Source organism: Cryptomeria japonica, chromosome 5, assembly GCF_030272615.1.
Source record: "Cryptomeria japonica chromosome 5, Sugi_1.0, whole genome shotgun sequence".
In the NCBI taxonomy this organism is placed as follows: domain Eukaryota; kingdom Viridiplantae; phylum Streptophyta; class Pinopsida; order Cupressales; family Cupressaceae; genus Cryptomeria; species Cryptomeria japonica.
Window position 1 is genome coordinate 182,740,203 of NC_081409.1, and position 72,089 is coordinate 182,812,291.

The window sequence follows — 72,089 nt, forward strand, 5'->3', positions numbered from 1 at the left end:
GCTCAAGTGGAAGGTATTTACTTCGAAGAAACCTTTGCACCAGTTTCTAGGTTAGAGGCAATAAGAATGTTTTTAGCTTTCTCTTCCTATAAAGGTTACAAAGTTTACCAAATGGATGTCAAATCTTTTTTTTTGAATGGTAACCTTGAAGAAGAGGTGTATATGGAACAACCAGAGGGTTATCTTTTACATAATGATGAGAGTTTTGTATGCCTATTGAAGAAAGCCTTGTATGGCTTGAAGCAGGCTCCTAGAGCATGGTATTCCCGATTGGATAAGTACTTGAAGGAGAAAGGATCCCACAAAGGGAATGGAGAGAATAACTTGTATTTCAAGGTAAATGGAGATCACATGATTATAGTGGTTCTATATGTGGATTATATTATCTTTGGTGGAGACAAGGACATCATGTGCAAAGAATTTGCAGATCAGATGAAGACAGAATTTGAGATGTCCATGTTGGGTGAGTTGTCCTATTTTCTTGGTTTGTAGATCTCACATAAGGAGAAAGGAATTTTCATCTCCCAAACCAAGTATGTGAAAGACATGCTGAAGAAATTTCAAATGGAGGACAACAAACCGATAAGTACTCCCATGGTTACCGATTGTAAGTTGAGCAAACTAGATGAGTCACCAAAAGTTGAGAAAATACTGTATAGGTCTATGATTGGTAGTTTGTTATATCTAACAACATCTAGACCAGATATTGTACAAGTCTTTTGCATGGTTACAAGATTCTAAGCTTCTCCTAAGCAATCTCACTTAAATGCAATCAGGAGAATCTTCAGGTATCTGCAAGGAACTATCAGTTATGGCCTATGGTATCCAAAGAAAGGAGACTTCTCTTTGTAGGCTTATATTGATGTAGATTGGGCAGGATGTATTGGTGACTGAAAGAGCACAAGTGGTGGTGCTTTCTACTTAGGAGACCGGTTAGTATCATGGCACAACAAGAAGAAAGACTCAATGTCATTATCCACTGCTGAGGCCGAATATATACCTGCTACTACATGGTGCTCACAAGTGATATGGATGAAGCAGACATTGAAGGACATACAGGTGGAGATACCGAATCCTATTCGAATCTGGTGTGATAACTCAAGTGCAATCAACATCTCCAAGAATCCAGTAATGCACTCAAGAACAAAACCCATTGCAATCAAGTATCACTTCTTGAGGGAGAAGGTAGCAGACAAGCAGGTCATTGTTGAATATGTTCCAACTGGTGAGCAGATTGCTAACATATTTACCAAGCCGCTTCATTTGGGCCCATTTGAGTACTTGAGACAAAATATGGGAGTTGTCCCACTATCCGTCAACACTTAAATGAGTAGGAGGATGTATGATTCAAGGGGAGTCAACAATTGTTACTATCTTATAACTCTTGAATCATGAAGCATGGACATAGGGGGAGATTGTGTCCTAACTAGGTGTAGACAAGGAAGAGATTATTTGTGTCAGACTAAGGTTCCCTTTGCCATTGTTGTCAAAGGGGAGAGAAACTGGAAAAGATAATGTTGACATTAATGCCAAAGGGGGAGATTCTTGGCATTAAGTTGTCATTGATGTCAACCTATATTGCAGGATACCATTAGGGTATGTCAACCTAGTATGAAGAAGATTGAACTAGAATAAGGAAGTTTAACATGAAGGATTGGAAACCAGTATGGTGGAAGACAAAACCGGTATGAAGGCATGGAAGACAAGCAAGTATTGAGACTGTTAGTGACATCATCAGTAAGAGGTGATATGAAGTTGTGTGCTGGCATGCCAAATTGTAACCAATATGAAGGCTCTTTATTTGTTTGTGATAATATTTGTGATAAAGAGGCAGAGTGACAAAGAGATCACAAACCACCAGAGGTGAAGTTGAGATATCGGTGTAGTGTATGCAACTAGATAGAAGCAGGAGAAGATTTTACTGGTAAGGGCTTGTGTCAGTAGAAGTTTGTTGAATTTCAAGTTTAAGCCGACCCTGTGTCGGTAAGATGAGTGTATGGTGACGTGAAGCCACATGGAGTTGAGGTAGCAAGCATACAGAGGTCGGTGAGGTTTCCATCAACATGGTTGTTGGAGTAGTTGGTCGCTATTAAATGAAATAGCCACAAATCACAGGTCGATAACAAATTGTTGTGGCTCGAGAAATATTGAATGATAGATGAAGATCAGGGAGTTGTTGGCACTTGGATCGAAGCAAGGAAATCGGATTGCAAGAGGACCTCGAGAAGGAAACAAATGGGTCATAAATAAGTCAACATATTTCAAGGCCAAAAATCATGGTTGGGTTTGCAATTTTTGGCAAGCATACTTTGGACAGTTGGAAAAAGAGTGATGGTTTATTCCTCCCAAGAAGGTGTGCAATCCAAGGTGGATCAGATCAAATTGGATGCAGATTTGGTTAGTAGAATAAAACCCTAGCCACCCTCAATTTGAATTGGTTTTTGGTGGGAAAGCTTTAGTTTTAATATGGCAACCTAAGACTGATAGTGTTGTAGCTGAAGGGTGAAGGAGAGAGTGAAATTGATGTCTAAGAGCCGAAGAGAAAAACACTTGAAGTGTTTGTGAGTAAATATTGTAGTGATAAGGAGAAGTAGGATAAACCGGTGTAAGGAACAAACTGACAGAGTGAGCATACAATGTAGAGGTGACAAATTGAAAGAAGAAGTACCTGATAGAGAGTGACCAAGAGTGATTTGAATTCAGCATAACAGAGGGAGAGAAGGTGTAAAGCGGAAAATCGCGGTCGAACCCTAGTTGGTCTCCCCTCTTCTAACTCCGAGGAGAGAGAAGGGAGGTTCGCTAGGATTCGATGGGTTTTCAGTTAGGGGGAAGACTTTACATTCAAAAGAGGGGTTGAAACTCATAAGATTCAATCCCACACGATGTAAGATTGGATGCTAAATGAATTTCAAGGGTTTGGAAAGCAAAGCTACCCTCTTTTGTAAAGAATGTTGATTAAGGAAATTAAGCTAAGGATGCATAGAAAGTCATAAAGATTCGCTTATAAACTGAGTTTAGGTTATAGGATGAAGCTGCGGACCTGGAATTAGCAGTAGAATGTCGATACGGCGCTGTCCTGCAAATTTGAGAAAAAGTTGTCGGGATGATGGCGCCCGACGCCACGGTCCTCCGAAAAATCCGTGAAACGAAGTGGGATCGGTTCGTCTCTGCACAAGGATTCCAAATCTTCAATCTCAGCCGCGTACCTGCAACCTACACACAGAAAAGCGAAGACGATTGGGGGGTTAGGGATTAGGGGTTTGCCTTTAGGTCAAACCCCGGTTTTGGAATTAACCAAGAAATGAGCAAGTGCTGTAAATGTCAATGACTGTAATGTAAAACAAGTACTAATACCTTGTTCTAAGGATGTTTGTATCCTTATGTGCAAAGGTTTAGATGTTGTATGTTGTAGTATGTAGCATGTAATAAGTGATCTCCTCTTCAATGGTTGAATCCTTGACTTGAATGCAACCCTTAGCCTTGAATGGAGACTTGGAATGATCAATTGCTTGAATGCTTGAATGCTTGAGTATAGTTTCCACGCTTTTTCTGTCATGTATGTCTTCTATCCCAAATGAGAGAGAAAAATGTAGTTTATATACTTGTCAATTAGGGCTGATAGACTGATTTTCCCGACCTTAGGCCAACCAGGGAAGTATATTTCCAAATTGCAATAAAAAAGACCCGATATCACTTAGGAAACCGGGCCCAAAATAGGACCCAGGGTGAGGGACCAAGGCGCTGGGCGCTCTGGTCCCACCTCCGGGACAGCGGGGTGCAAGGAGGTTCAGGCCAATGGTGCTTGAAAAATGCAGTTTTCAGTGTCGTGAGCAAGTTTTGGGGTCTCCATTCAGGTTGCGTGTTGCGTCGCCATCGTGAAGACCGAAATGCAGTCGAAATTGCAAGTGTCGCAATTTTAGGACGCTACAGAAGGTTAAGCAGAGTTGGAACCAGTAGGAAGGCTAAGTTGCAGTGTGTGTTGAGTTGATACAAATTGGTAAGATAGAAATCGGTAGAGAAAATCTTTGAAGGGTTGCAAAACTTCATTTGCAGCAAGGATCTCATTTGTATATCTGAGTTTTCATATTGTTTTCAATGAGTAGGTTCTTAGTGTAGGGGTTGTAGCTCTTTTAGGTTGTATCCTATAAATTGTGTAGGGGTTGGTGCTCCTTTGAGGTGGTGCTCATAAATTAGGGGTTGGTTCTCCTTTGGTTGGTGCCCTAAAATTTGTAATCAGATCTTTTCATTGTGAGGCTAGATTGGAGAAGAAGATCTCCAACAACTATTCTCACTGAGGTTTTTCCCACACTAGTTTTTCCTCGTACATTTGGTGTTGTGTGTTGCATCTTCATGTGTGTATTGTTTTAGTCTTTTAGATATTTCTCCTACACACCTTGTTCACATTGCTTTGGTAACTAGTCTATATTTTAGTTTATTTCCTATTGAACCAGTATTGCTCTGATTAAGTAAAAATTGTTTAAATCACTAATTCACCCCCTATCAGCGATCCATTGTGTCCAAAAAATGACACACTAAAAATATCTACATTTCATGTAGTTTTCACATGCATTACCACATATTAGCACTTCATACATACATATAGATATCACAATCACATCACATCTTGCATATATCACTGGTTAGTATTTGCATTCTCATTATAAACCCATAAAAAGAACAAAAATCTAATGCATTTCATCATGTACATATTTGCATCCATATCATAAGCATCATAAAATCACCATCAGTAAGATATAGAATATCAAATAGGAACACATGCATATAGCGGCCACAAAGATGAGTCATCTCATATATATATATATATATATATATATATGTTAAAAATAATAAATGTTATGATACAATGATGTCAATATCTCATATGGCTACAAAATCACCCAAAGGTGTCTACATAATCATACAAAAACTGATACAAAATTGATCCAAGAGAGCTATGATAAAGACCCTTCTTTCGAGCCAACCGGCCTCGAAGGAATCTTAGCTTGCAAAGGACCAGTCCTTGGATCATCTCAGCTATCCCCTCCTATAGACCCTACAGGACCATCTTTTCACCAAAGCAGTTAACAGTCTTGTGTTTGCCCAAATCTAAAGCATATACATAATGTATCTCAATCCCATCGCCTTGATTATGATGTGGTCCTTAGCAGTCAAATCTGCTCGTAACTGTTGCATTGCATGGAATCACTCTCTAGACTCAATCTGGGGTAAGTACTCCTGCATCCAATCAAATCAATTGTGTCAATCCTAGTGGTACTCATGTTCATCACATAGTGTTCCTTATCTTATCCTATCCTAGCATAGTGGTACCTATGTCCATGACATGGTGTTGCTCATCAGGCTCTATCCTAGCACTTATGTCTATCACATGGCATTGCATCCTAGTGTATATGTTTGTCACGTTGTACTATATACTATCTTGCTAGAGCATTCGCTGGATTTTATCAATTTGATGACTTATCCTACACTCATCTTAGCAAACCTACTTGTTTTAGGGCACCTGTTGAGTGAATCCTCTTAGCAACTTATCCAATTGGCAACATATATTTATCACAGAATTGTCAATTATAGCCTTTTTTTCAGTTGTCTTCCCTAGGGCACCTGTTTGAGTGAATCCTCTCAGTAGCTTATGCAATTGATAACGTATGTTTATCACATAACTATCAATTTTGGCCTCTTAAGACATAGACACGATTTTGTTGATTCCTCTTGAGTCAGTCTTTTTCCTGTGTGACCTTGTTACCCTATCTTATCACTCCTTTTTAGCCTTTCTTTCTTATCGAGAGATTGTTTACGACCTTTTCAAACAAAATTCATCCAATCTCTCGAGGGGGCATATCATTCCCATCATGGGGAAACTTTGTATCAATTTATCTTACCTTATTTGAGCCAACGCGACAAGCTGCATTGTCTCAAAGAGGGGCAAAATGTAGACACCTAAAAGTGTCCTATCTAATTAAATAAATATTTTTATTTATTTAATTATTTTATTCTAAGTCTTCTATTAATTAAATAAATCTTTATTTATTTAATTAATTCATTAATCATCTTCTAAGTCTTTCCTCATTTAAATAAATACTTATTTATTTAATTTTCTTGCTATCAATAGCTAAATTTGCCAAATAATCCACAATCTTATTAACTTCTCTGTAACAATGGGATAACAAGAAAGATTCAAACAATTCTATTTTTTGTAAAATGAGATCAAGTATATACTGCAAATTCCAACAATTCAATTTATTTTTCATAACACATTGAATAATCACCATAGAATCACCTTCAATTATTAAGTCCTTAATTCCCAAAGAGATTACCATATCCAATCCAAAAGACAAAGCATGGAATTCTGCAAAATTGTTAGTTTTAAAACCAATAGCATGACACTTAGCTTGAATAAAATTTGCATTGTGATCATAAATTACCATGCCTAACCCAGTTGGCCCAGGGTTACCATGAGAGGCCCCATCAAAATTTAGTTTAAAGTGCCCCTGCGGAGGAGGTTTCCATCTAGCAGAGCATCTCTTACCTATTGCATAATTCTTCTTTAAAATTGAACCATGAGAGGGTAAAACTGACAACATCTTCCAAACTCTAGTAACTCTACTATCCCAGTGCCAAAAAGAAGTAAGATTTTCCAAATTCTTATAAATAAACGACAAAGCAACCTCAAAGATTGAAGACTCAATTTTTAATAGAACCTCAGACACAAGAGAAGTTGTTTTCTTAACTATCCCGTTGTTTTGCTCTAGCCAAACATTCCAAATCACAATAGATGGAGATATGATCCAAAGGCATGCATAAAAAGATGAAGCAAACATAAAGGGCCAAGATCTAAAATGGGAAATGAGATCCTTACCAATAACAAAGGATATATTTAATTTCTCAAACAACCACTGCCAACATTCATAAGCATAATCGCAATGTAGGAATAGGTGTGAAGAAGATTCCAAATTTTTGTTACGAAGGACACAAGGGAAAACAACAGTAATACCAAGCCTTTCCAGTCTCATACCTATAAGGACTCTATCCTGAATTGCCAACCAAGCAAAGGCTCCAGCTTTAGGAAGACAAGTCGAATGCCAAAACAACTTATAAGGCCAGGATGATAAATCTTTAGCAACCATAAGAGAGTTGTAACCATCTTTAACAGTGTACTTACTAGAAATATTCTTTGTCCAAATAAGTTCATCCTCAGAATTAGAAAGAAATACATTTCTATCCCCCAAAATCTTCTCAAAATCTAATTTCATACTTTGATCAACATCTAATAAATCAATCGACTTCCATCTAGCTATCTTAAGGGGTCCACTACTCACAATTTCTAAATAATCTGCTACAAAAATACCCCAAAGGGAGGAAAGAATAGTGATAAGAGGAGACCAATCCCTAATATTCACCAGAGGTGTGTGTCCATTCCATACTTCATCCTGGAATCTAACCTTTCTACCATTATGAACAATCCATGAGAGATGAGGCAAAATAACTGATCTACATTTACAAAGGAAATTCTAAATAGCAAAACCCGAAGGCAAATTTGAGACTTTAAAAATGTACTCTCTCGGTCCATTATTTAAATATTTGGCAAACATAATCTGTGCCCATAAGGAGCTAGGCTTTTCATATAATTTCCAAACCAACTTAGCACCTAAGGCTAAATTCTGATTCTACAGACTCCGAATCCTGTTCCCCCAAGTTCCTTAGGCAAACATACCATATCCCATGCAACTAAAGGGAGTTTCTTCTAGCCATCTTTATTATTGTTCCAAAGAAAATCTCTAAGAGTATCCTATAAACTAACAATAGTTGCTTTTGGAGACTTCAAAACAGACATGAGATATATGGGAACAACATTCAAAATAGACTTGATGAGAACAATTTTACTCACAAAAGTTAACCATCTATGATTCCATGAGAGAATTCTTTTAGAAATGACCGAAATAATCTTATCCCAAAAACCAATCTTATCCTGTTTAACAAAGAAAGGAATCCCAAGGTAAGTATATGGAAGATTTCTAGTCTCAAATCCCCAAAAGGATTGCAACCTATTCTAAACCAGTTGTGATGTATTAAGGAAGAAAATATTTGATTTATCACCATTCACTTTTTGACCAGAAAACGATGCATAATTATGTATTATTCCTTTAATCACTTTTGCCTCAACTAACGAAGCATGTCCAAATAATAGAGTATCATCTGCAAAGAGACAATGAGAAATACTTTGGGGAATATTATGAATCCTTATACCATTCCAAAGCCCCCCCCACTTTAGCAGCCCTAATAGCCCAACTAAAGGTTTCATCTAGGAGAATAAACAAAAAGGGAGAAAGGGGATCTCCTTGTCTCAAACCCCTAGAGAAAGTGAAAAAACCACAAGGAGAACCATTAATTAAAACCGAGAATCTTGCAGAAGAAATACATGCACGAATCCATTTGACCCAGGCCTTGGAAAAACCTAACTTCTCAAGAACATCACATAAATCCCCCCACTCTACTCTATCATAAGCCTTCATCATGTCTAGTTTAAGTATCATGACCGGGGTTCTTTGGGTGGAAATAGAATGCAACACCTCATGTGCTACAATTGCACCCTCTATCGTCTCCCTTCCAGGAACAAAACCACCTTGCTCCAATGAAATGATCCTAGGTAGAATTTTTGCCAACCTAAGGGAAATTTCCTTCATAAATATCTTATACCAAGTGTTACATAAAGCAATGGGGCAGAAGTAAGCAAAAGTCTTAGTATCCTATTTTTTAGGAATAATTGCAATCATTGTAGTATTAAGTTCTTTTAAAATAGACCTATTTGTCCTAGCTTCCTCAAGAGCCAATAAAACATCATTTCCCACAAAATCCCAACATTTCTGAAAAAATAAAGGAGTAAAACCATCTGGTCCCAAAGCTTTATCCAGATTCATGGAAAAGACAACACTCTTAACTTCTTCTAAGGAAAAGGGAGACATCATCATCTTATTGTCTTCCAAAGATACCAAAGGAGGAATATTAGATATAATATCATTGCTGAGATTTGCATTTTCCGAAGATAATAATGACTTAAAAAACCTAACTACCTTTGAAGCAATGTCCTTCGAGTCTATGAATAAATTATCATTTTGACACTGAATACAAGATATCCTATTCTTATATCTTTTAATCTTAGTTGAAGAATGATTTTTTTTTGTGTTCCTGTCACCATCTGAAAGCCATAACTCTCTAGATTTCTGTCTCCAATAGATTTCCTCTCTAGATAACACCTCCTCAAGCTGTAATTTTAGTGACTTCAATTCATCAAAAACTCGTGGCACCATACTGGATGTTGAAGCACATGAGTATTAAGGCATTCAATCATATCTTGAATCATTTGTTTCTCCAGAAAGATGTTCTTAAAATGCGAGATATTCCATTCCCTAATATTCAATTTCAAATAACTTAACTTCTTAGCAATCTGAAACATACGGTTTTCAGAACAAAAAGGAGCAGAATTCCACCATTTCATAAGCAACGACAAAAAGGAAGAATCCCTAAATCACATGGGCTCAAATTTAAATGGAGACTTAAAAGAAGCCCTATCCTCAATAAGTGAAAGGGAAATTGGAAAATGATCAAAACCCGAGATCGGTAGAATAGAGGAAAATAATTCAAAATCTGAATCAATCCAATTCTTAGATAACAAAAACCGATCTAATTTCTCAGCAATCTGAGAAAAATCCCTTCTCATGTTTGTCCATGTGAAAACCCCATTCTGAGACTTACAATAAAAAAGGCTCATATCAGAAATGAAATCCCCAAAGTCATCCATAATCCTTTTCTCATCTAAATCAGTGATAGCATTAAAATCACCCCCGAAGATAATAAAGGAACCATGTCTTAAGGGAGAAGAAATCCTCTTTAATTCACCCCACAACTTACTCTTCCCTTGAATTCCTGATGGACCATAAATGTTAAAAAGCCAGAATTTAACCTTCAAAATCTTGCTTATAACTAAAGTCAACATCCAATTTGTAGCAGATGCCATTAACTGTACCTCAATATTATAATTATTCCAAAGTAGTGCCAAACCTCCTGAAGCACCACAAGGAGGAAAAGAAACAAAATTCCACCTTCTCCAAGATGAAAAAACCAAATCAACAAACTCCTTTGACAATTTTGTTTCTTGCAACATAAAAATATCACACTTAATTAAGTCCATCTGGGACTTAATTAAGCGTCTCTTGTTAGGGGCATTTAAGCCCTTAACATTCTAAGAAATAATTCTCATTGTCCTCGAGGGGAGCCCGAAGCTCCCCTCTTCCCATTAATTGAAGAATTTTTGTTTTCCCCAAAGCAACCTTGCAAATTACGTTTCACAGCCCTTGATCTTGTCACAGGAGGAATAGTCACAGATCTTTTACTCCTCATTCTTTTTAAACTTACAGGAGTTAGACATGTTTTCTTAGGCCTACCAAGAGATACCGAACACCTCCCTTGGCCACCAGCAGGAGAAAGGGACAAAGTCTTTTGAATTCCAACATCAATTTCCATTTGAGTCTTAAGATTATTTGGAGGCCTACCTCTCCCAGGAGAAACCACTGATAATGAAAAAACCAGAGTTGTTTGGACAATTGGTAAACTCTTGCACGACTTTGGAGAAGCCAGGATAATTGGCTTATTTTCAAAACCCAACTCTGTTGTAGCCAAAACCACAAAAGGATTAGCAGATGTAGAAATTGGAAGGGTCGAGTTTATACCCCCCAAATCATTCTCAATTGAACAAACAACTCTATTAGTATTACCCTCATCCATCTGATGTGCATGATTGTTAAAAATGTCATTTACTTGCTGAACCAGATTCTCATCTGGCATAATAACAAGGACAACCTATGACAGATTACTATTCCCTAAGGAAGATTCATTAGCCATATTAATTTCATCATTCAGAGGGGAATTATTAGACACCAAATTCTTAATTTCTTGAACTAAAGAAGCATCATTAGGAAAACCTATGGCAGGTACCTGTTTAATAGTTTCCATATCAACCACTGCATTTTTATCTAAATTGACATTCTTTGAAGAATCCAAAACCTCCTTATGAGTGCATGAAGATAAATTGTCATCCTTACCCTTTATGTGATTATTTGGCATCTTAGGGCAATCTATTGTCAATGGATGATCTACTCCATTTATCGAGATATTACAATCCATCACTATACCCCCATTATTAGAAAATATCTTCAGTAAAGATGAAAGTGAGACCAAACCCGAAATGTGATCATTTGGTTTCCCAAAACTACGACACAATGGATTATTTTCAAGATTAATGTGACCTGTTTCTACCAATTTATGTGAAGAGACATTTCCACATCCTTCAATCGAAGGTCATTTCCACATCCTTCAATCGAAGGTCCCGCCGACAAACTATCTTTATTAAGGGATTTAGGGATAGAGCCAACAACCTGCTAGTTTTTCTTAAAATCCATAACTAACAAAGCATCCAAAAGTAAAGGAGACATGATATTACAAGTACCATCATGAGACTTGATATTACAAGTACGGGGGCAAATGCCATTAGGGTTAATAAGAACACAATTTTTTACCAGAACCTCCCCCTCCACAAAGTCCATTTTAGATGTTAAAAAAGTTCCAAAAGTATTTCCAATTTGCTCAAGAACATCCGGATCCATAAATTCAAAAGGAATTTTAGGTAAACCAAACCAGAAAGGAATAAGTTTTGAACTAGACCAAGCAGGATCAAAAAAAGGTTTCCAAGCCGCAATTGAAATTAAATGTTTTCCAAACCAATGATGTGAAGTTCTTAATACCTCATCTCTGAAAGAAGGATAATCAAAGACAATAATAAAAGCATTCATAGACAATAATTAAAAATAATGCATATCCCCGCATCTTTTCTATAATTTATGAAAAAGCTTTAACAAACCAATTTGATCACCCCAAATTTCTCCAGAAATAGCATTCATATGCAAACAATTCGCTTTCTTATCGACATCGGAACCTAGAAGATCGATACAAGGGATAGGAGCCCAAACCTGTGATGAAGAAACCCTTGACAGAATAGGATCAGTAGGTATCGTACTTACCTTTTCCGTATTAGCTTCCTTGAGGTTCACATTTAGCTTATTTCCCACCTGTCGTGAAGAAACAGAAACCCTAGCCACAGTCTCCTTATTTGCCAAGCCAACAACCCTAGCAAACGTTCGTTGATTGTCCAGATCCAGAGAGCATTTCCCCGAAAAGCCCTTCAATTGCTTCTCGGAATTCCCTCAATTCGCACCATTATTAAAATGCGCTCGAGTGAATCTCCTTCCATTGTCATTCTGCCTCCATGCCACACTGTGTTTGTTCCGAAAGAAGCCTTGAAATTATTTTGAAATTGGCCGAAAAACGTTGTTATTTTCGCTCTGGTTTACCTGTATCGCCATGTTCTTCCATCTGCCGTTTGTGTAGACCCACTGCGGAACATGAGGCGGGCCTTCCTAGCCCACATTCGCCCATGAACCCAAATGCCTTCTATCGGCCATTATTGTCTTTTAGATTTTCTTTATGGTGTTGCCCCTTTCACCTTTTGTAAAACCCTAAATTGTCCGCCGTCTGCCCTGTCCTTAATTTGCAGAAATAGATCACACCGGTGGCCGCTAAATCAATAACTATGTTTCTCAAGGAATATATGAGGTCGCCCCAGAAGTTTGTGAACTTGTTTACTGATTGCTCGGAAGATTAAGTACATACTGGTCTGTTATGCTCAGCCAAATACTCACGGCTTTGTCAAAAGCGAGTCCTTAAGCAGAACAGATGCAAACTTGTATTCCCCCGGGTATTGAAAGCTAAAGCAATCGTGCATGCTCAAGCAAGGGCACAAATTAGGGTTTTACCGTCACGCGAAATTGTTTATAAATAGGGTTTAACAATTGCGCGCCTCTGAATGACTGGTTCGCTGGTTGATTTTAGTTGATGATTGTCTCGAGCCTTGTGTCTTCCTTGCCCCTCGCTCCTTGATCCTGATCCCTATAGTAGCCTGGATTGAAGCAGTTTAGCATTTCCCACGGCTGTAAAATTTGAAAATTTTATAAATCACAGCTCACAAAAGACATCTCCAAGTGTTCTTTTGCCTGAGCAAATAAATGAGGAAATCTTCAAAATTCAGCCGTTCCAAGATCCTCCTGTAAGACACGAACTCAAGTTTTTTATTATATTATATTTTTAAGATAACCATTTTATTATTTTAAAAACAAATTTAAATTATATGAATACATATCAAATACTTCTCTCATTTAATTATTATTTAATTAATCAATATTTAAAATCAAGACAAATACATAATTAAAAACTATAAAATTTAATTACTTCATAGTGAATGCTTCAATACAAATGAAAGTTTACAAGAATGATCTGATCTGTATAGTTAACTTTCATTTGTCAAGTAAACCAATATGAATGATATATGCCTAATAGTGAATGCCTATTTATTAATTAATTTCCCATTTTTCTTTCACGTACATGCCTATTGCGACTCTGATTATGACTCCAAAACGTTTGTTGACAAAAACACCAGCAATAGCGACTCTACAACAAAACTGAAAGTAAACCAATATGAATGATATATGCCCAATAGTGAATGCCTATTTATTAATTAATTTCCCTTTTTTCTTTCACGTACATGCCTATTGCGACTCTGATTATGACTCGAAAACTTTTGTTGACAAAAACACCAGCAATAATGACTCTCCAACAAAACTGAAAGTAACCCAATATGAATGATATATGCCCAATAGTGAATGCCTATTTATTAATTAATTTCCCTTTTTTCTTTCACGTACATGCCTATTACTCTGATTATGATTCGAAAACGTTTGTTGACAAAAACATCAGGAATAGCGACTCTACAACAAAACTGTACCGTCTGCATATCGATGTCAACGAAACTTTCCACCTGCTAACATTTTAGTTCATTTAAAAACTCACAAATGGACAGCAAAAATGGCACTATCTGTCTCGACTAAATAGGGCTAGTGAAAAGTTGCGTTACTCTTAAATCCTTTGTTTAACCTTGCAATGGACAGCAAAGATTCTTGAGCTGGAAATAAAAGATTGGAGCCTTGCAAAGACTTGAAATTTCTGAAACCCTGTTTCTGATAAGTATGGATGTCCGTTCTGAGTAATTCACTGCTGTTTCACAAATACAGATTAGGTTACATATATCTGATTTTAATCTCATATATATATATATTACGCCGAGAAATATCTTAATTCCCTCCGTTATAATAAATTAATTGTAGTTTTCTCAACACAGAACATTACACTGTACTGCAGTCTATCTCGCCACTAAGCTAAGTAGACTGTATACAATGAGCAAGGCATCTATATACCATTTTATCTCTTTCTTTCCTTCCTCTCTATAAGAAGCAGAGAATATCTCAGCAGCTAAGACAAAACAATTGAGAGTTTTATAGATTGAGATCACCCTTCCCATGCCCATGGCAGCGCTTAGCTTTTCTGTCATGTCCACTTATGCAATTCCTAGGCTGCCATCTTCATATCCTCCTGCCATAAGTTCTCAAAGGCGGTCCAGAGATGCAAAACACCATCTTTTGATGAGCTCTCCAGGTTAAATTAAGCCACTTTCTTCTTTAGATAAATTTCAAAGTTCATCTGCTTGTTTCAATTTTTGTCTATAGTCAATAGAAAAGTTGCTACCATTAGTGAGCTTTAATAGGCTAACAATGAACAATGTGGTAATCTTTTTGGGATTAAAACAGTTTTTTTTCTGAGTCATAATAGAATTTACAATTTGGAAGGGTAGGATTAGTGGACAATCTACAAATTTATGCTTATTCTTATATTTCTTTTATGAACAATTCTTACTGACTTCTAACTGATTTTTTATAATAATTTTTAATAGGGGCTTCTAATTTCAAGTTCATCGATCAAAGGAACGGATTCAATGCAAGAACATATCAGAAAGTGAAACGTACAAGTGGATCAAATGTATTCAACTTTATTGTCTCATGTTTTCTTTATAATTTTGTTTACTAACATTTCAAAGAATACAATCTAATTTTGTATTAGAAAATATAACTCTACTAACAATAACCTTAACATTTATCAAGGATATCATGTCCATACTAGATTTGATAATCATTTATTTCATTATATGACAGGTTGCCCAAGAGAACATAGAGGAAAACTCATTTGCTTCGATGTGCATTATCATGTCCATACTAGATTTGATAATCATTTATTCCATTATATGACAGGTTGCCCAAGAGAACATAGAGGAAAACTCATTTGCTTCGATGTGCATTGATGATGATATTGCAACGATAAGATTGTTGTTCTCAGATATTAAGAGAAGACACACATCTCTTTCTGCTTATGATACAGCTTGGGTAGCCATGGTCCCTTCTTTAGATAACTCAAAATTACCACAATTTCCCCAGTGTCTTTCATGGATAATGGAGAATCAACTTTGGGATGGATCTTGGGGATTATTAGACTTGCCTTATATTAAGGACCGCCTCTCTCACACTTTGGCATGCCTTATAGCACTTCGAACATGGAATGTTGGCCCTGAAAACGTGGAAATGGGTAAGACCTCTTTCTCCTTAATAAACTTTGATCTATACCAAATTTATTTGTAAAGTAGTTACATAATTTTTTTCAAACTATAAAATTTAATAATATTATTATCACCCACATTGTTTCTAATTTTTATAGTTTATCATTTCCACTGAAAAATTTCTCCAAGTGAAACTAATGTACTTAATGCTTATGTCAATTCCGGATTCTTCCACAGGCTTGACATTCATAAAACAAAATATTGCAAAGATAGCTAGTGAGGACAAATATAATCCCCTAGGCTTTGATCTGATCTTCACTGCCATGTTAGAGGATGCAAGAGGCTTGTGTTTGGAACTCCCTTATGATTCACCTCCTATAAAGATGATGTTCACTAAGCGAGAAAAAATCCTTAAAAGGTAATTTTGCAATCATTTTAAATTTTTCCAACACTTTTCTGCCTTATTTTTGTTGCTTTCCTATAATTACTTATATTATTTTTTGCAGCATTGGAATTAACCATATGAATGAGTATGACCCATCCCTCATTTTCATGGTTGAGGGTATTCGGAAGATAGTTGATTGGAACAAAGTTTTGAGACATGAGAACAAGGATGGATCGCTCTTCCATTCTCCCTCTACAACTGCTTGTGCTCTAATGTACACTAGAAAATCTAGCTGCCTCAAGTATTTGAATTCAATGCTAGAAGATTTGGAAAATGGAGGTTGGTCTCTAAATGTTCATTTATATAGTTTGATGAGATTTTTGTCATGTTCATGTAAATGTAACATACACTTTTTTTGTTGGTGCAGTGCCTAGTGTTTATCCTATAAATTTGGTTCCTGGTCTCTCAATGGTAGATAGTTTGGAAAGCTTAGGTATAGCAAGACATTTCAAACATGAGATAAAACAGGTTCTAGATGATGTCTATAGGTAATTTTCTTTTTCTTATGATTAATTGTTGTACTTTCTATGCTTAGTTTGCATATTATCTAATATAAATATTCTCCCTGGATAGATTATGGACAGAGAATGAAATAATTCAGGGAATATCATCAGCATCAGACATAATTAACCTGTCCACCAGTTTCAGGATCCTACGATGGAATGGATATGATGTGTCTCCAGGTCTTTTGAGCAAACAATGCCCTATTTTCCTTAAACTTGGCTTTTGAATCTCACATAATATTTTCTCTATTAAGAATGCATACCAGTTATAGATTATGAAAGATATTTAATTTTGGGCATGGTAGTCTCTAACTCAAACATTGACTATGTAGATGTCTTTCTCAGTTGCTTGAGGGATAGTGACTTCTTACTATCTCTAGAAAATAGTGGCCAAGCTATTACAGCATTGTTGAATTTGTATAGAGCATCTCAGTTGATGTTCCCAGGTGAAACAATTCTTGAAGAAGCAAAATCCTTCTCCCAAAACTATCTTGAAAATATCATGATGGATGAACAAAATATAGCGCTCAAAGACCTTGAAGAAGAGGTAATCAATATATTCATTAGGCTGCAAAGGACTAGTGTTTGAATTTATTTGTGTGATTGAGCTTTGTTCCTTACAGGTTAAGCATGCACTGGATGTCCCTTGGATAGCTAGTGTGGACAGAATAGAACATCGCAGATACATGAAAACGTTTCCTTTTGATGATGTTTGGATTGGAAAGACAAGTTATAGGTACCTTTTGACTGGATCCCCATATCTTCTTTATAAACCCTTCATTTTTACTAAGTTTAAAATTTATATGCTTCTAGATGAACTCCTTTAATAGTATTTACTACATTGGAACTTTGAATTGGATTGCAGGATCCCCTTTATAGGCAAGGATTGCCTTTTAACTTTAGCTACAAAAGACTACAATATCTGCCAAGCAGTTCAACAAAAGGACTTACAGGAGTTGGAAAAGTAAGTAGGCAGTTTTTAGAAATTACAAGAAGAATTTATCATTGTTAACTCACAGTTTGATAAGAGTTTTTATTGTTGTCTACACTAACAGATGGAGTGTAGACTCAAAACTTGGTGACCTACACTTTGCTCGACAAAAGCTTGTAGGCTGCTATTTTTCTGCCGCCTCAACAATTTTTAGCCTTGAAATGTCTACTGCCCGCATTGTGTGGACTAAGAATGGAATTCTCATTACGGTAATGGATGACTTTTTTGATGTGGAGGGTTCCACTGAAGAGATTCAGTGCTTTGTTGAAGCTATTAGGAGGTAATTGTATCATAAATATCTAAAATTATTGACTTATATGGCTATCATGAAGTTTTCAATGGTTAAAATTAATTCATTGCGAATTCCATTGGAGAGAAATTTTAGGTATTGGACTAGTTAAAGCTATGTTCTTCTATAGGTATTAGATTCCTTTAATCAATTAATCTATCTAACTATATACAATATACATACATAGAGAAGAGTCACTAAGTACTCTTTTCAAATATCTTGCAGGTGGGATCCAAGAGCTGTATGTAATTCTTCAGACAATGTGAAAACTTTATTCTTTGCAATTTATAACACTGTCAATGATATTGCTCAAGAAGCTTGGGGTTTCCAAGATCGGGACATAAGCATTCACTTGAGAGAAATTGTGGGTTCATCTCCCTTGAATGTAACTTATTTGTATGGATCATTTATACTGTAGCAAACACAAAAACTTATTTCAAGAAGCTTTGAAGATAACATCATTAGAGTAACCCATGAAAAATTTCTTGTGCTTATGTTTATAGTGGTACAGATTGGCAATCTCAATGATGAAGGAGGCTGAATGGATCAAAACTGGATATATACCATCGATGCAGGAATACATAAACAATGGAGAAATAACAATTGCCTTGGAACCAATTCTTTTTACATCACTCTATTTTGTAGGTCCTAAACTTTCAGAGAAAACCATCCACCATCCTGAGTACAACAATCTCATGCAGCTTGTCAATACTTGTGGGCGCCTTTTGAATGACATTCAGAGCTATGAGGTATTGAATACTTTCTTATTAGCCAAGTCACTCCTTTGCAATACTTTCAATGAAGAACTAAATTCTTCATATGTTTTTTCAGAGGGAGATCAAGCAAGGAAAGCTCAACTCCATGTCATTGTTCATGAAAGAATATCCAACAACATCTATTAAGGATGCTACTAAGTGGATTAGGCTAACCGTAACTGAAAGCACACAACAATTACTCAAAAACTTGCTGCAACCAAGTGTTCTCCCTCGTGATTGTAAGCAATTATATTGGAATTTGGTCAGAAATATCCAAATGGTTTTCCTCAACACTGACGAATTCACATCTCCTATTGTGATGCTTGAACATATAAAGGCGGTTCTTTTTGATCCTGTAATATAAATTCTACACAAGTGTGTCGAGATAATATCAACTGGCTCTATCTAGACATTATAATCTCTAAGTTAAAATTCAATAATTTGTGCACAATTATGCTTCATTTTGATATTCACAACTTTCCCTTAGCATAACTTAGATCATGGTGGTAGGAACACATTACAAGTTCCTTTTCTCTAGTAGTGTAATAGATTTCTCGGAAGTGATAATTAAGATATGACTCAGTGAATTGTCTAGCCAACATCCATTAGCACTGAGCATTTTCTTATAAACACTTCACATAGCTAGCATTGGTTATTATGATGGTATTAGATAGAAGTGAATGTCCTTTAATGCAAAGCCAGTGTTGATTTAATTTCTATAGTGTAAATAGTGGGTTAAGAGATTATTGTTGTGAATGGATGATTCAATGAGAAAATTTTGTCTATAGTCTATTTGATCATTTCTTTAGTGCTTACTTTTATCAAACTTAGTAAATTATCTAATTTTTTTTTTTTCTTAATAGTTCTATTGTTCTCCCTAAAATTCTATGGGCAGTCGGGGTCTTATTAATTGATTTCTCCCCTATAATTCTATGGGCCTCTACAGTGGCTTATGGGGTTAGATTTTATACGACTGTGGGGAAGCAAGGTGGGCGGCATAGTCGCCCACCCCCCTAGAATTCTATGGACTCTATTGGTAGGGGTAGGGATAGAGAATAGTAGCCCCCCCCCAACAACATTAGAGGCATGTTGTGTATATAATCGGTTTCACACTTTTTCTTTATACCTCTTAATTAATTAATTAATTCATGAATCGATATTTGAAAGCCTTTGCAAACTACCGAGAAGAGTAATTCTAGCCTCCCAACTACTCCTATATATTATGGTGGGTAGAATTATATATCGCATATGATATTGATATATGCTTTTCGAGAAGCCCTTAACAACTATTAGATAAATTTTTGTTCCAACAAAATTATCATGTACACATAATGGTCAAGTAAGATGAACCTACAAAAGATGTATTACAATTAAAAGATAAAACAACAAAGTAAATAAAGAGGTTTCTATTAATATATTAGAAAACGACCTATCATTGTGCTAGAATATTTGAGGATGTCTTAATTGACAATATATATATATTTTTTTTAAAGATTATAAAACTAATTATAAAGAAAATGTTAGTGAAGCTTTCAAGCATCAGTATGGGCAAAAAACTTAGCTTGAAAGATCCCTAATTGAATAGTGTAATTCTAGATCTTCATTTATAAAATCATCCATGAACACAATGTTTAGATAACTAGTTGAGATCCTAAGATTTTGGGCACCGAGGGTTGTTATTTTTTATCTCCTTATGGAATTTTGAAGGGGTTGCAAATATTAGTATTAGAGAAAACTTATGTAATTTCAATTTGAGAATTCTACTAAACATAATTGTGAATTTGCAAAAATTGAAATTAATCAAAGCATCATGATTTTTATTTATTTAGTGTTACAATCTTAGTGATGATTCATTTCATTTTATACATCTAAATTTAAGAATCAGGTGAGATCTATAATTAAATTATGCTTTTCATAAAGTTCTATATTTGATATACATAGGAAATATGATGATTTAATGGCCCATTGAACTTGAAGTATCTTGTGCCTCATTTTTCTGAGATGATTGCAACAATATCTTGTATGGATGTATGAAATACTAATTGTTGCACTATTAGTTTTTGGGATCTTATCCAACAATTCAAATTTGAAAGTAGGGAGATTCTTTAGTATGCCACAAACGCACGTGATATAACCCAAGTTCTCTAAGTGAAGCCCCCGTGGTTTGGAACTCCCTTACGATTCACCTCCTACAAAAATGTTCATTAAGAAAGAAAAAATCCAAGATAATTTTTCAATTAGTTTGAATTTTAAATTATTTTTTTCAATTTCAGTAATGAAATAAACCATATGAATGAGTATGACACATCCCTCATTTTCATAGTTGAGGGTATTCAAAGAATAGTTGATTGGAATAAAGTTTTGAGATATCAGAATAAGGATGGATCACTCTTCCATTGTCCCTCTGCAACTACTTGTGCAGACTAGAAAATCTAGCTACCTTTAGTATTTAAATTCAATGCTTGAAAATTTGGAGAATGGAGGTTGGTCTTTAAATGCTCATTTGTATGATTTGATGAGATTGTTGTCATGTTCATGGAAATGTAACATACATTTCTTCTTGTTGGTGCAATGCCTAGAGCTTATCTTGTAAATTTGGTTCTTGGTCTCTCAATGGTAAATATTTTGGAAAGCTTAGGTATAGCAATACCTTTCAAACCTGAGATAAAACAGGTTCTAGATGATGTCTACAGGTAATTGAGAAATATTTTTCTTATGATTGGATTTTGTACTTCAATACTTGGTTTCATATTGTTTGAAATAAATATTTTCATTGCATGTTTTGGTTTTGATATATCTAAGATACTTGAAAATATTTGGTTTTGATGATGTTTGGATTGGAAAGACATCTTACAACCTTTTGACTGGATCTTCTGAGCCGAATTCAGTGATGAATTTGTGATAATACAAGGTAAGCCGAAACCTGCAAGTATTGTTCAATAAAATGGACAATAACAAAAACTCGAAAAGCCAAAGTTGTATGCATAAAAATTCACATAATATTATCCAAAACTGAGTTTTAAACATCACATGGAATTCCAATAGTCTATCGAATCCAATAGATTTGAAAATTAAGAGTCTATGCAAAAATAAAATAACAAACAAATTACAAATTTTCAAAAAAACTAGGAATTTAGGTACCCCAACTTGGCGGGGCCATAAATTTCATCTCACAACTCGAAATTCAAAATGGCTTACACCATTGGAAAGGTCTCAATGAGAAATAATTTCAGTCCCTTAACATTATGACTTGCGCTTATCAAGTTAAGAGACTGATGAAACTTTCGACCCCAAATTCCACTCTGAAGACCTCCAAAAATAAGATTTACTAAGATGTAGAAAATACCGAAAAAATTAGATTTTTGTTATTTTTCAATTTTATCACCTCTGACTTGTTCCGGATCATTCTGGAAGCCTCTGGATCATCCTCATATCTTTATATCTCTTCAATTTATTTGATTTTATAATTTATATGCTTCTACAATTTATATGCTTCTAGATGACTTCCAATAGTCTTTACTATTGGACCTTTGAATTGGTTTGCAAGATCCCTTTTATAGGCAAGGATTGTTTTCTAACTTTAGCCAGAAAAGACTACAATATCTACCAAGAGTCCACTATGAGGACTTACAAGAGTTGGAAAAGTAAGTAGGTAGTTTTTGGAAATTATGATTGAAATAATGTCAGTGTTAGGTTGAGATTTTAATAAGAGTTTCCATTATTTTGTACATTAATAGATGGAGTGCAAAATCCAAACTTGGTGACCTACACTTTGCTTGACAAAAACTTGTAGGTTGCTATTTTTCTCACTACAGTAATGGATGACTTTCATGGTGTGGATGGTTCCATTGAAGAGATTCAATGCTTTGTTGAAGCTATTAGGAGGTAATCGTATCATAAAAATTATTTCAATGGTATATTCCATTTTAAAATTAATTCTTATTGCAAAGTTCATTTAAGAGAAATATTAAGTATTAGACTAGTTAAAGCGTTTTAGATTCCTTAAATTATCTATATCTTTTCCATAGTAGAGAAGCATTAGGTATTGGACTAGTTAAAGCTATGTTCTTACATATATCTTAGATTCGTTAATTATTTATTTATCTATATAAACATTGTTGCATAGACATGTAAGGTATTGGACTAGTTAAAGTTATGTTTTTTATATTGAAAGCAGCCAAAACTAGGGGGCTGACCCAAATACAGGCAAAGTAACAGTATAAGAACAACTATTAATAGAATTACAACATGGTCATATCCTCCTAAAACTTTTCTCTATCAAAAACCTTAAACATACTAACCATATTAACAAACTTTAATAGAGTCATAATAAACAGTAAGATATGCCACATAGGGCTAAAAATAACCAAGTCAGAGATGAACCAACAAATATTACAACTATGATCATAACTAAAAAACCTAAGGCCGCAAAGGCCATCCAAAAAATTAAAAAACCACCATATAGAAAGCATCCTTATTTCTTTTTGCCATGACTGAGCTTGGGCAGGAGCATCCTACCCCATTCTTTGGTGAGAAGTTTAAAGAGGTCTTTGTAGTCCTCTTCCTCCTTCTGTTTTGCTTTATGAGTGTTCTCCTATAATAGACAAAGGGTGGTCGCGGAATTGTGCATGACCTTCAACGCAAACTTGGTGACCTTCTGGAGCCTTTTTCAGTGATGTCTTCTCTGCTAACAATTTCCTGCGTTTTCTCATTTAGGGCATTCACTTTCTTTTCCATTTCTAGCAGCTTGTCATCCACTTCCTTCGCAATAACCATTTTCTCAATCCTTAGGGTAGGGGATGAATAATTGGCTTGGGAATTGGGGTCAATAGTCGGGTTCATATAGTTGTTAGAGCTTTCAGAGACATGGGTAGATCTTTCAGGTAGGGGGGCCGAGGTGGAATGGGATGGGGTCGCTTTGCTAAGGGATTTGTATCATCTCCCGCATTCTTAGAACCACTCATGTCATGGGATGAGGAGGGGTCCTTTACGGATTTATCTTTTTTAGGGGGTTTGGACACCAATCTCACAGAGCGATGGGGGGGTGTTAGCTTCATCAGTGATCTCCACATCGGCATCAATTTGCTGAATCTTCACCTTCTTGGGCTCAAAGGGTTTAGAGTCCTCTGAGTAGCAGGCACATTTTTTTCTTTTCTTGTTGAGAGTAGAGACTTGTAAGGGGTGAGAAATGGAGGGGTCAGGTTCAAGCATAAGAGTAGAGAATTTTTCAAGATTAGTAGTGGCCAAGGGTGGGGACTAAATTTTAGGCACATTTTGAACAGATATCATGCAGGGAGGGCAAAGAGCCAAGTGGAAATTATATAGGTGAAGAATGAAACCTTGATCGAGAATAGTATAATCTTTACTTTTTTTCTTTGCTTCAGCATCATCTTTGACATTAGTAGCCATAGAATGTAGTAAAAAGAACTGAATAGAAATAAGATCCCTATTTTTAAGATGATTGAGAAATGGGAGATGGTAGTAGTAGAAAACCCCATACCACCCTTCGATGGTAAAAAATTTCATGATGATTTAGCACACCTCATCCCATGATGGTGGAAGCTCCTCATGATTGAATCCACCAGTCCACTTCACAAGATTCTCACCATTACGGAAGAATTGATTTAGACTAGTGGTGTCCACAATATGGCTCTTCTTTTTCCATTTTCAGCCCTCCATAGAAAGGCACGTCGCCTGTGCTATAACCTCCTCATTCACTTCAAATGGAAATCCAACCATAGTGACCCTTCTGTCAGCCCAAGAAGCCACAAACTATTTAGACAATCTCTCATCATTTCCCTTCATATTTTCCATGAATTTATCTATCCCTCCTTCCATGCACACAAACCATAATGTCGACTTGGCTTTGAATTCATCTATCTTATCCAGATCAATTCTTAGTCTGTCACCCCCCATATCCACTTCCTTCAGCTTAACAATAGTAGTGAGAAGTAGGGAATTAGAATTGCAAAGCCACTCAGGAGAAAATGAAGAGTCCAGAAACAAACCCACCAAACTCCTTAATAAGGTAGTGCAATAATCACCATAATTATTACAAGTCGTGTTTAACAAAACCCACCAAGCTTGAGATCAATTCCACTCGTGTGAACCTTCAATCCACCCAGTATTGATTAAGCAAGATAGGTTGTTGCCTTCATCAACACCAATGTCATTCGTCTCGATGATTAAAAAAATACTACCTTTCCTGATATCGGTACTTTGAAAGGAAGTAAAATCATTATCCGATCACCTTGGGTTATTTGGGGAATAATGACTAGGCCATATGCCACCACATGAGATCTCCATCCAGTAATTGTCGGGCTCTGACTTAAAGCTCAAAATTTGAAAATTTATAATCATCATCAGATTACAAAGGGATAAGAGGCAAAACATAGGGAGATTCAACATTATTAGCACTTAAAATTTTCCTCTCAAGGATCTCCTTGGTAGCCACTTGCAACGGATGAACATTCCTCCAACATTGTAAGCCATCTTGCAGCATGTCAAAAGTAGCCATCAAGTCTGCAGTCACATTTCCTTCTCTGTAAATATGGCGGATAGTGAAACTATCAAGGTCAGCTAAGAGAATTCTAACATCCCTCAAAATAACTTCCACTTTTCATCCCGCCGCACTTCTTCCACTGACAGCCTCTTGTAGTTTCATAAAATTGCAACCCTACCAATTTTAAACACATTTGAAGTCCTCACTTTAGCGATGACACCCTCCTTCCTGATTGAGACCCTTCTCTACTTGGACCCCTCCTTGCTCAGGTCTTGTCCTTGCTTCTAGACCCTGTCCGGGCCCTAAAATAGGGCAGGACAATGGCATGGTGCCCTTTTCCCCACCTCTTAGAGTGGCCCTATGTTGGGTTCGCCCAGTTTCCTATGCACAATCCAACTTTGGGGTTTGCAACTCTTCTTTGTCGACCTTCAATGATTGAGAATTAATTCTTGAGGCATTTATAAAAGGAGATTCAATTCCCTCATTTAGGGACAAAAGGATAGATAATAAGGTTGAGAGGTATAAGGATACAACACAGGATTTCAAGGTCTTCATCAAGCATTCAAGCATTCAAGTCTTCTTCATTCATCCATTGGAGCAACATTACAAAATTAATTTGCAAGAATATGTGCGTGTTAGGGTTTTATCATGTTACATCCCATTTCATGCAACACTTATGATTATATTCAAGAAGCAAAGCAATCATCATCAACAAATTGCAGATCTACAAGGTATACATTTCCATTATTTACGTTTCAGCATTTGCAATTACTTTCTTTCAAGGTTGATTCCTCAAATGGGGTTTGACTTAGGAAAATGCCTATCCACAACCCTTTTTCCCTTCCTTTCTATGTGTAGAATGCAGGTGTGCAGTTGTATTTTCAAATTTGGTCTCCATTTACAGAGGCGGAAAAACCCTTTCGTTTCACAGATTTTTCAGAGGACCATGTACACTTTCGTCATGGTCCCAACAAATTTTCTCCAAATTTGCAGGGCAAATCCATATCAGTCTAACTAACTCAGATCCGAAGTTACAACGCTATCCCGAACCGGTAGCTCCTCATTTCATTCATTTTCTCTTTCTTTTCCACATAGTCAACAAGTCAACTTTCCTATTTACAAAAGAGGGTAAAATATACTTCAACCCTTGCAATCCACTTGGAATTCATATTCTTATTTCCCTTGGATTTGGATCTAGTGGATTCAAGCCCCTCTTTTGAATGTAAAGTTCCCAAAGTGAAAAAACCATCCTAGTGACTTCCTTTCTCTCTCCTAGGTAGGGAGTCACTAAGGTTCATTTTTTCCACTTTACATTTTGGTGAACCCAATGTCTTACAGATTAATTTTGATTTCTCATTATTAGATCTGATTAATTACAATTCAAATTTCAAATTTTCATTTTCAAGTTTGATCTATTTGCAAATTTTAGAGGTTAATTGCATAAAAACCCTAATTTTTCATTTTGAGGAAATTAAGCTTGTGAAGTGTAAAATTTTAATTTCTTATTCTGGATCTAATTTCTATTTCAAAATTGCAATTCAAATCTGTCTCTTTATTCTAAAAATTCAACAGTTAAATCATAAAAACCTAATTTTTAAGATCCTTCTATTTTCGACCTTTGATTGCAAATTTGACCAATCTAGACATCTCCAAATCAGCTATTTTTTTTAGATTCCACAATAATATCATAATACCTATCATCCTTGAAATTTTTAAAAAAAGTTGGTCAGACCGTGTGCACTTTCGCCATGGTCCTCGACTTTTTTCCCAAAATTTCAGGAGATGGAATTGACTGTGTTTTTCTGCTTAAATCCGTAAAATTGGTGTACTTTATCAATATTAACACCTTCTAAGGTCGAACACAAATTCAAATTTCATTAAATTCAAATTTTAAATTAATTTTCATAAAAGGGTCCTAATTTTAGATCTTCTTTTCCAACAAATCAAGATTTTAATTAAGGGACTTTGAATGGCAATTAATAAATTGGATTTACTTTCTCTTTCACATATAATTATATTGATTTTCACATATATCCACTATAATCATGTGTTCGATAAGATTTTCTTTCATTTCATGTTGCTTTTCTTTATTCATAGCAATTGCTCATATTGTGTTGTTAGGATATCAAAATTATTCCATTTTCAATTAGATCTCAAAGCTTTCATGTATCATTTATGTTGCATTATGGTGATGTTGTTAACGAAATGCATTTTATATGTTAATCAACTTAAGGCTTTTGTAGACCCTAAACCTAGAGATCCTAACCTTTGTACCTCTCCTAGGGTATCTTGTGTGGATTAGATAAGACCTAATGCTTTAACCAATGATCTCTTTAAAAAAGATCAAGCATTGGGAAGTGACATGGACACATCTTCTCCTCATACACATAACCTTGAGGAAGGGGTGCAAAGTTATAACATTCATATTCTTACATCTTTAGATCCTTCTTATTCTCCTAAGACCTATCTTCAACATCAAAGTATATGTAGGGAGGATGATGTCATGCATTTTATTCATGACCTTTCCTCTTGCATAGAAATAACTAAAAATAAGCTTTTAGATGATGAAGATGTTCCTCCCCAATCTTCCAAAAAGCATAAGCTTGATAAAGGAAAGGAGATTGTCATTTCACATTATACTCCATCTACAAATCCTTTTCTTCCTCCTTACACATCAGATTTCAAATAAATTCATGATCTCATTCCTCCATCTAGTCAATTGCAACATTCTTATAATCGTGGCTTTCATATAATAGAAAAATAAGGTTTTAAAGGACAAGAAATTGGGAAATTTGAACATGGAATTCATGTCCCTATAAATCCTCCTACACAAACTACTACAAAAGGCCTCGGAAGTGGTACCTCTCTTTCTATGGACAAACTCCTTAGGCTCCAAAACTTTAAAGATTATCTCCAAAAACAACAAACCAAAAGAGCCCATAAGAATGCTTCTTCTTCCAAACGTCCTTTTTGTTCATTTCATCAAACCCATGACCATAATGCTGATGATTGCCCTGATTTTCAAAAATCTATTCAAGATGGCATAGATAGTGGCAAAATTAGAATTGTGGATAATCAACCCTCCTCTCCTAACAAACCCTCTCCTTTATGTCAAGGCAATATTTATCACCCTAAAAGATTAGCTGCAAGAACCTATTGGAGACTAAAATATGACAACAACATTTCCTTTCCTCCTCAAAATAAAATCAAAAATCTTAATGAAGAGAAAGGTATTGAATATTGTATTTTTCATGATTCATATTCACATTCTCTTGGAAAATGCTATGCATTTAAGAAATTTTTTCAAATGCAATATGATCTTGCACAAATTTGTCTCACAATAGATCTAATTGAATTTCTTGGTAAAAACATAGTGCCTTAGCACTTATTTTCCCTTCATGTTTCTCTTCACCCTATGACATAACTATCCCATTTAACGGGAGCTCTTTATCATTTGTGGTGGTATTGTTTCAATTGTACATACTTTGGGGTAGAAACACGTGTTGGTCATTTGGTGGAATTGATTATGTGTTGCATTGTTGTTTTGTCATTGATGCCAACACTAGTTGTTTGGATGCTTTACCGACACCTTTCTAGTCTCGATAGGTTGAGTGGTTTCTAGTTGATTTGGATCTGTCATGATCCGGTAGGCTCTGGTATAGTTTGGTGATATAATTGGCTTGTCCATGATACTCATGCTCATATTTGGTTAGTTGGTTTTGGTCTGGTGATCGGATGCTATCCTGCTTGCTTAGAAGCTTGGTTTCTGGTTCCAGCGAGGGATTCTCCGACAGAGCTTTTGATGAAGATCTTTGATGAATTGCATAAGTGGTGTTTGTGTAGCTTCTGGTGGATTTTCAAGATGCTGTTGGTGACAATATTTGAGACTTGGTGAATGGATATCATGGTTGTAGCGTGTGGACCTATATTGGGTCCCGATTGATCTAGGTTATGGACCGACTTTAATGTAACATGTGGATTGGACCTCTCGATGTATTTCTAGGATGTCTTATGTGTTGGATATTATTTGTTTGTTTATGGTCGAGGGTTTGTATATATAGATGTAAGATCTCATTGTAGATCATCATGGTTATGTTAGAGATCATGGTCAAGGAATGTAATGTGTAAATAATGTAATATCATTCAGGCATAGGATTTGGTTGATCATTGGAGATCGAATTAGGTTTATGTAAGAGGATTTATTCCTCCAGTATTGAGCTTATCCGAAACTGTACTCAGGCATAGGAGATGCTATCTTTTGTAGTTCAACACTTCTCCGAATTGTAGTGTGGATTTCTATATAGTCAGTGAGGCTCCTTTTGTGATGAGCAGTGCGCTCTAGGTTATTGGCCATCCTACAAGTACAAGCCCCTCAATTGTAATTCACATACTGCAGAAGTACTATTTGACTGTGGGTAGGTTTCCCACCGTGGTTTTTCCCTTTACCGGGTTTTCCACGTACAAATCTTGGTGTCATGTGGATAGTATTTATTATGTGATTATTGTTTATGCTTAATTGGTTTAACTACTATTCTGGTATTTGGTTTAAGCATTCTGGTATTAATTTTTAAATTTTAAATTGTTTTGGTAATCTGTGACAACTATTTCACCCCCACCCCTCTCAGTTGTCTTCTGGTTATTTGAATTATCTAACAATTGATATCAGAGCTTTGGTCCTCTCTGTAGAAAGATTAACTGCTTGAGGAAGATCCTATGGTGACTAACAGTTCAAGTTCATCCAATTCTTCTGGAGCTATCTTTTGAAGGGATATTCTGAGGCTTGATGGAACAAATTACACAATATGGAAGATTCAGATGGAGACTCATCTGAGATGTCTTGGAAAGAAGATTTGGGAGATCACACAGAATGGTGTCACACCTTATAATCCGAGATCTAGAAATTCTCCTCCAGCAAACCTAGACAAGGACCTTGAGAATGATTGTAGAGCAAGAGAAGCCAACTTGTGTGCACTTTCTGATCAACAAATAATTGGATTTTCTAACAAATCATCTAAAAAGGCTATATGGGATAATTTGGAGACTCTTAATGAAGGTGACCCTACAATGAAGATTGCTAAGCTTGATGGTTACCAGGTGAGATATAAAATCTAAAGATGGAAGAAGATTAAAGAATTACTGCATTAATGGAAAGGGTAAATGAGATTGTTATGGGAATTCAATGTTTTGGTGGAACTCTGAGTGAAGATGAAATTGTTTCTAAAGTCTTGAGAGCCCTACCATAGGCTTACAAAATGAAGGCTACTTCTATTAATGAGTTGAGAACAATGGCTAATACATCTGTCAATAGAGATACTTTGGTTGGGAAACTATCTTCTTTTGAGATTGAATAATTTGGACCTTCTGGAGCTGTGAAATCTGAACCTGCTTTTCATGCATCTACATGTACAACTGGTATGAAAGAATGGAAAGCTTTATATGCGAAGGAATTAGAAGATATGAAGAGAGAAGATGATGAGTTTGAGAAACTTGAAGCACTATTTTCTAGAAGAGTACCTAAAGGACCGATAGGAAGTAAATATTTTGCATGTAATAAGATTGGTCATTTTACATCTAGATGTCTTGAAAGGAATACAAGATTTGAAGAAAGAGTTAAAAGATCATTTAAGTCTAACCCTGGATATCAGAACAAGTACAAGTATAATAAAAATAGAGACAAATCATGCTACATAGTGGATGAGGAAAGCATTACTGATTCTAATGATGAACCGGCAGAAGACTTTTCTAGTGGTTCTGGAAATGGGAAGGAAGAAGGCACTTGCTGCTAAAATTGAAGACAAGGATGAATGGGTAATTAACAATGGTTGTTCACATCATATGATTGGAGATAAAAGGAAGTTTCTGTCTCTGCAAGAATTTGATGGTGATCTAGTTAGATTTGGAGATGACAAAGCATGTATGATCAAAGGAAAATGAACTATATCATTAGATGGTAAGAACAATAATGACAATGTTTATTATGTTGAAGGTTTAAGGCATAATGTTTTGAGTGTAGGACAATTGGTAGATAAGAGATTTCAATTACAGTTCAAGGATGGAAAATGCAAAATCATAAACAGGTCTGGTTTGGAGATTGCACCTGGTACATAGACAAAAGGTAATATATTTCATTTGAACTCCGGTGACAAGACATGTTTGATTACATAGATTGATGAGAGTTGGATAAGGCATAAAAGGATATGTCATGTGAATTTTGATTGCATTGTGAAGATTGGTTCAACTAAGGTAGTTAGGAATATACCTAAGATTATGAAGCCCTATAATCTGGTATGTAAAGAATGTCAAATGGGTAAATAGGTCAAAACCTCTTTTAGGAGTATACAGGATAAATCAAAATGATGTTCTTGATCTTATTCATATTTATTTGTGTGGCCTTGCTAGAGTTAAAAGTTTTCAAGGTGATAGATATTTCATGCTAATCATTGATGATTATTCTAGAATGATGTGGGTTACTTTTCTAAAAGAAAAATCTGAAGCATTTCACAAGTTTAAAATGTTTAGGGCTAAAGTGGAAACTGAGACAAGATTGAAGATTAAATGTTTGAGGTTGGATCATGGTGGAGAATTCACATCCAGTGAGTTTAATAACTTTTGTGAGAAGCATGGTATAAGAAGACAATTTTTTGCTCCCCAGACACCTCAACAAAATGGAGTTGTGGAAAGGAAGAACAAAACTATCTTGGATGCTGCTAGAATAATAATGATGGAATCTAGTCTACCTCATATCTACTGGAGAGAAGCAATGAGAAAAGTAGTTTATACATTCAAGAGAGTACATATCAAAGGAGAAACTGGTAAGACACCTTATGAATTATGGCTTGGCAATACACCTACAGTTAAGTATTTCATAATTTTTGGTAGTAAATGTTATATCAGGAGAGATAATATCATTGGGAAATTTGATCCTAGATGTGATGAAGGCATATTTTTTGGTTATTCTAATGAAAGCAAAGCATATATATGTTATAACAAGAGATTGCAGAGAATTGTGGAGAGTGCTAATGTCAAAGTAGATGAGCTAAACAGAAGTCAAATCAGAGTTTATGAGAATGAACCGACAATGAAAATGATTATATTTGAACCGGTAGCACCTTTATTGGAATAGTGTGTTGAACCAGTTACTTCTGCAGTATTAGAGAATTCTACAATAACTGCAGAATGGGGAAGAGGAATAGAAAGTTAGAAGACTCATAGGTATGTGAGATTGAATCATTCAAAAGATTAGACCATTGGGGATAAGAGCAATGGAGTGAAGAAAAGAAATAGAGTGGAAACTAATGAGGTATGTAAAGATGAATATTGGTTGAAAGGTATGGAAGAAGAATTAGATCAGATTGAGAAAAACAACACATGGACCTTGGTTCATTGGCTTAAAAATAAAAATGTTATTTGAACTAAATGGGTTTTTAGGAAATAATTGAATGAGGATGGTCAAGTTATAAGGAATAAGGCTAGATTTGTTTGTAAAGGATATTCTCAGAAGGAAGGAATTGATTATGGAGAGACTTTTGTACCTGTAGCTAGTATTGAAGCTGTAAGATTATTTCTTGCTTATGCTGCTTATAAAAACTATGAGGTTTATCAGATGGATATTAAATGTGCATTTTTGAATGGGGATCTTGATGAGGAAGTTTATATTGAGTAAACTAATGGTTTTTTACTATCAGATGATAGAAATATGGTTTGCAGGTTAAGGAAAGCTTTATATGGATTGAAACAAGCACATAGAGCTTGGTATGCAAGATTGGATAAATATCTTTTGAAGCTTGGTTTTAATAAGGGCAGTGCTGACAACAATTTATATTATAAGATCACTGATGATGATATACTGATTATTGAAGTATTTGTTGATAAAATTATTTTTGGAGGTGAAGATAAGTTATGCATAGAATTTTCTAAGAATATGGAGAAAGAATTTGAGATGTCTATGATTGGTGAGATAAAACAATTCTTAGGTTTGCAGATTAATCGGACTGATAAAGGTATTTTCATCTGTCAAACTAAATATGCTAAGGAATTGTTGAATAAATTTGGTATGGGAGATTCTAAGCCGGTAAGTACTCCTATGGTTACAAGTGAGAAATTGATAAGAAAACATGTTTCTGCACCGGTAAATCCTACAAGATACAAATCTATGATTGGAAGTCTACTTTATTTGAATCGGACGAGGCCTAACATTATGAATGTTGTTTGGAATGTTACAATATTTCAGAGTGATCCTAGAGAAAATCATGAGATTACGGTGAAAAGGATTAATGATACTTGCAAGGTACATCAAAATACAACTTGTGGTACCCTAAGGATTATAACTTTACTGTATGTGCATATACAAATGTTGATTGGGTTGGAGATGTTGATGACTGAAAGACAACTTTTGGTGGAGCTTTCTTTATTTCTTTATCTACTGTTGAAGCTGGGTATGTTGCTGCTACAAACTGTACACAAGTCTTATGGATCAAGCAAATGTTGAAGGATATAAAGGTGGATTATGATGCACTGGTAGTTATTCACTGTGATAACTGTGTTACTATTGATATATCAAAGAATCTAGTATTTGATTCTAAAACAAAGCACATATCCATCAAGTATAACTTTTTAAAGGAAAAGGTGGTAGCAAATAAAGTTAGACTGGTTTATGTGAACACTAAAGAGCAGATTGCAGATATTTTCACTAACCTTTGCCCAAGGAATCATTTGAGTACCTGAGAGACAGATTGGAAGTTTCTGCCCCTCCAATAGAGACCTGATTGATGTGGTTTGGCATCAGTCTGACATGCATTATCAGAGATACTATTCATTCCGGCAGTGATGTGGGATGCTACTACTCAGGGGGAGTAGTCAGCTTTGGGATTCAGTGGTTTATATTTTTTCTTTGATATTTTTGTCAAATTTATGGCATTGATGCCAAAGGGGGAGAGATATTGATATGAAAAAGATAAAGAAAGAAAAAGAAAAATTAAAAGGGAGAGATATTGACATTGAGAGCTGTATGTGGGTTTGTTGCCTGTCTTCCATTGGGGGAGACTTGTTTTTCATTTCTTGGTACTTATATATTTTTCACATCTAGTGTTTCCATCAATCCCAAAGGGGGAGATTGTTGGCCATTTGGTGGAATTGATTATGTGTTTCATTGATGTTTTGTCATTGATGCCAGCACTAGCTATTTGGATGCTTTACCGACACCCTTCTGGTCCCAGTAGGTTGAGTGGTTTATGGTTGATTTGGATCCAGCATTATTTTGTAGGCTCTGGTATAGTTTGGTGATGGAATTTTCTTGTTCATGATATTCATGCTCATATTCGGTCAGTTGGTTTTGGTTTGGTGATCAGATGTTATCCTACTTGCTTAGAAGCTTGGTTTCTGGTTCCAGCGAGGGTTTCATCGAGAGAGCTTTTGATGAAGATCTTTGATGAATTGCATAAGTGGTGTTTGTGCAACTTCTGGTAGAGTTTCAGGATGTTGTTGGTGATCATGTTCAAGACTTGGTGGATGGAGATCATTGTTGTAGCGTGTGGACCTATATTGGTTCCTAGTTGATCTAGGTTATGGACCAGCTTTAATGTAATGTGTGGATTGGACCTCTCGATGTATTTTTGAGATGTTTTATGTATTGGATATTATTTGTTTGGTCTAAGGCCGACAGGTTTGTAATTGTGTAATTGGTTTATTATCAGGTGGCCGACTTAATTGTTTATGGTCGAGGGTTTGTATATAGATGCAAGATCTCATTGTAGATCATCATGGCTGTGTTAGAGGTCATGGTCAAGGAATTTAATGTATGAACAATGTAATATCATTCAGGCAGAGGATTTGGTCAATCATTGGAGATTGAATTGGGTTTATGTAAGAGGATTTAGTCCTCCGGTATTGAGCTTAACTAGAACTGTACACATGCATAGGAGATGCTATCTTTTGCAGTTCAACACTTCTCCAGATTGTAGTTTGGATTTCTATGTAGTCAGTGAGGCTTCTTTTGTGATGAGCATTACGCTCTAGGGTGTTGGCCTTCCTGCAAGTGTTGGCCCCTCAATTGTAATTTACATACTTACTGCAGAAGTATTATCTGATTGTGGGTAGGCTTCCCACCGTCGTTTTCCCCTTTATCGAGTTTTCCACATACAAATCTTGGTGTAATGTAGATGGTATTTATTATGTGATTATTGTTTATGCTTAATTGGTTTAACTTCTATTCTAGTATTTGGTTTAAGCATTCCATTATAAATGTTTTGGATTCCGGAATTAAAGTTTAAATTGCTAATTGTTCTGGTAATCTGTGACAACTAATTCACCACCCCCCCTCCTCTCTCAATTGTCTTCCGTTATTTTGAACTGTCTAACAATATGAAGTCCATTTTCCTTCTTCTTTTTATACACTTGTGTTTGTTTTTGTGTATTATCATTATTAGATCTCCTTTCTTGCATTGGGTTATTCTTATGTGAGTAGGTGATTGTTCTTTGGTTTTCCACTTTTCTTAGAGAGGAGTTTCTTTAATAATGCACCTCTTCTCTTTCTTTCATTCTATTGGAAAACGTATTTCTTCTATGGTTGCGATTATTCTCAAGCAGGATATACCTCCTTGCATGGAATGATATCTTGAGAAGTACATATTCCTTCCTTTAGACAATTTGTTCCATTAGGAAGGCATATGACTTGAAAATAAACACCATTGGAAGATGTGTACCCCTTTTCCCCTTGTCCTTCTTACTTGGGGGGCAAGGATTTTCTCTCCTATCCCTTTCTCTCTATCTCGTGTATCACAATTTACTATAGGGGCTGCATTTTTCATATATGATTATCATTTCTATATGCTTAATCCCCCTTGGGGAACATCTGATGCTTTTTCTTCCTTTCGAAGATTACCACTTCTTGAGAAATGTATTTTACATATACCAATGTATTTTCTTTCATGCATTCATGAAAGTACATTGTGCATTTGCTTATGTTTAATCTATATCTAGATTATTGTGTAACCTCTTCTCATTGTCTCTATGCTTGGAGGGCAATGATTTCTCTTTCTCTCTCTTCCTCTAAGGACACACTTTTCCCTAGTTTGGTGGATGGTGCAAGTTTTATTACTTGATGTCATTCCTTGTGGGTAATTGTTGGATGTCTTCCTCAAGGATTCTCTCTTACACAAGAGGTGTAAGTCCTTGACTACAACCTCTTTCACACCTGGTAATGTACATCTATACTAAATTCACTCAACCTGGATAGGGCTAAAAGTGTGTCATCCTTCATCAAGAATCCCTTTCACCTAGCAATAGGATAAAGGATTGAACTCTTGGTCTCTTTGCTTTATTCAAGAAGATATTATATTTATCTAAGACAAATCCTCTTGGAGGAAGATGTCTTTTTAAACAAAGATCTCTTCTCTTCCAAGGATCTCCTTTACACTTACAACAAGATATCTCTTTTCAACTATCTTATCCTTGCTTGGAGAGTATTCCCTCTCTCGCTTGGATTTATGACATTGTTGCATAGCGGATATCTTCTTTGTGATGAAGGAAGGTATGCTTATTCTACTTTCCTTAAGATATCAACATTAACCTATGTTGACGTTGTTGGCATGATTGGCATAACTGATACAAATGAGTTGATGACTGTACCGGTAGAGGAAAGAAGACATGATCAGTTTCCTAGTGTTGTCATTGATGGCAACTAGTGTCAATTGATGTTTGATGATGTTTACAGATGATATTTGATGTCTGATTTGTTGGATAAGTGATTTGGTCTACCAGAGTTAGAGTTTGTAAGTGTGACAGGGTTTATCGACAGGACTAAGAATTAGGACTTCAACTAGTAAAGCAGAAAAGTTTTGATGGAATCAATATATCAGTGATGGTTGGAGGCTTGTAGTTTGAAACATAAGATTTTATGAGGGATTTGTGTATGTTACCAGAATCGCATCCTATGATGATTAATGGAATGCATGTTTTGACCTTTTTATGAAGTCGTACGAGGGTTTTAGTAGGGTTTTAAGACCGGTGATGAAATCACTCAACCGGTAATGATTTTTGTTATGACGGTGATCAATGGTGAATCAACATGAAGGTGGTAGAACGACACAACCCGCCTAAATGATTTGCATTATGTTTTGACATGAAAGATAAAGGAATTTCTTGGGAATGTGCATTGAAGTGCTTAGCAGAATGTTCTAAGAGTTTGACTTTTGTACAGATCGGATTTTTTGTGATAAGTTGTGATAAACCAATGGTTGATATTGTGTTTTAAATTGTTGTAATGATTTGGATAATGATCTGATATGATCTGTATTATAAATTCAAGATGTAATTAGGTTTTATTGGCCGACTTAGTTGTGATGGCTATTTAGGACAACACAACTAATGTTTTATGTGTGGGTGGTATTAAGAGAATGAGTTAAGTTGTTCTAGAGAAGGTAGAGATCTGCTTGAGTGTTGCAAACTGTGAAGTATAACTGGATCTAAATTAGCAAGCTGAAAGTGCAAAGTAACAGATCACTTTTCACTGTTATTCCCTAACAGTTACAGAAGCATAAATCCCTTAACCGGGTAGGTCCTAATAGGGAAACTCTCAAAAAGGGTGTTAAAATCCTCTCACAAGGTTGATCCTAACATATCATTAAGCTCCTATTTGGAGTGATAGGAAAATCCCTTAATCGAGTGACTCCTAACCTGATCTACTCTTAACTGGGTGTATTGTAAGCTACTGATCGGGCGAAGCTCCTAACAGGGTGTACTTCAAAAGAGTACAAATTATTGTGGGTACCAAATCCCACTGTGGTTTTTCCCATTTGGGTTTCCACGTCAAAATCTTGGTGTTCATGTGTGGAATGTCTTTTCATATTGTCTATGTTTTCATGCATTATTTCTGAGACACCGGTTATGATATTTTATTTAAAGTTTATCAGAGATTACTGATACTGATATGAAATTATTAGAGAAAGTATTTGATCAAATTGATAAGGTTGATTAGTTGGTATTTGATCAAATTGGTATGACTACTTAAGAGATAAAATTATTGATAGTTGTGATTAATGTTTAAAGAAAAACTTATTAAAATGTTGTTAAATCTGATTATAGGAGTTGAGTGGTTTCAGATCTGATATATGTTTTTTTTTCAGTTCAAATTTTTAATACTGATTCACCCCCCCTCTCAGTATTAACCGGATCTTCATAAGATTAACAATTGCTATAAGAGCCTTGGTCCTCTGTATGTAGAAAGCTTAACTGCTTGAAGAAAAGATTTTGAGGCAGTAAAGATGATGAAAAAAGAAGGTTCTAAGTTCAACAAGGACAACTACAAGATCTGGAAAGATAGAATGAAGATATATCTTAAAGGTCTTGGTTCTCAATACTAGAAATAGGTTGAAACAATATATGTGGCTCCTTCTACTGCTCCCTTGACACCAGATGAACTTAAAGAGTAGCAAGAGAACATGCAAGCCCTAGAAGCTATTGTAAGTACTTTATCTGATTCTGAATATATTGACGTTCAAGGATTCAAAACTGCACATGAGGTTTGGGAAAAGCTAGAGACAATCTATAGAGGAGATGAGCATGTACAAAAAGCAAGAGAGGAAAGCTTGAGAGGAAAATTTGATGACATGAGAATGCAAGAAGGAGAGAATATTTCTCAATATGGCCAGATAATTAAAGAAGTTGTTGTTGGCATAAAAGGTGCTAGTGGTAAAATTGATGATGATGTGGTGGTAAAAAAAATTCTCAGAACTCTTCAACCTCAGTATGCTATTAGAGTATCTAAAATCCAAGAACTAAGATCCATTTCAAAGGATAAGGTAACTATTGACTATTTGATCGGTAAGCTTACAACTTTTGAGTTAAATAGTTTTGACAATAGTGTGACAAAATCTACTGAATCTGCTTTTAAAGCTTCTGTTACTGGTTCATCTGCTAGAAAAGGAAAAAATGTATGTCTAAGTCATGAGTGCAGATCTAGTCATGGAGGTAACCGGGAAAATGAAGACAGTGAAGATCAAGTGGTGGAACTCGAAGCACTGTTAGCTAAGATATTTCCAAGAGGCACTGGTAAGTATAAAGGAAAGCTACCTTTAAAGTGTTTTTCTTGTAGTAAAATTGGTCACATTGCTGCTAACTTCCCTAACGCCGATAAGAAAGATAAGTACAAGAAATTCAAAGGGAAAGGCAGAAAACATTGTTATGTTGCAATGGATGAAGGTGTGACCAATGAGGAATCTGAAGATGAAGATGACAATGAAGAGATTGTGTTTGTAGTTGTAAAGGAGGAATTTTTTGATGAGAAGGCATTGGCTTCTCATGTAGAAAACAATAATGAATGGATTATAGACAGCGGTTGTTCACACATGACCGGAGACAAAAGTAATTTTATTACTCTTAATGAATTTGATGGAGGTGTTGTTAGATTTGGAAATGACTCTCCCTGCATGGTGAAAGGTAAAGGTTCTATTTCTTTGAATGGAAAGAGCTACTAATGATGTATTTTGGTTTGATGGTCTGAAACATAATATGTTAAGTGTTGGACAACTCAATGATAAAGGTTATTTGCTTGAGTTTAATGGTGGAATCTACAGAATTCTTGGAGGAAATGGTGAGCTGGTTGATACCAAGAAAGAAACAAGAGGTAACTTATTTCATTTGAATACTAATGTCAATAATTATCTGGTTGCAAAAATGGAAGATAGTTGGTTGTGGCACAAGAGATGTTGTCATATGAATTTTGATAACTTGGTGAAGGTAAGCAAGTTAAGTGTTGTAAATTATTAAACCAGATAATGTGATATGTAAAGACTGTCAAACTGGTAAGATGAACTCTATTTCATTTAGGAGAAAGAAGTGTACATCCGAGAATATTTTGGATTTGGTTCATACTGATGTTTGTGGCCTTATGTGTTGGGAAAAATGGTGTCTCAACCTTGCATTTATGCGAGGTTACTATTTATAGTAAGTTTTCATTTGAGCACGAAATGGTGCGAAACTCTCCCTAAAGCTTCTGGTTGGCTAGATAAGCATTCTGGTAAAGTTGCGTCGCAAGGTCACAACTAGTTTTGAAGATATTAAAGTTTTCGTCTTGGAGGGGTGCGATAAAATGTTTAAACTTAATTTTGGGGGCTTTAGAGGCTCTGAAACGCCCTAAAAAGTGGCCATAACTGGCGCAGCGGGTTACGAGGTGATAGAGCACTTCGCGAGCTTTCCGACGCTTCAAACGGTTCGTCAATCGGACACCCGGTTCTCAAGTTATGGCCTCCGGAAGTTTGTACTCCTGAAATAGGAAAAAATAATTTGTATCGGATACATAAATGAGCTGTAAAAGGGAGCGACACGTGTTGATGTGTGCTTTAACATGTCATAGGGCATCTAGAAGGGAGATAAGGTCGGCTACACCTTATTGGGTGGTTTTAGCCCATGGTTTTGTAATACCGTTTGATGGTTTCTTGTATTGTATCTCCTATTTATGAGGTGTGTGAGATAGAGGTTGTGTGTAAGAGTCTTATGGCTATTGAGTTGCCTCTGAATCTCTGATTAGTGGTACTCCTGCGAAGAGCTTGCTCTGCAAGTATGTTGTAATCTGTTTTTGATTGCTGAATAAAATATTGAGCTACTTTTGGAGTGTGGGGTTTTTCTCCCGAAAGGGTTTTCCCCACGTAAATCACTGTGTTGTGGTATGAATGCTATTATATCTATTTCTACTTTTCTTTAACTGTTGTAACGATCTGAAAAAGTTTTGCATTACCCTCCTCTCAAGGTTAGTGTAGGAAGTTGTTTCCGCTACTTAACTTCCTTACACTATGAGAACAAAAAGTTATTTTGGTGACAAATATTTCATGGCTTTTACTGAAGATTATTCCAAGATGATGTGGGTTACATTCTTAAAGGAGAAATCTAAAGCCTTTAGTAAATTTAAAACATTCAAATCTCTAGTTGAGAATGAGACTGATAAGAACTTGAAATGTTTAAGATCAGACCAAGGAGAAGAATTCATATCTGATGAATTTGTCAAGTATTGTGATGTACAGGGTATCAAGATACATATGTCTGCTCCAAGGACACCACAACAAAATGGCATAGCAGAAAGGATGAACAAAACAATTGTTGATTCTCTTAGAACAATGTTATTACAAGGTAATGTGCCTAATATGTTTTGGAGAGAAGCGATCAGTACTATAATTTATACATTGAACTGGATACTTGTAAAGAAAGGCAACAATAAGACACCTTATGAGCTATGGTATGGCAAAACTCCTTGTGTTAGTTATTTTAAAATCTTTGGAGTTCAATGTTTTATTAAAAAGGATAAATACACTGAGAATTTTGATGCAAAATCTGATGAAGGAATCTTTCTGGGTTACTCTTCTAAGAGCAAAGCATATACATGTTACAATAAGAGAACTAATAAAATAGTTGAAAGTGCTAATGTGAAGGTGGATGATTTGTCAAATAAGTCTGAAGGAACAAGCAAGTCAGAACCTGAAAACGATGACAATGAAAAAAGACTAGTGATCATTGAACCAAAAGCACAAAATAATGATCAACCGGCAAATGCAGTATTAGGTGCTCAACCAGTAAGAGATGACAGTGAGGAAGAAAGTGGAGAATCGACTGGAGAATCAGAAGAGGAAGATGTTGAACCGATACAGACTATACCTAGATATGCCAAATTAAATCACTCACAAGACCAGATAATTGGAGATAAGAATGCAGGTGTGCAAACCAGGAGGAAGATTAGAGAAAAGTATTGTTTGATCTCTACAATGGAACCCAAGACAGTTAAGGAAGCACTGAAAGATGATGATTGGGTGAATGCAATGAATGAAGAATTAGATCAAATGAAAAAAATCAGACATGGTCACTTGTTCCTAGACTGGAGGATAAGAATGTGATTGGAACTAAATGGGTCTTCAAGAATAAGTTGACTGAAGAAGGAAAAGTGGTAAGAAATAAGGCAAGGTTAGTTTGCAATGGATATGCATAGGAAGAAGGTGAGAACTATGGTGAAACTTTTGCATCGGTTGCTAGATTGGAAGAAGTAAGGATGTTGCTAGCGTTTGTTGCATGTAACGGATTCAAAGTCTATCAACTGGATGTCAAGTCATCCTTTTTGAATGGAATTCTAGAAAAGGAGGTTTACATTGAACAACCAGATGGTTTTTCCTTGACTGGTGATAAGGATATGGTGTGTAAATTGTATAAATCTTTGTATGGTCTAAAGCAGGCACCGAGAGCATGGTATGAGAGATTACATGCACATTTGATCAAGATACAATTTTTTTTTGATATGAGTATGGATTTTGCTGATGAGATAAAAAAGGAATTTGAGATGTCTCTAATTAGTGAAATAAAGTTTTTTATTGGATTACAGGTTCAAGAACTGGATGATGGTTTCTTTATTTGTCAAATCAAGTATATTAAAGAGGTGTTGAAGACTTTTGGCATGAAAGACTACAAACTAGTAGGAACATTGATGGTAACAGGCTGCAAGTTGACTAAGCAAGATGATTCACCTGATGTTAGTTAAAAACAATACAGATCTATGATTGGAAAGCTACACTATGTTGTACACAGTAGACCGGACATTGCTCATGTTGTTGGATTAGTTGCTAGATTCCAAAAAGAGCCCAAAGAAAGTCACATGGTGGTTGTTAAGAGGATTTTCTAGTATCTTAAAGGAACATTAGACTATGGATTATGGTATCACTGCAAAGGAGAATTCACTTTAGATGTTTTTATGGATGAAGATTGGGCAGGCAATGTGGATGATAGGAAAAGCACAATCGGTGGAGCTTTTCTACTTGGAGGAAGACTTGTAGCATGGACAAGCAAGAAACAAACATGTGTTTCTCAATCTACACCAGAAGTTGAGTATGTAGTTACATCTATGAATTGCACGCAAGCCATATGGATGAGACATGTGCTAGAAGGATTAAAGATAGATATGTTTGAACCATTGACTATCTATTGTGACAGTACAAGTGCAATAAATATTTCCAAGAATCATGTACTTCATGCAAGAACCAAGCATATAGACTTGAAATATCATTTCTTAAGAGAAAGAGTTCAGGAGAAGCAGGTAAAGATGGAGTATGTGAAGAGTGAAGATCGGTTAGCTGATATCTTTACCAAACCATTGCCAAGGATTACTTTTGAGTTTCTCATAATTAAATTAGGGGTTAGACCCCTACACCAGAAGAACTAAGATGTTGTAGATGCATCATTCCTATGGATTTCATGTTTATTCTTCACTAAGGATTGATGAAGATGTGGGATACCTTGTAGGAGGAGCGACTCTATTGCAATATGATATGATTTACAACTCTGATTAGATTGAAAAAAAGTGATGCATTTTTACTTTTGGCATTGTTGTCAAAGGGGGAGAAGAGAAGAAAAGAAAACGCAAAAGAAAAGTTGATAATCAGCCTTGGGGAGAAGAAAAGAAAGAGAAGACTAAAGGAGGAGTACCGACAAATAATGTTGCAGATCATGAAAAAGTTGCAGATGATTGGATTATATGATCTCTCTGATTGGTGTATCTGATTGGTGTTGCCATCAATGTCAAAGGGAAAGAATATTGGTATGAATGGCATAACTGATGCAGATGAGTTGATGACCGTACCGGTAGAGGAAAGAAGACATGATTAGTTACCTATGTTATCATTGATGGAAACCAATGTTAATTAATGTTTGATGATGTTTACAGATGATCTTTGATGTCTGAATTGTTGGATAAGTAATTTGGTCTATCGGATTTAGAGTTTGTAAGTGTGACAGGGTTTATCGGTAGGACTGAGAATTAGGACTTCAACCGGTAAAGCAAAGAATTTTTTATGGAATCGGTATATTGATGATGGTTGGAGGCTTGTGGTTTGAAACATAAGCTTTTATGATGGATTTGTGTATGTGATCGGAACCGCATCCTGTGATGATTACCGAAAGGCATGTTTTGAATTTTTTATGAAGTCGTGCTAGGGTTTTAGTAGGGTCTTAGGACCGGTGATGAAATCACTCAACCGGTAATGATTTTTATTATGGAGGTGATCAATGGAGAATCTACATGAAGCTGGTAACACGACACAACCCGCGTAAATGATTTGCATTATGTTTTGGCGTGAAAGATAGAGGAATTTCTTGAGAATGTGCAAAGTGCTTAGCAGAATGTTCTAAGAGTTTGACTTTTGTATAGATCAGATTTTTGTTATAAGTTGTGATCAACCAATGGTTGATATTGAATTATAAATTATTGTAATGATTTGGATAATGATCTGATATGATGTGTATTGTAAATTCAATATTTAATTAGGTTTTATTGGCCAACTTAGTTGTGATGGTTATTTAGGATGACACAACTAATGATTTATGTGTCGGTGGTATTAGGAGAATGAGTTAAGCCGTCCTAGAGAAGATAGAGATCTGCCTAAGTGTTGCAGACTGTGAACTATAAATGGATCGGATTTAGCAAGCTGAAAGTGCAAAGTAACATATCACTTTTCACTATTGTTCCCTAACAGTTATAGCAGCATAAATCCCTTAACCGGGTAGGTCCTAACAGGCCTTTGTCACTTATGTCCCCTAATAGGGCAGCTCTAAAAAATGGTGTTAAATTCCTCTCACAAGTTTGATCCTAACATATCATTAAGCTCCTAGCTTGAGTGACAGGCAAATCCCTTAACTAGGTGACTCCTAATTGGGTCTATTGTTAACCAAGTGTATTGTAAGCTCCTAATCAGGGAAAGAACCTAACAGGGTGTACTTCAAAAGAGTACAAATTATTGTGGGTACCAACTCCCACCATGGTTTTTACCATTTGGGTTTCCACGTCAAAATCTTAGTGTTTATGTGTGGAATGTCTTTTCATATTGTCTATGTTTTCATGCATTATTTCTGAGACACCGGTTATGATATTTTACTTAAATTTTATCAAAGATTACTGATACTGATATGAAATGATTAGAGAAAGTATTTGAACATATTGATATGGTTGATTAGTTGGTATTTGATCAAATTGGTATGACTGCTTAAGAGATCAAATTATGGATAGTTGTGATTAATTTTTGAAGCAAAACTGATTAAAAGGTTGTTAGATCTGATTATAGGAGTTGAGTGGTTTCAGATCTAATATAGGTTTGTTTTTGAGTTCAAATTTTTAATACTGATTCACCCCCCTCTCAGTATTAACCGGATCTTCATAGGATTAACAAACATCTTAAGGGGGGGGCACCTACACTGTTCCTTGGTACTATACTTTTCTTGTGCATTGTACTGTGGGACATTCTTTGAACTAGAGGGAGGCCTCTTAGAGAAAGATGTCATCACTATTGTTGTAAAATGGTTCATTCTCAGAATCAAAGAATAAACTCTTAGAGAGAGATGATGTTGCTATTCTCTTGTACAGTGAGTCATTCTCGGAACCATGGCATAGACCTCTAGAGCGAGATGATGTCACTTTTTCTCTTATGTGGGGTGATTATTCTCAAAACTAGAGCACATAATCTTAGAATGGGATGTCAAACATTTCTTGACACTTGTACTATACATTCTATACAGGTTGTAGCGTACTCAGGCATAGACTTCTATGAGGCACTTCAAACCTCACTTGCACACACACTCATGAGGCTGGGTGGAAATAACCATGTTCTCACCCTCCTCCCTTACATGGATCACCTAGACAGACTCTAGGAGCAAAATTTCCCATGTCCTTTTCCACATAAATCACCTAGACAGACTCTGGGGGCTAGATTTCCATGTCCTTCTCTCCATGGATCACCTAGTTTTAGGGGTGAGACATCCATGGTTCCTTTCTTCTTCGCCTTTGTTCTCATGAATCAACAATGTGTGTATTTATTTCCTCTCCTTCCTCTCATGAACCCATAGTTTTACTATTGATGGTTCATGGATGATGTCATCTTTTCTCTTTTATATGATCACGTATGTTTATGTAATGGCATGTGTCCTTGTGTTGCAATTAGTTTTTGAGACATTTTAGTATCAAGGTCTCTTCGGCTAGTTGGTGTGTGGTCTTATCTTTTTATTTTTGTCATGTGTTTTTTGTGTTTGGTTTTGTTGGCTTTGTTCTTTTTGGTTTTATGTGCTCTTGCATATGTTGGTGTGAGTTGAGACCCTAAGATTGGGGGCTTTTGTTCCTCAATATTAGTGATGTCTTATACTCCTTGTGGTATTTCTTTATATCTCTCATCTTCATCTCTCCCTTTCTGCTACTTTATCGACACTATTGGCATAAGACATACTCTCTCTAATTTGGGGGCTAAATCTAGTGTCATGAAATTGCAACCCTAGCAATTTTAACCACATTCAAAGTCCTCACTTTGGCGATGACACCCTCCTTCCTGACTGAGACCCTTCTCTTCTTGGACCCCTCCTTTCTCAGGCCTTGTCCTTGCTTCCAAACCCTATCTAGGCCCTAAAATAGGATAGGACAGGGGTGTGGCACCCCTGTCCCCACATCTTAGGGTGGCCCTATGTTGGGTTTGCCCGGTTTCCTATGCATAATCCAACTTCAGGTTTTGCAATTATTCTTTATTGGCCTTTAGTGATTGATAATTAATCCTTGAGGAATGTATAAAAGGAGATTCAATTCCCTCATTTAGGGACAAAATGACAGATGATAAGGTTGAGAGGCATAAGGATACAACACAGGATTTCAAGGTCTTCATCAAGAATTCAAGAATTCAAGTCTTCTTCATTCATCCATTGGAGCAACATTAAAAAATTAATTTGCAAGCATGTGTGCATGTTAGGGTTTTATCATGTTACATGCCATTTCATGCAACACTTATGATTACATTCAAGAAGCAAAGCAATCATCATCAACAAATTGCAGATCTACAAGGTATACATTTCCATTATTTACACTTCAACATTTTCAATTACTTTCTTTCAAGGGTTATTCCTCAATCGGGGTTTGACTTAGACAAACCCCTATCCATAACCCTTCTTCCCTTCCTTTCTATGTGTAGGTTGCAAGTGCGCAGCTATATTTTCAGATTTGGACTCCATTTACTGAGGTGGAAAAACCCTTTTCGTTTTGTGGATTTTTCGGAGGTGTTGAAATGTGGCGACTGATCAACAAAGTAATGAAAACCGACATTGTAATAAAACCCTAAAAAGGCCGACTTTGTTTGTTGCCCTAAAAACGCATGTTATAAGCGGCTGGGATGCTTAAGGCATTGGAAGGTTGATGTACTATTTTTGCTGGATAATAAGAAAGATTGGACGGCTGTGTATGGTGGACGTAACCCATTCTAGGTGAACCACGTTAAATCTCTGTGTTATCTGTGTCCTATTTTATTTCTTTATCTTTTGTATTTAAATCTGCATATAATTGTTAGTTCATATTTGCTTCGGATCTGCTTGAAACCCTAACAATTGGTATCAGAGCGAGGTTTTCTGTAAATTGGTAGGACTTTCAGATTTGAGTGGGAGCAATGGAGGATTCCAAATTCAAGGTCGAAAAGTTTAACGGCCAGAATTATCAGTTATGGAAAATGCAGATGGAGGATTACCTGTATCAAAAGGATTTGTGGCGGCCATTGGAAGGAAAGGCAAAGAAACCGACTACAATATCAGATGAAGAGTGGGAGATTTTAGATAGAAAGGCATTGGGATCCATTTGATCGTGCCTTGCGGCGTCTGTAGCATTCAATATAACAGAAGCAAAAACGACTGTAGATTTGATGGCAACATTGGCTAAGCTGTATGAGAAACCCTCGGCTTCGAATAAGGTATTTCTTATGAAGCGTTTGTTTAATTTGAAAATGAGTGAGGGAGGATCTGTAGCGGAGCACTTAAATGAATTTAATACAATTACCAGTCAATTGTCTTCGGTAAAAATTACCTTTGCAGAAGAGGTTAGGGCTCTCTTGATTTTATGTTCTTTGCCAAAAAGCTGGAATAGCTTGGTTATGGCTGTAAGTAACTCTGTCTCTGGTAAAAATACTTTGGTATTTGATGATATTGTTGGTGTTATCCTAAGTGAGGAAATGCGAAGGAAAAGCACAGGTGAGACTCCAACATCATCGGGTAGTGTTTTGAATGTGGAGAACAGAGGAAGATCAAAGGAAAGAGGAAAAGGCCCTGGGAATGAGAAGTCACGAGGGAAGTCAAAGAAAGGACGCTCTCAATCTAGAGGAAAGAAAGATTGTTGGTACTGCGGAAAGCCTAGTCATCTAAAGAAAGATTGTTGGTCTCGGAAAAATAAAGAAGGAGACAAAAATGAAAATGATAGTAAGGAAGCTAATATTGCAAGTAATACTTTACAAGATGCTTTAATCTTATGTTTGGATAATGTTAATGATTCCTGGGTAATAGATTCTGGGGCTTCATTTCATGCTACACCCCATAGAAAATATTTTCTAGATTATGTTCAAGGTGATTTTGGACAAGTATATTTGGGTGATGATGAGCCCTGTCAAATTGTTGGAAAAGGAAAGATAAAGATCAAGTTGCAGAATGGTAATGACTGGTTTCTGCAGGAGGTAAGACATGTTCCTAATTTAAGAAGAAATTTAATTTCTGCAGGACAACTAGGTAGTGAAGGTTGCATAGTTACCTTTTCAGACAGTATGTGAAAGGTCACTAAAGGATCATTAGTAGTAGCTAAAGGTGCGAAGGTAGGCACATTATATCTGTGTACTGGTAACACTTACTCTACCTTAGCTGCTACAGATAAAGTTACTGCAGGGACAACAACAATAAATGTTGCAAGAACAGATTCGATAATGTGGCACCATAGGCTTGGGCACATGAGTGAGAAAGGGATGAAAATTCTTCACTCCAAAAATCTATTGCTAGGACTAAAGAAGATTGATTTAGAGTTCTGTGAAAACTGTGTTTATGGTAAACAGAAAAGAGTCATATTTCTCAAGGTTGGGAAAGAGAAGAAGAGTGAGAAGTTAGAGCTTGTACATTCAGATGTATGGGGACCGGCTCAGGTATCATCTCTTGGTGGCTCTTGTTATTATGTTATTTTTATTGATGACTCAACTAGAAAAACATGGGTATATTTCCTAAAACAAAAATCAGATGTTTTTGAAACTTTTAAGAAATGGAAAGCTTTGGTTGAGAATGAGACAGGAAAAAAGTTGAAGTGTCTCAGATCGGATAATGGAGGTGAGTATTGCAGCAAAGCATTTGAAGATTACTGTTCCTTAAATGGGATTCGAAAGCAGAAGACAGTTCTAGGAACTCCACAGGAAAATGGTGTGTCAGAGAGAATGAATAGGACCATCATGGAACGTGTGAGGAGCATGAGATTGCATGCTGGATTGCCCTTACATTTTTGGGCAGATGTTGTACATACTGCTGTCTATTTGATAAATAGAGTACCTTCAACCCATTTGGATGGTGGTATTCCAGAGGAGGCATGGACTGGTAAAAAGGTAAATTATTCTTTTCCAAAAACTTTTGGTTGCGAAGCTTTTGTCCATGTGGATAAAGAAAATAGAACCAAGCTTGATGCTAAATCTCAGAAATGTACCTTCATTGGATATGGGATAGATGAATATGGCTATCGGTTATGGGATTTTGAAAATAAGAAAATAATTAGAAGTAGAGATGTTATATTCAATGAGAAGGTTATGTATAAAGAATAGATGCAGGAAAAGAAGCATGAACAGGACAAACAAGAATATGTGGTGTTAGATGAGATTCTTGAAAATGAAATGCCACAGGTACCTGATGCTCAGCAACAACAGATTGTCCCACAAACTCCTGCAAGTGTTAGACGTTCTACGAGGACAAGTAGACCCCCTGAAAGATTTTCTCCTTCTTTGTATTCTATTTTATTAACGGATTCTGGTGAACCAGAAGAATATGAAGAAGCAATGCAGGTGGATGCCAAACAACAGTGGCAGCTAGGCATGAAAGAGGAGATCGACTCCCTGATGAAAAATAAGACTTGGGACTTAGTTCCTCTACCTGCAGGAAAAAGAGCCTTGCCTAACAAATGGGTTTATCGGCTGAAGGAGGAGGAAGGAGGTCAGAAAAGATATAAGGCTAGACTTGTGGTAAAAGGTTTTGCACAGAAAAAGGGTATAGATTATGATGAAATATTTTCTCCAGTTGTAAAAATGACTTCAATTAGAACTGTACTCAGTCTTGTGGCTGCAGATGATTTACATCTTGAACAATTAGATGTCAAAACAGCTTTTCTCCATGGAGATTTGGAGGAGAAAATTTACATGTTGCAACCACAGGGATATGAGGTCAAAGGTAAGGAGAACTTGGTGTGCAGGTTGAAGAAAAGTCTGTATGGCCTAAAGCAAGCACCCCAACAATGGTATTTAAAATTTGATAGTTTCATGCCTGAACATGGTTATCATAGATGTCATTCTGATCATTGTGTATATTTTAAGAGATTTGATAATGGCCGTTATATTATCCTGTTGCTTTATGTTGATGACATGCTTGTTGCTGGGTCTAACATGCAACATATAAATGATCTTAAATAGAAATTAGCCAGGCCATTTGCTATGAAGGATTTGGGTGCAGCTAAGCAAATTCTCGGTATGAGGATTACACGGGACAGGAAAAATAGAACCTTGAATTTGTCCCAAAGTGAGTATATAAAGAAGGTGTTGAAAAGATTTAACATGCAGGATGCAAAAGCAGTTAGTACACCTTTGGCTAGTCATTTCAAATTGACTAAGGAGATGTGCCCAAAGGCACAGGAAGAGGTTAATAAAATGTCTAACATCTCGTATTCATCAGCTGTTGGCAGTCTGATGTATGCAATGGTATGCACAAGGCCAGATATTGCACATGCAGTGGGAGTTGTGAGCAGGTTTATGAGTAATCCGGGTATGGAACATTGGAATGCTGTGAAATGGATTCTTCGGTATTTGAAAGGAACTACTACGAAGGCATTATGTTTCAAAGGATCTAATGCTGCTCTAAGTGGATTTGTTGACTCTGATCTGGCGGGTGATATTGATTCATGGAGGAGTACTACAGGGTATGTTTTTACTATAGGGGGAACTGCAGTCAGTTGGATTTCTAGGCTGCAAAAGGTTGTTGCACTTTCAACCACTGAAGCTGAGTATGTTGCTGCTACAGAAGCCAGCAAAGAGATGATTTGGTTGCAATGTTTTCTGAAGGAATTGGGTCAGACACAAGAGGATAGCCCATTGTATACTGATAGCCAGAGTGCCATTCATCTTGCGAAGAACTCTACTTTTCATTCAAGGACAAAGCACATTCAGCTCAGGTACCACTTCATTCGGACTATTTTGGAGGAGGGTCAGTTACGGCTTGAGAAGATTCACACAAGTGAGAATCCTGCCGATATGTTCACAAAGGCAGTTCCACAAGAGAAGCTGATTTCTTCATCAGTTTCTGTTGGTCTTCTTGATTAATAATTGTGGAATTTATACCAGTCAAGTCCTAGTGTTTTATCCAGCGGATGTTGCATGTACAGTGGTGTCGTGTAGTATCAGTCTCCAAATGGGAGATTGTTGGGTGTGGAGCCTGATCAGTCTCCAAGTGGGAGATTGTTGAAATGTGGCGACTGATCAGCAAAGTACTGTACACTCAGCACGTATCCTCGTGGGGGTCTGGGGCCGGGCCGGGCCCCGGGTAGGGGTTCGGGGGCGACAGCCCCTGAGAAAATTTTTTTTGCCATTTTTTTTGTTGATGAAAACTGACATTGTAATAAAACCCTAAAAAGGCCGACTTTGTTTGTTGCCCTAAAAACGCATGTTATAAGCGGCTGGGATGCTTAAGGCATTGGAAGGTTGATGTACTATTTTTGCTGGATAATAAGAAAGATTGGACGGCTGTGTATGGTGGACGTAACCCATTCTGGGTGAACCACGTTAAATCTCTGTGTTATCTGTGTCCTGTTTTATTTCTTTATCTTTTGTATTTAAATCTGCATATAATTGTTAGTTCATATTTGCTTCGGATCTGCTTGAAACCCTAACAGGAGGACCATGTACACTTTTACCATGGTCCTGGAAATGTTTCTCCAAATTTTCAAGGCAGATCTGTATTAGTCTAATTAACTTAGATCCGAAGTTATAGCGCGATCCCAAACTGGTAGCTCCTCATTTCATTCATTTTCTCTTTCTTTTCCACATAGTCAACAAGTCAACTTTCCTATTTACAAAAGAGGGTAAAACATAATTCAACCCTTGCAATCCACTTGGAATTCACATCCTTGTCTCCCTTGGATTTGGATGTAGTGGATTCAAGCCCCTCTTTTGAATGTAAAGTTCCCTATGTGAAAAAACCATCCTAGTGGCTTCCTTTCTCTCTCCTAGGTGGGGAGTCACTAGGGTTCAATTTTTCCACTTTACACTTCCACAATTATTTTAGAATCACCTAAAATTTCAAGTTGTCTGATACCTATAGCAATGACTAAATTCATTCCCCATAAAAGGGTCATTCCCTTATCTTGGTTGATAGTATGGTTCTTCAAGCTTCTAGTGTAGGCGGTGATAAGATATCCCTGATGGTCTCTTATAACACCACCTCCAGCTTGCCAATTATTGTGGACCGCCCCATCAAAGTTTAATTTGTGCCATGAGGGACTTGGGGCTTCCCATTTGGTCATTTTTTGATTGATCTTTTAGAGGGGGTTTTCCATCTAGTCATTGAGATATTGTCCATGATCATCTTGAATAAGCTATTAAAAAGATTGTTTGGGGAACTTTTAGCATCTTTGAAGATTCTATTATTTCTCTCTTTCTAAACACTCCAGCATATATAAGGGGGAATATGTTTCTGCAACTGTATAACTAGGGGGTGGTGAGAAGGTGATGACTATTTGTCCACAAACTGGTGTATGTCACCCTGGAAAACCCATTGGAGGCCACATTTTTCAAGGATAATGGTCCACAAGTGTTTAACGAAGGGGCAATGAATAAAAAGATGGTTGATAGATTCCTCCTTAGATTTATAGAGGATACACCTACTAGGCAATTGGAAACCCCTCCTCCTTAAGTTATCCTGAGTCAACGCTTTTCCATGCATGAGAGTCCACCAAAATAAATTAACCTTTGGTATAAGTTGTGGGTTTCAAAAAAAATTCCAGGACTCTGTATCCCCATTGAATCTCAAAATTTGTTTGTAAGAAGACCTGACCGAAAAATCCCCAGACTAAGTCTCCTTCCAAATGAATTTATCCTCATAGGGAGACATAGGTATCCTTGTCATGTGTATGAGGGACTGAAGGTCCAAACTTTTAGGCAAGAGGTTAGGCCAATCAATGAAGATCAAAGAGATATTTTTCCACTTTCCTCTTCTCAACATAATGTAATTAACATAATCGCCAAATTCATCCTTTAGGATGTTCAATAATTGGAAGAAGTGATTTTTAGCCAAAGGTTTATCTTCCAACCACGTATCCTCCCAAAATCTGTTATTTCTTCCATTTCCAATTTTCCACTTCAATCCCTCTTTGATTATAGGTCTAAGCTTAAGTATGTTGCTCCATAATTTAGACCCAAAAGGTAATCCAATGGAAATCAAGCTAAAACAAAATTGTTTTCTTTCCAAGTACTTAGTCCTGATAATGTTGAACCAATCTACCTCCCCTTTAGCCAAGTTCCAGCCCACTTTGGCAATTAAGGCTTTATTCAAGGTATTTATCTTTCTAATACCTAGACCACCCATAGTCTTAGGAAAGAAAACAACATCCCAATTAACCAGCAAGAGGCATTTCTCTTCTTCCATGCCAGTCCAGAGGAAGGTTATTTGAATCTTCTCAAGGTTCTCACCCATAGAGCCCAAGAAGTTGAATAGGGATACCCTGGAGGGAGGCAACAAGAAGATAGAGATTCCTTGCACTACTAAGGGATTTACCCTTCCAACCCACAAGTTTCTTATATATTCTTTCAAGGATAATATTCCAAAAAGCTAGAGTCGCCTCTTTGACAGTAAGAGGGAGACCTAGGTAAGTCCTAGGTAAATTAGAAGATTGGCCCCCAAGAATATTAAGAATTTTGGTCTGCAACTCAATAGGGGTGTTGAAAAAGTAAAGGTTACTTTTATTATAGTTAATGCATTGACCTGAAGAAATGGCATAATCAATAAGTAGATTCTTCCAGTTTTTAGCTTCTATCATAGAGGATTTACCAAATAGGAAGGTGTCATCAACGAATTGCTAAATCACAAAGGGGGGGATAGTAGAAGCAGTTTTGATTCCTTGTATTCCCCCATTGACAGCTAGATTCAGAAAATTTATGCCCGAAACCTTGACAATCATAATAAAAATATAAGGGGAAAGGGGGTCCCCTTATCTGATACCTTTTTCAGCTTTGAAGCAACTCCTAGGAATCCCATTGACCAAGACAAAAAATTGAACCGTAGACACACACTCTCGAATCATATCAACAATTTTTGGATTAAAGCCAAGCTTTGAGATAGTTTTAAACATGAAACACCAATTGACTTTATCATAGGCTTTTGAGATGTTAAGTTTTAAAACCATACCTGCGGTTCTGTTTTTGTCCATGGAATGAATAATTTCATGAGTGGCAATGGTCACATCCAATATTTGATAACCTGGCACAAAGTTGTTTTTAGAAGGGTTGATAAACTTGAGAAGTAGTAGTTTGATTCTATTCATTAAGACCTTAGAGATGATCTTATAAATAGTATTACGGAGACTTATAGGCCGAAAATCCATCATGCATTTAGGGTCCTAAGACTTGGGAACAAGAAAAATGTAGATGTTGTTCAACTTTTTTAGCAATTTACGAGTCCTGAAGAAGTCCTTCATAGTTCTAGTGACAACAAAGCTGACAATGTCCCAGAATTCTTGGAAAAAGGCAGGGGGGAAACCATTCAGACCCTGGGTCTTGTAGGCACCCATAGAAAAGACAGCATCACAAACCTCCTCCATAGAAATAGGTGATAGGAGATGGCTATTATCCTCTTCACCAATGGTTGTAGGAAGTTTAAAAGAATGCCCTGGAGTGCATCACTTCTTCTCCCATTCTTAGTATACATACGAATGAAGAAGTTAGTAGCAGTTTGACCAATTTGGGCCTTGACCATGATCTCTTGTCCATTATTATCTTTAGACTTTTGATCGTGTTTCTCCTTTTGTGAATACTAGTTGAGAGGTGGAAGAAGGCAAAATTATTGTCTCCCTCCTTTAGCAATTAGATTTTAGATCTTTGCTTCCAATAGATCTCCTACTTAGTTGAATTGTCCTTCCATTTATTTCTACAGTCCTCTTCTTCATGAAGGAGGGAGTGGGGAGGATCACTAGTAGCCATAATGCTTTTAATTTGCTCTAGTCTGGAGCACATATCCTTCTTCTTCTTGAATATGTCTCCAAAAGTTGCTTTATTCCAACCTTTCACTTCCCGATGAATGAGGTTCAACTTCTCAGATATTATGAACATAGTCATCCCTTAAACTGGGGAGGTCCACTACCTCCTAACCAGTTCTCTAAAATCCAGGTGGGAGGCCCACACAATGTCATATCGGAAAGGAGGAGGTCCCAAGGGGGGTTTGCCAGCCTAGTGGAGGAGGAGAGGGCTATGTTGGCATTATACACTCATATGAGAATGGTTGTTGTTTTCATTGCCGACAACCAACTGTTAATATGGTTCACAGGTTACACCGGCAACAAACATCATCTACCGGCACTGACAGGTACTACAAGGTTATTCACCAGCATCCAGTCTACACCGACAGTAGATCACACCGACACTCTAAGCCGACATGGAAATAATATTGTTTTGTATTGTAAAATTATTTGTATAACCGACGTGATGTATTGTAAAGACTCATATATGTATGATATATTGTAGGTCATTTTATAAGTAAGCAAGGAATGTAATTAGGTTATGAATGTAAGCGGTATATGAGAGAAAATAATTGTATATGCATTATGATGTAATTATTTTATGAGCAAATAAGAACAGAGAAGAGCAAAGAAAGGTTTAAGGCAGAGGTATCTAACAAAGCTTAAACCGGTACTGAATCCAGCATTGCAGATGCTATTTTGACTAGTACATTATCATTGGATTTAACCATCCAATTGTAGTTAGTGGGACTCCATTTTTGTATTGATTTGTGAGCTCTAGGCTATTGGCCTTCCTGCATGTGCAGGCCCCTATTGTATAAGTAATATTTATTGATATTGGTTAGTGAGTAAATATTGTGGGTCACAAATCCCACCGAGGTTTTTCCCACACTGGTTTTCCTCGCCAAAAATATTTGTGTTATGGTGTGCATTGATGGTTATACTTTTCATTTTCTTTGCTGCATTACTATTTGCTTATCAGTATATTAATTTGGGTTATAAAGTTGCAAATAATTTTAAATCTTTTGTTTCTCAGTTAGACACTAATTCACCCCCCCTCTAAGTGTCCTCTATTTGAAGAAGCCTAACAGTTTGAGGAAGATTCTGAAACTGGTACCGATGGAAAGTTTGAGACAATAATTGGAAGGAGCTCTTGAAGATTTTGATGTAGAAAAATTGAAGAATATCAAACTCGAAGATGAACTCAAAACTGCTCAGGAATTCCTCAAAGCACTTCAAGATAACCTAGTTATAGCAAAGAATAAGAGAAAAGAATTACATGTGCAATTGCCAAATCAAGATGACGAAGACAAGGAAACTCTCAAAAATATTGCAGAGAAACTGAGACAAGAGAACAGTAACATGAAGAATGAGATGCAAGATTTAACCATGAGATTATGAAAGGATATTGAAGATAGAAAGAGGAATGAAGAAGATTTGGCCAGAAGACTTAATGAAAGATCAGATGAATCTCTAAAGCTTAGTTATGAAAATGATATGCTTAAAATAGATTTGATTCACATGCAACATGACAAAGAGGAACTTATGAGATAAGTTAGCACTTTGGAAAGTGAGTTGATCACTGCAAATGAATACAAAGACAAATTCAAGAAAAGTTCAGATAATCTTGATGATATGTTGAAAAGTTATAATCCTGATGGAGAAATAGTTGGACTTGGATTTGAACATGGAGGAATTTCTAGGATTGCAAAAAATCATGATCACAACAAACCAGTAAGGCAACCTAATGCTTATAAATTCAAGGGAAATGTTTTAATTGCAACAAATTTGGTCATAGGGAAAATCAGTGCAGATTTACGAATAATCAGAATACAAACTTACCCACTGGACAATGTTCCAAATGCAATAAAAATGGTCATAACTCAAACAATTGCAAAATGAATGTGAAATGTTATGTTTGTGGTAGATTTGGACATTTATCTCATCAATGCAGAACTCAAACCGGTCAAGGTTACAGAAAAGCTATTTAGAGAAACAATGTAACTTGTTATGCATGTAACAAGATTGGGCATATTGCAAAATTTTATAGAAGCCAGACTGTACCGGAGAACAATAAGGGATCTAATGACAAAGGCAAAGAGAAGGTGACTGAAATCAAACAAGAATTTCCTAAACAGTGGATTAGGAAAAGAGATCAGAGGATTGATGAATCTGTCACTTCACCGACAAAACAGAGTAATCCTGCACCAGAATGAGATTATTCATCTAACTAAGGAATAATCCTTAGGGGTAAGGCAAGAAGTTGAAAATCATTCATGTACCCTCAATTAGTGGTAAGAATTTATAATTCTTATTTACCAGCAGATATGTGGAGTTTTCACTTCACCGATGAAGCATTTATTGCAGTTGTAAGTTACTTTTTGGTTATAAAGGCACTGTAACTTCTCATTTCATCTCACTAAGCATCCAAGCATTCGAAGAGAGAAAAGTTGAGAAAAGGCATTCTAAAGGTGAAGTAGCAAAGGTCTTTCAGAGCATTCAAGGATTTCTCAGTTAAAAGGTATTTATCTTTCGCAATGGATTCCTCATCCCCCATTCCTGAATTCATAGTAAACCCTACCATTGTGGAGAACATAAAATGACCTAGACCCATTTTCAAAATCATTCCTAAGATAGAAAAACTGGATGAATCCATTGGTGTATTTTCTAGAATCCCAAAGGGAGTTGTATTTGTTGAAGACCCTAGGGCATACATACATTGTAACATAGAAAGTTTAGGGCCCAAAGATTTGAAGAACATGTACATGAATGTTATCACTAATAAGAATGGGGTAGTAAAACCGAAACACAAGGTAGTTGAGGATTTATATTTCATTGATATCCTACATATGCTGAAATTCTCAGATGCAACCGTTTGCTATGTTCTTAGCAGGGTTCATGGTGAATTTATGTGGTTGGACTCAATTTTTAAGATCACTAAAGAGGCTATAAGGGCTATTACTGGTTTACCATCCACTGGCACTAGGCTTGACAAGAAGAAGAAAATCCCTAACAAAGAGGTTATGAGCTTAACCGGAGCTACATTCGAAAATAGGTCACTTAGGGTCAATGATATAAAAGATGACAATGTTAAATTTGCAAGTATGGTCATTGGTTATAAAGTTGCTCATACTAATAGGTCAAATTTTGCATCTAGTTCCTGCATTCATAGTGCTCATGAGATGATATTGAACAATGCTAAAATTGATATCTGTGAATGGTTAAAGGATGAACTGTTAGAGAATTTGCATAAAATCAAAGGTGATAAGAAAGGAACCTTTAAATTTGGAAGTCTGATTGTGTGTTTAATGCTTTACTTTTCAAAGGAGATTCCCGGTATAGGACATAAGGATTTTGCCTATGATATTTTTGTTGGAAAACAGATAAAGGAGGCAATTACCAGTATAGGATTTGATGGTGATGAATTGGTAAAAGACTATTTCAAGAATTTCCAAGCTAAAATGAGACAAAGGGAAAGGATTCCCCAAAGCATTGTGGATAAGTATGATAAACAGATATGCTTTATAGTGAAAAGAGATGAAATTTGGATGGAGGCAGTTAGACCCATAACTGTCTAGATTACTGAAATGGGATATGAGGTGGATTCTCACATCTTAGATTCATATGCTAAAATACTCTTAGATGCTCCACCAGAACCAACAGAGGAAATATTCGGTAATGTTGAAACTATTGAAAGTGGTGTTGCTATTATGAAGCAGAGGAAGAAAAGAAAGAAACTAATGAAAGATGCTTCTAAGATGGTAAAGAATGTTAAAGTTCAGGATTGATGAATCTTGGCGGTATTGCTACTAGTGTGTTAGAAAATCAATTAGAGCAGAAATCGGTAGCTCACATTTCCCTTGTGGCTACTACATCAGATTCTGACATTGATCTAGCAGTCGAATTCAAGAGAGTGGACATAAAGAAAAGAAAACCCTCACCAACACCTACTCCATCTCCCAAGAAGTCAAGGACACAGAAAAAGAAACAACGGGCTGTAAGGGAGCTTAGTGGTCTGAAGAAGAAAGTGACTCTAAAGAAGAAACCTGAACCTAAGGCACCAGATACTCTTTTACCGGAAGAGTTGATTAATGAAATCACCCAAGATGGTAACCTTGGTAATGTGAATAAATTCTATCATTCTTTCAAGGATTCAGATAAGGATACTATAGAAGAAAGTATTATTTTATATCTTGATATATACAAGAAAGTTCTTATTGAAATTGTAGATGATCTACCTCATGATTTATACTTAAGATTAGAGGCTAACAGAATGTCTGTCATGGAGCTTGACAATAAATTAAAGGTAGAAGCTCTATTAGATGTGCATCCTACTAATTCCAAGCAGGAAATTGATGATCTAATATCTGAATCCAATAGAACAGTTTTTGTGAGTGGTCATTGGCAGGTTAGTCTTATGGCTGATAGAGTTAAAGAAATAGCAAATGAAACAGTGGATAAGTGGGATATATTTTTTGTTGAGAGAGAAGAAAGAAGAGAAGGATAGATAGAAAATGGACAAGTCATTTACCAAAGTATATCAGAAAGATAAAGGTAAAGGGAAAATTGGAAGTGTACCTGATATCACGGTCAAGGATAACCTTCCTCCACCGGCACAATACACCTCACCAATAACTGCAGAGGAGCTAGCACAAATTGATAGTCAACCTAAAGAGAAGGCAGAGGAATTGACAAAAGATGACATAGATCTGGGGTCTGACATTCCTTTTACTGTGAATGTGGACACTCAGGACTTTAATATTGTCATGGATAAGGAATAAGCTAAAGTTAAGGAAACAGAAACCATCCCTGATGATACTTAGCCTAATATTGAGATACCGGTAGAAGAAGAAGCATAAACAGGAACCAGAACTAGAACAAGGCATGAACAAAGTATATCTAAATTGGTAGTCAGCAAGGCAGACAGTAAGGATAATAGTAAGGATGAAAATAAGGTTGAAAACAAAAGTGAGAATAAGGAAGAAATAGTGAATAAAGAAGATGTTAATGATGGAAGCAAGATAGCAGAAGTGGTTAAGGTTAATGTGCAGATATCCGGAGAAGATAAGAAACCAACTGTAGAACCTAGCACTCTGCCTAGCACTTCCACCATGGATTATAGACCAACAAATGTTATAGATGTACTTCTAGATTCAATAAAGAAGATCACAGAATGAAATGCCTTAGCATTTAAGGCTATTGATGATACTTTACCAATTTTGCAGATGATTGCACCGGCATGTAAAGTTGATCACATTGTTGGGTCTATGAGTAAATTGGACACATTGTCCAAATTCATTTCTTCAAATATTCAAACTATGGATAAAATAAATGAAGAAACCATTAAGGAAAGGGTGAATAAGGAGAAAGATGAATTCTTTGACAAGACAATTAAGGAATGTATTGGATAGATTGATACTTTGTTACCAGCACTAAATTCCACCATTCTGGAATACAAAGAGTTATATAGGGAAGCATGCAAGCCTCAACATTTAACAAAGGATATTGATAAGGAAATAAGGAAGACACAAAAATAAATTGATGATATAGCTGATAATATGATAGGTTCTTTGGAACTTACTTCAGTTTTGGATCAGGAAATGGCAATCTATGAAGAGAAGATTGAGAAATTGGAAAGGGAGAAAGCGAGGTTAGATTGGACAACTTACTAACACACCGGAATGAGATATCTAAAACGTCTACTCAAGACAATAGATCACCAGAGCAACAGATGCATTATCTGACTGCGATGATCCGACAGACAAAGACAATAATTTCTGAAAGTACTAAATTTTTGCAAGGTCTTAACCTGGTTTTAGCAGACATTTTTCAAATTGTACATAACCGGTTACAAGTTTCTAGGTAAATTTTGAATTCTTTGATTCTTTTGACATCCTTGTCATTGATGTCAAAGGGGGAGTAGTGGTGTATGAGAAAAATGTACAGAAGGAGATCATTTGCTCAGGGGGAGCACACTCAATTTTTGGATATCAGTTTTTGGATTTTTCTCATGAGTGTTGCTATCAATGCCAAAGGGGGAGATTGTTGGCATTATACACTCAGATGAGAATGGTTGATGTTGTCATTGATGGCAACCAGCTAGTAATATGGTTCACAAGTTACACTGGCAATAGGCATCATCTACCAGCACCGGCAGTCACTACAGATTATTCACTGGCATCCAATCTCCACCGACAGTAGATCACACCGGCACTCTAAACCGACATGGAAATAATATTGTTTTGTATTGTAAAATTATTTGTATAGCCGACATGATGTATTGTAAAGACTCATATATGTATGAGATCTTGTAGGTAATTTTATAAGTAAGCAAGGAATGTAATTAGGTTATGAATGTAAGCGGTATATGAGAGCAAATAACTGTATATGCATTATGATGTAATTATTTTATGAGAAAATAAGAGTAGAGCAGAGCGAAGCAAGGTTTAAGGAAGAGGTATCTGACAGAGCTGAAACGGGTACTGAATCCATCATTGCAGATGCTATTTTAAGCAGTACATTCTCATTGGATTTAACCATCCAATTATAGTCAGTGGGACTCCATTTTTGTATTGAGCAGCGAGCTCTAGGCTGTTGACCTTCCTGCATGTGCAGGCCCCTATTGTATAAGTAATATTTATTCATATTGGCCAGTGAGTAAATATTGTGGGTCACAAATCCCACCGAGGCTTTTCCCCCACCGGGTTTCCTCACCAAAAATATTTGTGTTATGGTGTGCATTGATGGTTATACTTTTGTTTTTCTTTATTGCATTATTATTTGTTTACCGGTATATTAATTTGGGTTATAAAGTTGCAAACAAGTTTAAATCTTTTGTTTACCGGTTAGACACTGATTCACCCCACCCCCCCTCTCAGTGTCTTTGGGACTGATCACATATCTAACAGGATATGGTCAGAGGCAGTCCTTGGGAGGGTCATTAGAGATTAGTTGTGACCAATATCCCATTTAGTAGATGTTGGCATTTTGTGAACCGGTATGAGGACATGATGACATTGTATGTTGTCATTGATGTCAATATGTTGCAGATCAAGAGAACCGGTATAACATTGTGAACCGGTATATGTGCCAAAGTGAAGCGGTATGCTTGTTCTAGGTGAACCGCATGTGGATATGGGAACCGGTACATAGAAGCTTTGTATGACTATCGCTTGGTAGTCTCAACTTCAAGGTTTTCGGTTGAAGTGCTCCAAGCTTGTATGACTCAACTGGTGACTTTGTGTGATGAGTTAGCATTGTAACAAAGAATAAATCGTGTTGCCACATCAACCTTGTGCGCATGAAGGATCTTAAATTAAGGAGATTGTTCCTATCTAGCTCGGGAATGTGCGAAGTCTGTAAATGGTGATAATGCATGATGGGTTATCAGCTACCATGAAATTGGTGGAAAACGAATGATGGAGAATGTCTTGAGATTGGATCAAGACTGTTGCATTTAATGCAATATGCTTAACGGTCAGGATTAAACCATTTGAATTTCTTAACCTAATAGGTTTTGGGTTTAGGGTTTATGCTACCAACCTATCTGTTTTTTATAAGGTTGAGGTTGTGTTTCATTCTAAAGTTGTTGGCAAAAGTTGTGTGTGTGTATCCAAGTAAAGTGATACGTGATTCTTGCCAGACCAGATGAGATAAGAGAATTGATTCTTGCATTGTGTGTGTGTAGAAGAAAGGAACTTAAGTGGATCTGCATTAGACATTGAGTGCTATTATCATATCATTGTAATACCTAACCACTTCAACAGTTGGAAAATCCCTTAACCAGGTAGCTTTAATCAGCTTATTGTAAATCCTTTGACAGGGTGACTCAAAACCATTGAGTTCTTGAAATCCTCTAACAAGGTAACCTTTAACAGGGTTTAACCCTTAATCGGGTATTCTAGCCATCCCTTAACCGGGTGATCCCTAACATGATCGATTCCTAACAGAACCTATTGTATCAATCTTTAACCAAACAAGGCTCCTAACAAAACGGACTTCTAAAGAGTTCAAAAATAGATTGTGGGTATTCATCCCCACTATGGTTTTTCCTAGTTGGGTTTCCACGTGAAAAAATTTGTGTGTCATGTGTGGTGTTATTCATGTGATGGTTTAAGTGTTGTGTGTCTAAAGTTAAATTATGTTGATCTAGCTATTTATATATCTTTGATGATAGATTACCTGTTCATGCACTAGGGTGAAATAGAAATGAAGAATAAGATTATATGAAAAGATAAGTGTCAACCGGTTTACGTTTATCTCAGTTATTCTAGGTTTTGCCAGTTTTACTCTGTTTATGACCGATGTTACTGTTTGTCTGTCAAAGCATAGTGTCTGGTGACAAACCGGTTTAAGTCTGAAGCTTTTGTCTGTACTGATTCACCCCCCCCTCTCAGTACTAGTTTGGTACTATCCGTTCATCATTGAGTTATCAATTGGTATCAGAGCATCCTCCAGGTCCTCTGTGTTATAAGCTTAACCGCATGAGGTAAAGATCCCAGTCTAATGATGAAGAGGGAAGGTCCAAATTTCAACAGAGAAAATTTTAGTATATGGAAAGACACAATGAAGATATACATCAAAAGCATGGGTGCTCAACACTGGAGCTATGTTGAGAATGCCTATGTTGCCCCTACCGGTACTCTCATCGATGAACAAAAGAGAGAGATGTGGGAGAATGGGCAAGTCATGGAAGCCCTAATTAGTAGTTTATCTGACATTGAGTTTATTGATGTCCAAGATAAAGTAAATCCCACAGAAGTATGGGATACTCTTGAAAATATCTATGGCGGTGATGAGCATGTAAAACAAGCTAAGGAAGAAAGACTTAGAGGGAAGTTTGAAGACATGCGAATGGTTGAAGGTGAGACCATTCAACAGTATGGAATAAGAATCAAAACTGTTGTCGGAGATATCAAGAGTGCAGGTGGTAAAATGGAAGATTCCACTGTGGTAAGCAAAGTCCTGAGATCCTGATTACCGGTCTATGCAATAAGGGTTGCTGCTATTAAGGAGTTGAGATTAATAGACAAGTCTAAGGTATCCCTAGACTCCATCATTGCAAAGTTGACAGCCTATGAGCTAAATAGTTTTGATGGCAGTATTCAAAAGACTGAATTAGCTTTTAAAGCTTCTGTTGTACCATCCAGAAAAGGAAAAGAAGCTAGCACTAGTGGTGAACCAAGACAAAGCAGAGAAATGGATGATGAGGAGATTCTGATGGCATTTGAAACTCTACTTGCCAGGAAACTTCCTAAAGGAACTGGCAAATACAGAGGTAAGCTCCCTTTGAAATGCTTTTATTGTAACCAAATAGGACATATTGTTGTAAACTAGCCTAATGGTGACAACAAGGACAAACCGGAAAGGTTCAAGAAATTCAAAGGAGGAAACCAGAGAAACTGTTTTGTGGTAGTTGATGAAGGTGTCACAGATGAGGAATCAGAAGATGAAGAAAATGAAGATATTGTGTTTGTTGTTGTCAAGGAAGATGTGTCAGACAAGAAGGCTCTTGTCTCCCGGTTTGATAATTCCAATGAGTGGATTATTGATAGTGGCTGTTCTCACCATATGACTGGTGACCAGAGCAAGTTTCTATCCTTGGAAGAGTATGATGGTGGTGTGGTTCGCTTTGGTAATGATGCACCATGTATGGTCAAAGGTAGAGGGTCCATCTCTCTGAATGGAAAGAGTAGTGCTGACAATGTGTATTGGGTGGAAGGTCTCAGACATAATCTATTCAGTGTTGCCCAGCTGAATGATAGTGTACTCACTCTGAAATTCAAGAATGGGGTGTGCAGAATCAAAGGAAAGAGTGGTGAAGTGGTGGCCATCGGTATGCAGACCAAAGGTAACCTATTTCAGCTGAATGCAAATATAAGTACATGTCTTATGGCTAAATTTGATGATAGCTGGATATGGCACAGGAGACTCTACCATGTAAACTTTGATAAAATTGTGAAGGCCAGTAAAATCAAGGTAGTCAGAGGGTTGCTGGTGCTAAGCAAACCGGAAAATACCTTGTGTAGAGAGTGTCAACTGGGGAAAATGTCTTCCTCAACCTTTAAAGGTAAACCTTTCACTGCTAACAATTTGCTTGATCTTGTGCATATTGATTTGTGTGGTCCTATGAAAACTAGGAGTGTGCAAGGTGATAGGTATTTTATGATTCTTATAGATGACTGTTCAAGAATGATGTGGGTCACATTCTTGAAAGATAAGTTTGAAGCTTTTGTAAAGTTCAATGCTTTCAGAGCATTAGTGGAGAAGGAAAGCGGTAAAAGGATCAAGTGCCTGAGAACTGATCAAGGAGGGGAATTCACTTCCGGTGAATTCAACAAGTACTGTGAAGAACATGACATCAAGAGGCAACTTTCTGCCCCCCGAACTCCACAGTAGAATGGCCTAGCAGAGAGGAATAACTGGACTATGGTTGAAGCAGCTAGAACTATGTTGATTCAAGGAAAAGTTGCTCACACCTTTTGGAGAGAAGCGGTGAGCACTGCAGTCTACACAATGAACCGGGTACTCATCAAGAAAGGTAAGGATAAAACTCCTTATGAGTATTGGACCAGTAAGACTCTTGTAGTAAGCTACTTTAGAATGTTTGGTAGCAAATGTTATATCAAGAGGAGTGAACATCAGAGTAAGTTAGATGCAAAATGTGATGAAGGAATATTCCTAGGATATTCCACCAAGAGCAAAGCTCTCAAATGTTTCAACAATAGGACTCAGAGAATTGTTGAAAGTATCAATGTTAGAATTGATGAAAACTCTGGAAAACCTAAAGAAACTGGCAGTAAGCAAGTAAGAGATGAACTAGTAGTAACCTTCTAGGAATCGGTTGCTAGTCAACCAAGTACCAGTAACAGTGTTCCTACATCGGTAGATGTAGATGCTGATACTGATGGAGATGAGGATGAAGGAGAAAAGCAAGAGGAATCTATCAAGACCATTCCTCGATATGTCAAGTTGAATCATGATCCTAAGCAGATAATAGGAGATAAGGATGCAGGAATCCTTACAAGAAGAAAGGTTAGAGAAAACTCTTGTATGATCTCTGTATTTGAGCCTAAATCATTCAAAGAGGCACATAAAGATGAAGACTGGATCAAGGTAATGGAGGAAGAACTTGACTAGATAGAGAAGAATGGCACATGGTCATTGGTACCCAGACCGGAGCATAAAAATGACATTGGTACCAAATGGGTTTTCAAAAACAAGCTGAATGAGGATGGCACAGTAATTAGAAACAAAGCCAGACTGGTGTGTAAAGGATATGCCCAAGAAGAAGGAGAAGACTATGGAGAAACCTTTTCTCCTATAGCCAGATTGGAAGGAGTTCGTATTCTTCTTGCATATGCAGCTTTTAAAGGATTCAAAGTATATCAAATGGATGTAAAATCTGCATTCCTAAATGGTGTACTTGAGGAGGAGGTGTATATAGAGCAACCAGATGGGTTTTCCCTATCTAAAGATAGTGACATGGTGTGTAGGCTACATAAAGCCTTATATGGTCTAAAGAAGACACCTAGAGCATGGTATGAATGCCTGCACTCTCATCTTGTGAAGATTGGATTTGAGAGAGCAAGCGAAGATAGCAATATCTACTTGAAAACTGAAGAAGATCAGATCCTGATCTGTGAGGTATTTGTTGATGACATTATTTTTGGTGGAGATGACAAGATGAGTCAAGCCTTATATGGTCTAAAGAAGACACCTAGAGCATGGTATGAACACCTACACTCTCATCTTGTGAAGATTGGATTTGAGAGAGCAAGCGAAGATAGCAATATCTACTTGAAAACTGAAGAAGATCAGATCCTGATCTGTGAGGTATTTGTTGATGACATTATCTTTGGTGGAGATGACAAGATGAGTCATCAGTTTGCAGATGAGATGAAGAAAGAGTTTGAGATGTCACTCATAAGGGAGATTAAGTTCTTCATTGGACTGTAGATTCAGTAGATGAAAGATGAAATCTTTATCACTCAGTCCAAGTATGTCAAAGAGGTGTTGAAGACCTTTGGCATGGAAGATAGAAAACTGGTTGGTACACCGATGGTGTCCGGTTGTAAACTATCCAAAGAGGATGACTCAGCATTGGTTGATGAGAAGGAATACCGATCAATGATTGGTAAGTTGCATTATGTAGTGCATAGCAGACCAGATATTGCACATGCAGTTGGCATTACTACAAGGTTCCAGAAAAGTCCAAAAGAATCCCACTTGGTTGCAGTCAAGCGGATTCTTAGGTATCTGAAGGGAACTATTGACTATGGATTGTGGTATCCATATAGCAAGTATTTCAACTTGAAAGTATTCATAGATGTTGATTGGGCAGGTAATGTGGATGACCGAAAGAGCACAACTGGTGGTGCATTCTTTCTTGGTGGTAGACTGGTCGCATGGATGAGTAAGAAGCAGAGTATGTTGCAGCTTTCATGAACTGCACTCAAACAATTTGGATGAAGCATGTACTAAATGGATTCAAAGTTCCTATATCTGAACTGGTAAGCGTATTTTGTGATAACACAAGTGCTATCAATATTTCAAAGAATCCAGTTTTACATTCTAGAACCAAGCACTTTGAGCTTAAGTATCATTTCTTGAGGGAAAAGGTTCAGAACAAAGAGATTGCACTGGAACATGTTTCCAGTAAGGAGCAGTTAGCAAACATATTCACTAAGCCTCTCCCAAAGGCTACATTTATGTACTTGAGAGGTGAATTAGGGGTGTTGCCCCTTCAGGAAGTAAACTAAAGGTATATGCTCCACATCAGTCAAGTATTGCATGGTCAAAAAAAAATTTTAGGATTGATGTGTTGAAGGATGCTACTCCTCAGGGGGAGCAGCATAATGGAACGGGGAAGCTTGTGCCTCCACTTTGGCATTATTGTCAAAGGGGGAGAAGAAGTGAAGCAGAGAAGATATCTGCAGACATTGGGGGAGAAGATGTGAAGTGGAGAGATATCTTTGTATATTGCCATCAATGCCAAAGGGGGAGATTGTTGGCATTTCATGAACCAGTATGAGGACATGATGACATTGTATGTTGTCATTGATGTCAATATGTTGCAGATCAAGAGAACCGGTATATGTGAGAACCGATATAACATTGTGAACTGGTATATGTGCCAAAGTGAAGCGATATGTTTGTTCCAGGTGAACCGGCATGTGGTTATGGGAACCTGTACATAGAAGCTTTGTATGTCTACCGGTTGGTAGTCTCAACTTCAGGGTTTCCGGTTGAAGTGCTTCAAGCCTATATGACTCAACTAGTGACTTTGTGTGATGAGTTAGCATTGTAACGAAGAACAGATCATGTTGCCACATCAACCTTGTGCACATGAAGGAGATTGTTCCTATCTACCTCAGGAATGTGTGAAGTCTGTAAACAATGATAATGCATGATGGGTTATCAGTCGCCATGAAATTGGTGGAAAACGAACGATGGAGAACGTCTTGAGATTGGATCAAGACTGTTGCATTTAATGCAATATGCTCAATGGTTAGGATTGAACTGTTTGAATTGCTTAACCTAACAGGTTTTGGGTTTAGGGTTTATGCTACCAACCTATCTGTTTCCTATAAGGTCGATGTTGTGTTTCATTCTAAAGTTGTTGGCAAAAGTTGTGTGTGTGTATCCAAGTAAAGTGATACGTGATTCTTGCCAGACCAGATGAAATAAGAGGATTGATTCCTGCATTGTGTGTGTGTAGAAGAAAGGAACTTAAGCGGATCTGCATTAGACATTGAGTGCTATTATTAGATCATTGTAATACCTATTGATCTTTAACCACTTTAACAGTTGGAAAATTCCTTAACCAGGTAGCTTTAATTAGCTTATTGTAAATCCTTTGACAGGGTGACTCAAAACCATTGAGTTCTTGAAATCCTCTAACAAGGTAACCTTTAACAGGGTTTAACCCTTAACCAGGTGTTCTAGCCATCCCTTAACTTGGTGATCCCTAACATGATCGGTTCCTAATAGAACCTATTGTATCAGTCTTTAACCAAACAAGGCTCCTAACAGAGCGAACTTCTAAAGAGTTCAAAAACAACTTGTGGGTATTCATCCCCAGCATGGTTTTTCCCAGTTGGATTTCCAGGTGAAAAAATTTGTGTGTCATGTGTGGTGTTATTCATGTGATGGTTTAAGTGTTGTGTGTCTGAAGGTAAATTATGTTGATCTAGTTGTTTATGTATCTTTGATGATAGATTACCTGTTCATGCACTAGGGTGAAATAGAAATGAAGAATAAGATTGTATGAAAAGATAAGTGTCAACCGGTTTATGTTTGTCTCAGTTATTCTGGGTTTTGCTGGTTGTACTCTATTTATGACTGATGTTAATATTTGTTTGTCAAAGCACAGTGTCTAGTGACAAACCGGTTTAAGTCTGAAGCTTTTGTCTGTACTGATTCACCCCCCCCCCTCTCAGTACCGGTTTGGTACTATCCGTTCATCATTGAGTTATCAGTAGAAACTAAAAATCTATCTAGTCTGACCTACATGAGGTGCTCCCCTTTCCTATTATTAGACCAGGTGAAGGGGATACCCTGAATATCTAAATCAAAGAGACTAGTAACATTTATGAGATTGGCCACATCCCTCGTACTATAAAAATAATCCATAAGACCACCACATTTCTCAGAAGGGTAGAGAGTGTTGTTGAAGTTGCCTACCAACATGTAGTGAGTATCTTGTTCCTCAAGGATGAAATCAATAATTTCCTCCCAAAATAGATGCCTTCACATCCTAGAATTGGGGGCATGTATATTGAAAAAGTGCCAACAGAGCTCACCAAGTTTGAAGGTCACCACCAGATAGTTCTGTAAGAGCACATGTATAGTACCTTGAAGCTTGCAAGGGTTCCAAAGGGTAGCAATCCCACTAGATGCCCCCAAAGGCTCAACATATAGAAATGCAACACCCGACCAAAGTTTGTTAATAGTCATTGCAAAAGTTTGGTAAGACATTTTGACTTCTTACAATAAATAGATATCAATCTTCATAGCTAAGATATATTGCTTTATAGAAAATTGCTTTTGGGGACTATTGAGTTCCCTTATGTTCCAAGAGAGGAACTTCATTTCTTAATTTTGTTATTTCCATCCAAGGTCATTTGTCGCCCCCTTGCAATATCCCTCGCCATAGCTTTCTGCCTCAGCACTCTATCGGTCGGTTTTCCAACTTTGTTGTGAGTGCCCATATCTACCTTCTTTGTCCTAGTTTTTTTCTTCTTTGTCAGTCATTTCTCATTATCCATAAAATAAATACAAGGGGGGAGGTCTTCACATTAGAGGTCAATAGGATCGACCTAGATAACTCCTTCAAGGTTACATAATTGCTAGGGGACTGAGGTGGAGATGTGAAAATTAGTTGTTTTAGTCTTCTAAGAGTATACTTCTCATCACATGTTTTTTTGGGGTTTTGGTAGTACTTGGGGCTAGCTTCACCATTGGGAATGGGGGTATGTTGGGTTTCATCCTTACCCATTGAGGGGGAGGTAAAAATATTGGAAGATAAATGCAGGTTGATAACCGGGAGGATTTCCCCATCTTCAAGAGTCTCACCTGGCCTCATTTTCTTCATAGAATCAACATGGCTTTTGATTATTTCAAGGATCTTATCTATGTGTGGATTGTATTCAATCACCACATAGGGGTCACTCTATCCCTTAGGGGCCAAGGATGAGGGGGCACTTAGGCTTATAGGATCATAATTAGCAATAATTTTCTCTTTAAGCTTGAGCACACCAGTAGTTGGGGCTTTCCAGTCAGCAATAGTGTGTCCCTTCTTAGCCCATTTCTGATAGTAAAGAGTATCATTTTTATAGACAAGGAGCGGAGACCATTTTCCCCATTTTAATTTGAGGGACACAAAGTTGGGCAATTCTTTGTTAATAGAAACATTAACACAAAAGCAGGCATAAAATAACCTGGATTTAGCTAGAGTGACCAAATCAGCAATGACATAGTTTCCAAAGGAGTTCCCAATCAAGCGGAAGATTTGCTCGTCCCAAAACTCCAGCAAGAGTCCAAGAAGCCTAACCCAAACTAGGGCCATATGATTGAGTTCAGTAGAGGGATCAAACCCAAGTTTCTATTTGGAGTGTGTTAAAATAGGCTTTCCATAAGCCCAAGATCCTGAAAGGACAAAGATCAAATCCTCATTCGTAGAAAACTTGAAAAGAAAGAAACCTCCTGGCATAGAGAAAATGTTGACACTCCCCTTTAGTTTCCATCTTGCCGCAACCCGTTTCCTAACCATATCAATAGATGGACTGAAGGAGAAAAATCTTCCAACAAGTGTCAGACGCAAAGATGAAGCAGTTTTATCCATGAGGTTGTTAGGTAAATTGATCTTCGTCCCCTCCTCGGTTTGGATGAAGTTATCCAACACCGCCTCCAGAGCCGTATTTGTAGAACTGACAAGGGCTCCTTTCTAATTGGATTTAGTCTCTTTTTTACCTTCTTCCACATCCTTCTGACCGACAACATTTTCTAACATGGTAGAAGGAGACTTCTTATTACCAAACTCACACTTCTCTTTCCTTTTGTCTACATCCTTCTTACCAAGGGCAGATTTTGTTAGTATAGAAGAAGATGAACCACAAGAATCTATGTTCTTGTCAATCTTTTCCACATTGCCCGTAGGCAGTGGGGTCCCGGAAGCAGACACAGGGGCCTCATGTGAATTGACAATAGTATTGGGAGGGGATTTTGGCTGTAGGGAGGAAGGATCCTCCCTTAGAACAATGGTCATGTGGAG

At 36.8% G+C, this 72,089-nt stretch overlaps 1 protein-coding gene across 1 annotated transcript; it reads left to right on the plus strand.

The window, feature by feature from the left end:
* Positions 1-15,269: 15,269 nt before the first annotated feature.
* Positions 15,270-18,934, plus strand: LOC131027106 (copalyl diphosphate synthase 1-like). The gene is made up of 12 exons (XM_057957087.2): positions 15,270-15,594; positions 15,803-15,983; positions 16,072-16,289; positions 16,378-16,498; positions 16,584-16,693; positions 16,846-17,060; positions 17,137-17,249; positions 17,379-17,477; positions 17,569-17,784; positions 18,019-18,157; positions 18,297-18,542; positions 18,625-18,934. The coding sequence occupies exons 1-12, from the start codon at positions 15,303-15,305 to the stop codon at positions 18,910-18,912; spliced, it is 2,238 nt and encodes a 745-aa protein (XP_057813070.2). The 5' UTR covers positions 15,270-15,302; the 3' UTR covers positions 18,913-18,934.
* Positions 18,935-72,089: the final 53,155 nt, after the last annotated feature.

What these genes read in the sequence shown, in the direction of transcription:
- LOC131027106 (XM_057957087.2), top strand. Translation starts at nt 15,303, where the DNA reads ATGTGCATTGATGATGATATTGCAACGATAAGATTGTTGTTCTCAGAT. An exon ending in GTTCTAGATGATGTCTATAG is followed by an intron (nt 16,499 to 16,583) that starts GTAATTTTCTTT and finishes CTCCCTGGATAG; the next exon opens with ATTATGGACAGAGAATGAAA. An exon ending in GCATTCACTTGAGAGAAATT is followed by an intron (nt 18,158 to 18,296) that starts GTGGGTTCATCT and finishes TTATGTTTATAG; the next exon opens with TGGTACAGATTGGCAATCTC.